This window comes from Apteryx mantelli, chromosome 22, assembly GCF_036417845.1.
Source record: "Apteryx mantelli isolate bAptMan1 chromosome 22, bAptMan1.hap1, whole genome shotgun sequence".
NCBI lineage: Eukaryota > Metazoa > Chordata > Aves > Apterygiformes > Apterygidae > Apteryx > Apteryx mantelli.
The window spans coordinates 2,383,086-2,451,535 of NC_089999.1; the positions used below are offsets into that span (position 1 = coordinate 2,383,086).

Consider the following 68,450-nt stretch of genomic DNA (forward strand, 5'->3'; position numbering starts at 1 on the left):
AAGCTGGGGCACCGAGTGCGGACGCTGCTCTTATGTAAGCTCGCGGCGAGGCCGATTTCTCCGCCGGTGCCTCTCAGGAAGCAGTGGTGCCGGTGGCCAGCAGGAGTGCCCAAGGCACTGGCTTTCTAGGGACACTACCATAGCCCCGCCTGCCCCGCCAGCAGGCTCTTCCGGCACTCTGGGAAAAGAAAACTGCCGTGGGGCTCCCTTGCCGCTGCTGCCATGGCCCTGGCCAGCCCCCTGGAGCGGCTGCACGAGGAAGCCATTTGCTCCATCTGCCTGGAGTACATGAACGAACCGGTGAGCGTCGACTGTGGGCACAACTTCTGCCGCGGCTGCATCGCCAAACACTGCCAGGAGAAGGGTCTCTGGGCTGATGGACCATTCTCCTGCCCGCAGTGCCGGGCCGCGTGCCATCGCAGCAACTTCCGCCCCAACCGACAGCTGGCCAACATTGTGGAGAGCATCCGGCAACTGGGGCTGCAGGCTGGCCCGGGGTCGGGGGCCCTGCTCTGCACCATGCATGATGAGCGGCTCAAGCTCTTCTGCGAGGAGGACGAGGAGGCCATCTGCGTGGTGTGCAGGGAATCCCTGCACCACCGCCCTCACACCGTCTACCCCATCGAGGAGGCCGCTCAGGTCTACAAGGTAGGGGAGGCCCAGCTGCACGAGGACACTGTCCACAGATGAAAAGGCCGCCAGGCCTTGCATCTGCCTTGGCCTCTGTGTGGGGCTGGCCCCATGGCAGCAGCACCCCCAGCACCCCTGGCACCCCAGGATGCTGTGCTGTGCTTGGGGAGCTTGACTTTGGGGGACCAGGTGGCTTGTACCCAGCAGGTCATGAGGTACATGGTCCTGGGGTTGGCAGCCACCCCTCTCCACCGTCTCCAAATAGCTGTCCACCATCCTGGTGGCACTGCCAGGAAAGCGGGGCACCTCGGGCAGGGGAGTGGATGGTGGCTGCCCCACATTCTGGCAGTGCAGGGAGGTCAGTGCCAGCTCGCACGGTTTGCTCTCCAAACCCAAATAGCGCGGAAACTCTGAGAAAACCAGAGCAGCGCAGGGAGGGTTAAAGCTGCGAGAGGAATGAAGAGCATAGCTGCTGGCTTCGGGTGCCAGGGCTGGCACACAGGGGAGGCATTGCCTGGCAGGACAGTAACTCTCCCCTTGCTGCCTTCAGGCACTGGCAGCTGCAGGCCGGAGGATGAACGGCGGCACACGCTGGCCGCTGCTGGGGTGAGCTGACCCTGTTTATTGCCTTTCCAGGTCAAACTCCAGAAATCCCTGGAGTATCTTTCCAAGGAAGTGGAAGAAGTGAAGAAATGTGAGTCAGCAGAAAGGATGAAAACCCAGGAGTGCAAGGCAGGTGCCTGCTTTAATTTTTAAGGAATCAGCTTAGAAAACATCAGTAACTTTAGAAACTACTGAGTGTTCTGGGACAAGGCTGTTGAATTTGTCACATGTTTTGTATAGTCCTCGGGTGGGACATGTCCCCATGTCTTGCTTTCACTTGGAAGACCCACATCCACAGGGGACCCTGGCCACAGAGATGGGCTCAGTGACAGTGCAATAACACCTCCTCTATGAAGCAAACCACTCAGCTTGCGCTTGGTGCAAAGTGCTGTGTTTCCTTGGTATTCTGGCTTGCAGCAGTCCTCACGTCTATGCGCAACAAGTAGGTGCAACAAGCTCATACCAGCAGGCAACTCTGGCGTCCAATGTTGGCCCTGGGGCTGTAACTGCAGCTTGTGGAAACCAGGATCAGTAAATGTGTGTGGCTCTAAAAAAATTAAATAGCCCAGAAAGACTTTGGAAGGAGCAGCATGCCAGCTCCAATGAAATCATGGGGTCAAGCATGCTTGCTAAACAAATAGACATTGGATATTTTTTATTTGCCTTGGTTTTACAGTATGTGTTTGCATTAAAAGCCAGGCATGAACCATATGATGAGCTCTGCTCCACAACTGTAGGAACTAGAAGTGTTTTCATTCAAAAAAGAAAAGTTGAATTAGCAGGCCTCTGTCTGACTACCACTCTGTTCCAGGAGATAAGATGCCAGTAAAACAGCTGCCTTTCAAGCTAAAAACCAGTTCCTTCAGGATAGAAACTGGAAAGTAAAAGTAACTGCAGAAAAGGAAACGAAACTACTGGACTGAGTTATGCAGCGCTGAACTAGAAGTGATGACTAATCAGGGAGCATTGGCAGGAAAAACAGGTTTCTCCAGCTTTCCCTATTTATTTGCTCAGCTCCCCTGCCTGGCCATGGCTGTCACGGACTGCTGCCCTCCCTGGCCAGGCCAACCCCAGGCCTAGCAAGCCAGAGTGATGGGTGCTTGAAGTGCTGGTGGAGGGATGGGTGCTTGAAGTGCTGGTGCTACCAGCTGTCCCAGGCGGCAGGATGAGACTGGAGGAGAGGGAGGTTGTGAAACAGCAGTGTCATTCTCAACTCTGCCTGCCCCGCCTGAGTCAGGGCTAGGCAATCGCCTTGTAGGGTCACGGCTCAGCTGCTTTCAGGCTTCCTGAGGCTGATTATGCTGTTTTAGTAAAAAGGAAAAAATGTCCCATGTGTGTGATGGGGAGGAAGTGGCTCACGGTCCTAGCTTATCAAGCATACATGAGTCAGCTCCAAGAAATCATGTGCTTGGACAGAAAAATGCAGTTAATAAATAAATAAATACAGTTCAGTTTCCTTTCATTTGCCTTCTGGGTTTTGAGGCTTTATGGTCCCAATTAACCACAGCAGATTTTCTGGAGAATGCCAGCTCCTGTTCTTCAGGTTTTGAGCCAAGTACAAAGCTTTAGGGCCCAGGAAAAAACCCTAAAGTAGAGCCAGACCATGCCTGTTGTCTCCTTGCCCCCAGACCCTAGTGAGAGCTCCTAGCACCCCAGGGAGGCCTCCCTGGCTCCTTTCTCCTTCCCTCAGTCCCTCCCCAGCCCCAGGGCTTCTCACACCTCTTTCCCACTGCACTGTGAGTGCTGCTGGACATGTAGTGCACATTAGCCTGGGCCTCGCTTGTAGGTGAATTGTACACCTTCTAATAAAAACCTACCCCCTAAGCCTAATGGCATCTCCTTGCAGTCCATCATCCCACCCAGATGATCACTCTGTGCTGCACTGAGACATCTCTAGACATCTAGGGTCCAGCTGACCAGAGCTGCCCTGGGCAAGGTCCTACTGCTGGTAAATTAAGGATGTCAAATCAGATACTAGGTGAAAGCCCACCACTTAGTTTTTGGCTGATATTTTAAATAAACACCCTGATCCAGAAGTGAGGTGATTTCCCATGGCCTGACCACTGGGTGTAGTTTTGGGCTTCATGTTAGCTGCCTGGCTAACATTGCCTCTCCTTCCCCCATGTACCTTTCCTTTCACAAGGAGGCAGTGAAGAAAAAGAGGGAAAGGATTGTGAGTGAGTTTGGGAAACTGCATCGGTTGCTGGCTGATGAAGAGAAGCTGCTGCTTCAGAAGCTGGAGGAGGAAGAAAAGCGGATTCTGCTGATGATCAGTGAAAACCTCGCCCGGCTGGTGGAGCAAAAGTCCTCTCTGGACGAGCTGATCCTGGAGATAAAGGAGAAGTTCCAGCAGCCAGCTGATGGGCTGCTCAAGGTCAGGCTGGGCTGCCAGCCCTCTCTTCCCTGGGCACTGGGAGAGGGGCCAGCTTCTGGTGTGGGGCTGCCAGGGACCAGGCTGTGACACGGAGAAGAGGGAAGGTGGGCAGCCCACAACAGGGGAAGGCCTGGGGAGCTTTAACTGCACTGACCATGCTCCTGGGGGCTGGAGGCAATGCATTAAACCAGCTCTGCCCACCAGGGCAGGGGGGGCCCTGTCTGCTCCAGGCATGTCTGGGTTGCCAAAGCACCCTGGGATGGAGCTGTGCTCAGGAAAGCAGTGGCTGTGATGGTGAAAGGCTCTCTCCTCCCTTCCATGTACATACAAACTCTTGATTTCCTTCCTCTTTCCCCTGGAGAGGGAACAGGTCCAGACCATCAGTGATACCTGAGGTATCACTCCTGCATCCCAAAGCAGCCTCTGAATCCCACTAACTTAGCCCCTTCAGCCCTGAGGTCTTTTCTATCCAGACCTGATTTCTGTCCTGTGCTAAGGGGAATCTGCTCTGCAAGGCTGCCCGTGAAGGCTCACAGGGCATCATGAGCCCTGGGGACTGCCAGCCCTTATGTCTAGTCTGACAGGTCCCCAGGTGAATAATGGTGTGAGAACGGCCCATTGCTCTGTTCCTTTCCCTGCCTCAGTTTGGGGCAGAGCGCAACCTGGCGGTACATGATGGGAGCTGGATGGTGGGGGACATCCTTGGGGAGATGTCCCCCCGGCATGATTTAAGGCTTACCTTTCCTGTTTTGCTGAAAGAGAGGCAGCATACACTGAGATGTGGCCAGTCCTCAGAGGTGGAGGGGATGTGTGACCTACAATGCAGTGTAGACACAGCTGCCGCTGTGGACCTCGGCAGTGCTCAGGAGAGCCTGCAAAGTGTCCTGTGGAGCAGGGCAGGCTGGCACTGAGCAGGCACAACCAGGACAGCTGGTCAGAGCTTGCTTGGGTCTGTTGCCCACTCCACAGGGCAGACATGCACTGGGGCCCATGACAGTTGAGGAGCAAGGCCAGGACTGAAGGACTGTGCAGATCGAGGTGGGTGGCTGGGGGCCAGACTGGCTGATAGGCACGAGGCTCTGGAATGACATTCCAAGAATGTTTTTTCTCTTCTTTTAGGACATGAAAAGCATCCTGAACAGGTAGGTGCCAGTGCTCATTCCTCCTACTGTCCTCACTGCCTCCAGGCTCTAAGCGTGGTGTTTGCATCTGTGTTTGCTCTGTGCCAGGCCAACCTCTGTGCTCCCTGCACAGCCCCTGCCCAGCTTCAAGCTAGGTCCTCCCTAGTGGTGAGACCCAGTGACCAGGGACAGATAGAGGAGGGATCTGAAACCAGTGCAGGCTGGCAGGAGAGACTCAATGCCTGTCTTTTTCCAGGATCCCCAGAACCAAGGTGTTGCCTGGCCCTGCAGGATGTGAGAAGGGCTCCTAAGGGACATGCTGCTGGGGTGGCCTTACTCCTTCCTTTCCACAGGGTGTTCCTGCCCCGGACTGGCACTGCAGCTCACCTGGGACCCCTTTCTTGTATGTAATTTAGATCCAGAGTGTAGATCTCATCCGACTTGCTGCTAGGCAAGCAGTTAGTCCAGGTGCTCTGCCATGGCTGAAGAGGTCACAGCAGGAAATGTGGTGACCCCGGGGAGCTGGTGTGGCAGCTGGGAGTTGCCAAGGGCTGTAGATTGCTGGCTAAATCCCTCTCTAACTCAGAAAAGGCAGAGAGAAACCGATGCTGTGGATGGCTTGATGCAGCCAGATCTGCTGGAGACCAGATTCAACCTGCTCTCCTGTGCTATATGAGCAGCCCTATGCCAGTGTGCAGTCAGGGCTGGGGCTCTTGAAACAGTGTCTGTGCAGCCAACAGAAAGGCATTAAAAAGCCCCCTGAGATGCAGCAGGAGACTGGCTGTGTTGTGGGCACTGGGTATGGCTGAGACTCTGTGCTGGCCCGTGGGCAATATGCTCTTTTCAGGTGTGAAGGCATGAAATTCCAGGCCCCTAAAGCTGTTTCCATGACCCTGACAGAAGATTACAGCATCCCAGAGCGCTGCCTGGGCATGAGGGACATGCTGAAGAAATTCAAAGGTAAGGCAGCTGCTTTTGTGCCAGGTCCTGGCACATTTGAACCCTGGCCCTCCTGCTGTACACTGTGGCGCAGGGAGAGGTGTTTGTGCACTCAGTGCAGACACAGCTCTGCTCTTGGCCTTGACCACTACCAACGCCAGCAGATGGACTCATATGAATGTTTCTGACAAGTGAGCTGTGCTGTGGTGATGAATATTCAGGCAGGAAAAGGCCTTTGGCAAACTTTGCTCAGTCAGGAGGGGGATCCCAGACTTCAGTCTTTGGCTCTGTCTATGCTAGACAGTTTAACAAAGGTCATATTTACACAAGTAAAGTTGCATCATTGTAATGTTACTCTGCAAATCAGCCTGGTGAAGCAAGGGCTGGTTCCAGCACTGTTGGTACTTTTGGGCATGGAGGGTTTTGGTTTAATGTGAACCAATTCCAAATTGGCTGTGGTAAGAGAGTCCATCCAGTCTGGAACTTGTCTTTAAATAAAATGATTTCAGATCATACATCTTTTTAGCTCAGATGGTGCAGCTTTCTCATTAGCACAAGTGCTAACTGCAGGTTTTTTCAACGAGTTTTGTTCAGTTGGTCCCAGTTTGCCTACAGATAAGTTCAGACTGGTTTCAGGGTGGGGAGACTTTCCTCATTCTGGTCTTGGATGGTTTGTGAGGTGGCCCTGAAGCTTAGGAGGGCATCTAGCAGTCTCAGGTTCCATGTTGCCCACAAACTCTTCTTTCCTTGTGTAGGCTGCTTCTAAAGCTGTGTCAGGAGGGCTGCTGAGATGCCCTGATTTTATTCCTGCTCTGCAGTTGGATGCCAAATTTTTTGATGTGGTTTACAGTAAAAATGATTTTGTGAATTATGTTTCCCCAGGACTAGGTGCTGTACAAAACCATGCATACATGCAATTAAATGTAGTAGCCAGCAGTAGCTGGAGCTGGAAAAGTTCAACATCTCTGTAGCAGACTCATCCATTCATGTCATTGTCTGCATGTGAATTCACCCGTAAAATCCTGTGTATCCTTCATCCCTTCTCCTCATTCCAGTGGATGTGACTCTGGACCCTGACACAGCGCACCCTGAACTCACTCTGTCTGAAGACCGGAAAAGTGTGAAGCGTGGAGGCAAGAAGCTGATTCTGTCCCTCTTTGACAACCCCAAGAGGTTTAACACCACGCCGCTGGTGCTGGGGGTTCAGGCCTTCTTCTACGGCCGGCACTACTGGGAAGTGCAGGTGGGAGATAAGCCAGAGTGGGGCCTGGGGCTGTGCAGGGATTCAGCCAGCCGGAAAGGCACTGTTTTCTTCTCCCCTAGCAATGGCTACTGGGTGCTGCGGTTGCAGAACAGTGGCAACTATGAAGCCCTCACTTCCCCCATTTCCCCTCTGAACCTGAGTGTGAGACCCCGGCGCATTGGAATCTTCCTGGACTATGAGGCAGGAGAAATCTCATTTTATAATGTGACTGACCGCTCCCACATCTACACCTTCACTGACAAGTTCTCTGGCAATCTCCGGCCTCTTTTCTTCCCAGGTGCCTTGATGGGGGGCAAAAATGCAGAGCCCTTGGTGATCTCCTGGGTCAGGGACACACAAGGGATTGGGTGCATCATCCTGTAATGTGTGGTTAAAAGGCTGCCCTGGCCTCAAAACAGGGCAGCCAGAGACCAGTGGGCCTGACCAGCTCCTCTCCTGAGCAGGAGGTTGGCAGCAAGGCAGCACTGGGGAAATAGGTGTGTGTTTGGGGTGAGCAGCATGACAAGGTCCCTTTGTGCTCCTGGATGCCGGCGATGACCCACAAAGCATAATACTGCTGAGAAACTAACAGTGACCATGTCCTTTCACATGATACGTTCACCCTTTGCCAGGCCCATGCCAGGAAGGGCATTACATGGCAGGGATGTGCCACAACCTGCTGTTTCCCTGATGGGGACAGGAGGAGCCTGCTGAACACCATTGCCCTGCTGGTCACCTTGCAGGCTTTGGGCGAAGAGTGTGTGCACAGCCTTCATTGTAGTACTGATTTTCGTGTGAACTGTACTGAAAGAAGGCAATAAAGAATTGATTTGGGAAGACCTGTGTGGTTAGGAATACATTTTCATGGTGCACCAAACCCTGCTGCTTAACCCTGGGGGCCTGGCTAAAACCTGGGATCTGAGAGAGCAGTGCTGAATTTTGGAGAAGGAAGTGAAGGTCCTGTGCTGCTATATTTGCATCACCTGCCTGCTGCGAAGCATGTCCAGCCCAACTGTTTGATATATTAGCCTGGCCTAGAGGCTGCTTAGTGCTTCTGTGGTTCTGGGAAGTCAGAATTAAGTCTGGGGCCACATATTGTCACTTGAGCACTGGCCTCCCCATTATTAGTGACTATGATCCCATCCTTTACTGCACACATTTCCTGAGAATGTAAGGATGTGACTGGAGGGTTGGATCCTCCTCAGGAGTACCTGGCCTTCCAAGAGGCCCATGCTTGCACTGTGTCCTGGAATACATGAAGCTGAGGACAGCCACTTCTGAATGGGTCAGAGTGTGGTGTGCATGGGTGCTGCTGGGCACAGGCCCTCTCCTGCCCCAGCAGGGTGCTCTAGGCATCCCAGTGTGGAATCAGTGGGACACTACAGTGAGCTGATACCTGCAGGCATTGGGGTCAGAGATTCGGTAGCTGCAGCTGTTTGTATGGTGGGCTGTGCTTTAGCCTTGTGGTGCTGGGGCCTAGGGTGAAGGCAAGAGGATGTCTCTATGTATGGTGGATGTAGCAGTGCATGCCAGTCCCTGGGTTGCTCACCCTGATCCCCTGGCAGGGAAATCACCTCCAGGTTTAGTAGCTCCAAGCCCCCTGCCTCCTCTCACAAGCTGAAACTGAAAGGCAGCCCTGATGGTGTGAAATTTCCAACCATGGCAAGTGGTGCATTACTCAAACTGGGATGGGGGCATGTTGGGGGTTTCAAGACTAAAGGGAAAGAAAAATCATTCTGCCTCCCCTGATGTCTCCAAAGGTCACCCATGCTACTTGGTCCCTCCTGTCCCTTGGGATATCCCTTCTACTCAAGGCTCTACTGATGCTCTAGATGGGAGCTTCTGCCTGAATCAGGCTATGGTTGGGTTTTCCCAGCAAAAGCTCTCAGGCTCTTAGGTCAGATGTTGCATCAGCTGGTTGTGTTCACTTAAACCCAAATGCCTGCAGTTCGTGGTTCCAGGAGGCAGGAAACTGCCACAGAGCCAGACAGAGAGGAGATGGTGGCTAGTGGTCATACACTGTTAGCTGGAGTGGCTGGAGGCTGTGTCCTGAGCTGAGCAGAGCACCCTGCCAGGCAGACACACTCCAATAGCGTGTAGATTTCCCTCCACAGTGAAGACAAAAATAATGAAGCTTCTTAATTCAACGACTGGTTCAATTTGAATCAAATGAGATGTGACCATGATAAAGAATGGTCTCAAGTACTCAGCACGGTTTCCCTGGGGATGTCATGGGCAGTACTTTAGTACTCCTAGTGGGAAATGATGCTGCAGTCAAGGAAGCAGTTCCTTTCAACTAATTTTTGTTGCATTTGGTGAGTCCCATCTGCCTCCCTTTGGCTGCAGGCTCTTTCTTTTGGAGGCTGCCCAGCAGAGGGGAAAGCCTGGCTAGGAGAGCCTGGTCTCAGCTCTGACATGTCACAGGAGGGAGATGGGCAATGGGTCCCAGTGGGCTCCACATCTTTTCTGACCTTCACAGTGGTCTTACAAAGAGAGTTTGTGGATCCTGAGAAAATAGGAATGAATTTGAACTTTGAGAGCTTGATAGAAGTCTGGAAGCATAGGCAGTAGTGTAGGGAGTGGTGAAGACAGCCAGGGAAACTGCTTAAGCAGGGTGACCACTGGGAAGGGACCAGGCTGAGTGTCATTGCATCATGGTGGAAGGAGGTGGTAAGATGGAAACTATCCAGAAAATAAGAATAAACTGACTGTGGAAAGGTGACAAGTGAGCAGCACTATTACAGTGCAAGAGGGACAAAGAGCTTTTTCAGAAGAGTCAGGAGGGGAAGTGCAACAGTTTAGAGATCTTGCAGATTGACACTGGTGCAACCGGTGGAACAAATGAGTAGCTGAACAGAAAGGATATGGACTCACCCCACAGCAGCACCCAAAGTGTTCCTAGAAATCATGACTCTGTCTTCCCTAGGAAGGAGGGTAAAGGTCCAAGGAATGAGATGATAGCTGTGAAAATGCTATAAAATTTTCTGTCTGATGAACTTGCAACATTACCTGCAAGTAAGACTTAAAACTGCTCTGACCAAACACCCATCTGTCCTCAAGTGCCCAGATTCGCTGGCTTGGGGCAGTTAGAGAAAAGCGAAGAGCACTAGGACCAGACTTATAGAGCTCCCTGATGACTTAATGCTGAAGCTGTTCCTAAAACTACTTGCAAGCTGGTTTTCAGTTTAAGCCACGTGGGAGGGCTACATGCCACAGCACGGAGGCCAAGGGTCTGGACTCATCACTTTGGTGTTCCAGTGGTGACCGTTCTCACTCTCACCAGCTCAGACCTTAAGCAAGCTGGTTACCCTCTTATGTGGAGGTAAGGCTATTTATTATCAAAGTGATTGACCTGTATGTGCCAGGCTAATTATGTTCTTACAGCTTCCCCTGGACTGATCTCAGCAACACTTGCCCAAAGCATGCTGTGATTTTCCAATGCAGGAGAATGGGCATATACACATGCCCATATATTTTGCGAGAACTTCTTGGGCTGAGCCAGTCTTTTGCTCTTGCAGGTCCCAGGGTTGTTCTCCTGTTTGAGGTATCCAGTTTCACTGAAGGCATTAGTCCCTCAGGATAGCACATCTGGCAAAAAGGTCGTGGTTTGCAGTCAGGTTATGAGGGAGCTGTTTTCTATGCAATCTGTGGACTAGCCATAGTTTTAGGCTTTGACTTCTGTAGCAGTTTGATCACCCAAAGGCACTGGCAGTGTCCTCTGTTAAGATTATTGGCAGCAAAGCTTCCAGATCTGCAGTTTTAGAAATGTGTTTTCTCAGCAAATATTAACATCCTTCTTTCACTGCTAATATACTGGAAAATACTTCATTATCTTTGAGGGATGTCTGCTTCTTTCTAAGAATGGATTGGAAATGTTCTTTCATATCTAAAATGCCACTTCTGCTTTCTGTTAGCCATTATTGGAAAAGCAATAACCAGATACCTTTCCTTGAATTTTCTCCGTTTTCTCCATATACTAAATAATTCTGTGTCTTCCTCAGCCCTGGAAGTCTTGGATATGTCCCTACCTTAGGAAAACACTGCCTTTGTGTGCAACTTGAAAAACCATCCACATTGCTTCTCTGGAACTGAAAAGTCATGAGCTAATTTCATCTGTAGTGTCTTAAAAGTTACAGTAAGAATGCCCAGAAAATACCTGCAGAGTTTTTATTCTTTTCCTTACAATATCTCAGCTTGCTGGGATCAGCCAACATACTCCAAACTTTTTTCTAACTATGAGAGCTATGGTATTCCTTGTTTTCCTCTTCTCTTTCCTTTTCCTGTGAAGAGTCTCCTGCAGCCCCTTGATTCCAGGAGATGTGACTTCAAGCAAAATGCCAAGTATCACAAGACATGTGATCACTAGACACAGCTTTTCTGAGCAGACAGACATTTTACCTTCTGGGTTTCTAATTCTTGTTCTAAAATGTGGAGGTGTAAAAGTTGTGCTATCTGTTCTACAGCAACTGCTATCCATAGCTCCCTTTTCATATCTCCATTGGCACAGACCAGCTCCTCCTCCTGTGCAATGCCAGACTTGGATCTCCAACTCCACTGGATGTCACTGTACCTTAAAATGCCTATAGACACAGTAGGATAATATAAACAAAAAATTTATAAATATTTACCTGTATATTGTAATAATGATTTTATTCTTATATTATAATAATAATGATTTTATTTTTGTTCACATTTAGGCAAACACAGGGTTTTCATTAAAAATATTTACTTTAAACGATATATCAGATTTTCCATCGAATAATATGGCTCGATATTACTAGAAAAAAGTGATATTCTGTTACATTCTGAATGGTGTTAAAAAACCTTCTCTGCATCAAAACACAAAAGGCACAGACTCAAAACCTGACCTATTGCACAAAATATTTAGTAAATACTGAAGTCTGGTTTCAGGATGAGTCCCCTATTTAGGAGGTTACAAATTTCGAAACATTTGAGACTGTTGGTCTTGTCTCAGTCTGTCTGAATCCAGGAAAATTTGTTGCACTTACAAACTACCTTCTTGTTGGATCAGAGCCTCCTCTTCTTCTTAACCTGCTGTGCCCCAGCTTTGTTAGTATGCTCTGGTTCTTGCATTCACCTGCCCTTTTTCCTGGGGGTGCTCCCTGATGCCTTCATGAGGCTGTTTCTGGGAGGGAAGAGCTTCATGATTAGCCCCCAAAACCCATGCATGGAGCACTGGAATATCCTGGTCCAGCAGGCCCAGGGCTGATGCAGGTTGTGGCTCCTCCAAGCTCTCCAGCCAGAGAGACACACAGCATGTGGGTCTTGCTTCGCTCAGCCTCTGGTGGCAAGGTCAGCCTTGAATAACTGAATCAACCCATGGCAAATATATCCCCTGCTCTAGGTGGACAGTAATCTCCTTGGGCAGATTTACGCTAGTGAAGATGTGGGTGCCACACACATGACTCCATCCTTGTCTGTGTGCTACAGTCTCAGCTTCTTGCATTCCTCTTCCACCTTTGCAAAAGGCTGTGAAGCTGTGAAGGTCACCAGGAAGGCTTCTTCCACAAGCACACCACTGCTTTCAGGCCTTGGAGGCTGCTGCCAGCTTGCTGAAAGCTGCTGGCTGCCTTTACCTCATTAGTGTAGGCTTCGTTCACACCTCTGCACCTGGGGGTGGGGATTATGGGAGTGCTGTACTCCTAGCACCCACTGCAAGGCTCCTCTGAGCTGTACTGAGTAAGCAGTTGTAAGGTCAAGAGAGACACGAGCAATTCAGGTCTCTTGCTCTTCAGGACACTCTGCAGGCTCCCAAAACAGTGGTGAAGAGTCAGTTGTGGTGCCCAGTGGAGGGGTCTGCTGTATGTGGGTTGAATATACCCATGTCTTTAATGTTGTTAGCACATAGACAAATGTGCTGTTTGCACATGAACCTCTTGCAAATAACAGGCTCAATCAGTGCATGGGCTGGAAAGTGCTCACCATCTGGCTTTGCCTGGTGTGTCCTTTGGTGAGAAACTCCATGGCTGTGGTACTGCTCCCAGTGCCGTGGAGCTGGATGGGGCTTGCACCTGAGAGGGACTGTGGAAGCTTGAACCCTTTTGGGCTGACCCCATCGCAAGTTTCCCTGCTCCTGGACAGGAACTCAGCCCTTATGTCTCCTGCTCCTGCTGTTCCCCGCAGTGACAGTGTCTGCGGGCACTGCATGTTTGCTGATTACAGCCCTCTCACTGCACCTGAGCAGAGCTCAAGGTGAAGCTACTGGGCTCCAGCACATGGGGATATGGGGCCAGCTGGTACATCCCAAATGGCTCAGCTGTCTGCTGGGAGTCCAGCATATTGGGAAGCCCACAGCATGACAAGCTGCCTCCTGGAGCTGGCCCTGGGGCATGTGGCCAAGCCCCAGTCCTTGGCAGTCAGGGTTGTCACTGAGGCCATCTCCCCTCACATACAGGTGGTAACTCCATGTCACCAAAGGCAGTTGCAGAGATACCTTTGTGGTGATGTCCATCCAATCTGCCCAGATGTGCGGCTCCATCCCTCCATCCGTGGAGAGAGGCAGCTCTGCAGGGAAGGGTCCTCTGACCCTGCTTGTTAGCACAGCTCAAGGTTTGAAATCCCCTCTCCTCCACGTATGCTATTTTAAGCTGGGTGAAGTCAGTGCTGTAGCAAGATGACTGATGGGGTTCATGCTGCCTCATGGGCTGAGAAGGTGGAGGCTGCTGTTCCTGAAGTGACAAGCCTCCCAACGTAATGTATATGCTCTTTCCTTCCTCAGAGGTACCCACATCCCTTACAGCCCCACCTAGCGCTCCTCTCCCCACTTGGCTCCCACTCAGTCTGCCTTCTCTCTCCTCATCTTCCACTCCCACCACAAGCCCCCTTCCTGCCTTGCTCCCCCATTGCTCATTGATGTTCATGCCTGTCCTTACAAATTCAATGCTTAAATGTCATGGGGTGGGAGGTCAGCTGAGTGCAGGTGGGTCTCTGATCTTAGCCCATCACCTTGGCCTCCCATATAAGTACCAGAGGTCTAGGCAGTAAAGCAGAAGAACCAAAGCGCTCGTTGTTCATTCAACAGTGTTTGCCCAGAGTAGATAGAGGAATTGCACCTAAACACCATTGGTGGCATGGGCTCGGTCTCCATCGACTCCAGTGGGAGAGAGGCCCAGGGCTCTGGTGGAGACATCTCCTCACAGGGACATGCCCTTTCCTAGCAGGTGAATGCAGCCGACGAGGGGTATGGGGTTGTGCTGTTCACTGCCTTCAGTTTTGTCCGGAGATAGGCAGGTTTCCACAGGCAAAGGGAAAACCAGCTTTTCTCAGACACATCTGCTAAGCCCCATTAGTCCCAGCTAAATGAAAGCTTAAAAACTGTTTTAAAAATCTGGTAGTGAAATATATTTTTTTGGTTCTTAGTTCTGGGAATAGCTGATCCATTTTAGCTGCAGTTTTCACAAAACTCAGCCTGAGACAGCAAGCATGTAGAATTTCAGCCCCTACAGGTAACATTTTAATTGATTACAATAGGACTAACATTGGGATATATCTAGTTGCCAATAGTCATAATGAATAGTGATTAAATACCTTATAAAAAGAGGGACCTAAACTACCTGGATGTAATCTCTGACCTCCTCACACCTCATTCGTTCCAGATTTTTTTTCTCTGATTCAGTATAACAGCAGGCTCAAATGGGAAAAGTTTGCAGTGTTTTTGCCAGCTTAGAAAATGGAATAAGAACATGTTACCATCACTATAATTTCATCTATTTTCATCACAAATAATTGTAATAGAGGCAAAGATGGAAATTTTTTACAAAAATATTTATTTCTCAAAATATGAATTAAATATTACATCAAAAATACAATTAATTAAATACAAAAAATATAAACAGAACAAGAGGCTTCACTTAAAAAAATATATCTATTAAATATTCTTCATATTTGGCTGGAGTAGAGTTATTTGACCTGCTCTCTCCCCTATAAAATATTAAATATTTAAACAGCAAAATATTAAAATCATGTTTTGAACATTTTCAGTTTCTTAACTAGCTTTAAATGATTTTGAAGCACTTCTGACTGAATCCTTTGCTGGCAATAGCTTGCTTGTCCCGGCAGCAGTGGGGACCGAGCGTGGCACAGCCTTCGCAGTCTGTCCCCTTGCTTCAGTTCAGTTCTAGATCGCTCACATACTCCTGGACCCATTTGCTCTCGGGGTTGGCACAGACTTCACGGCCTTTCCTTGTGATAAACCTGTGGAGTGCAAAAAAAGTTTACTATGGGTGATCGCTGTGGGGAGGAAAGCCATGCCCCAAACCTGGCGTCCCACAAGGATCAATGGGATTCGGGGCATGGGGCCCCATCTCTGCATTTCGTCCAGGCAGCCACCAGCTAGCCTGCAAAGCCCTGGCCATGGGGCAGGACTGATGTGAGCCCCAGTGCGTGCTGCATCCATGGAGCATCACCTCATACCTCTTGGGCCAAATTCCTCCTATCCGCCTGGGCTGCTTTTCAGTCCCTTTCTCCCTCCCCAGCCCTTTGTTCCCCACTGGGATCTCAGACGGCTATTGACAGCAAGTCTTTCCCTCTCCAGCTCTGCAAACATGAGGGAATATCGTTGGCCCAAAGGGAGAGCCCACCACCCTGCTGTGACTGCTGAGGAGGGCACTTACACAACGGCTGACTTGGAGCACAAGCTGTGGGTGTCATAGTAGTCCACCACGAAGCTGCGGGGCAGCTGCCGGGAGATGTAGGTGAAACAGCAGGAGGTTGGTGTGTCAGCGCCAACTGCAAAGTACAAAGACAGTCATGAGCAGCAGCAAGGGCCAAGGGGCTGGGGCAGGAAGCTGGGACCTTACTCCTTGCAAGTGTGGGAAACAGAAAGGATGTGGAAGAATAGAAAAGGCAATGTCTTTTTTTTTCCTCCTTTGATTCTTTCTCCTATTTTCACCCTGAGCTGTGGTTTCCCATGGCAGGAGATCCCCCATGGCCAAGACCCTGGAGCACCTGCTAGAGTGTGATCTGACATGGGAAAGGACTTAAGGGTAGATGGGCTGTCAGAAAGGACCCGTTCCCAGCTGTGGCATCTCCCCTTTCCATAGTGCAACCGTTCAGAGAGATGGAGAAGAACCCAGACTTACTTGGAGCACTGGCGGTCTGGTAGCAGAAGACTGCGATGAGAACAGCAAGGGCAGCCACAGAGATCTTCATGTTGGCTGTGAAGCAGTGGCAAGAGCAGAAGCAGGCCGGTAGAGCTTGCAAGCCTCTTTTCTGTCTGATGCTGAGACATTCTGCAGCCCTCCAATTTATGGGGTGAGGAGAGCCGGGCAGTGGCTTGCGTAGGTGCAGTGGAATTTCCCCCAGAGAACAGGACTGCTCTCATGGTGCAATCTTGTGATGGAGTGAAGCAGCAACACCAGCCCCGGAAGCATAAAGCTCTCCCCTTGATTCAATGCTTCCCCACTGACACAGGATATGAGACAATCACAGTATCTATTTCTGCTTCTTTCATAGATGTCCCTTAGTAAGAAGTTCCCCTGTGGAGGTTCCTGTGTTTGTCAACAAGCCCATATTACCCAACCCACAAAAAGCAACTTGGAGGCAAGAGTGTATCCTTCCAAGTGCAGAGCTGTGCAAACAGTCTGAATAGCATAGCATGGATGAGGCTGGCTTAGGGAAAAAGAGGTTGAGGTCTCTTCTACCCAGAACTGTTTCCCTCTGACATCTGCACAGCTCATGCTGCCTGGTTAACACAAGACAAGACAGGAGCCATCACCAGTGGGCTCCATGACATGTATGTGCTTCACATAGCATGAGAGGACTCAGTGCATGTCTTGCAACATGTGCTGGGCATGAGATCAGGGACCTAGAAGCTGAAGCACTTCTGTTCCCTCCTCAGCTTAAGTGAAGGGAGAGCCAAAATGGGGAGTTAGCTCCTGGACATGCTTACCTCACTCCAGGTCCTATAAGGGGTCCCTAAATGACCAATTTAGATTAGATGATTAACTTTCAATGTCTACTAATAAATGAGATAAAGTCTATCATTGCTGGGCATGGAGAAGGAGAGAGCTAAAAGGTGGGGGGGCATTGCAATAGATTGTGACCCTGAAGATGAGGCAGAAGGGGTCCAGGAGCAGACTGAGGAAGAATAGGCCAGTTCTGAGGAACAGGAGCAGGTTAATTGAACTGAGGAGCAGGGAGATGTCACAAGCAGAAGCTGGGATGGCAGGGAAGAAAAGAGTATCCAGTCTCAACAGAAGAGAAAAAAACATAATGACTATGAATAAGGAGGAATAACAGCGTTGCACAGGTGAAGGCAAGAACTCGGAGCTTTATGAGAACTAGGCAGGTGCTGTCACTGGGGACAGCTCACTGGGAGAAAATTGCCAGTCTATGCATGGACTGCCATGGAGGTCTATCAGATGCCTCTCCATTGCCTGAAGAGGAAACTGAAGTCATGGAAAGAACAAAAGTGATGAGGCAGATTGAGGATGGGTGCTCTGGGGAAGACTGGAAACTGTCCAGCCGTAACAAGTTGTTCCTAGAAAGACAGCTCTTCTCAACTGAGTGGTTCACCAGTTGGTCCACTGGCTATCTGTGACTGAGACTGTCATGATGGATAGATACTTTCAGATCAGGAAAAGAGGGATGCATGCTGGGTGTAGTCTCTGCACAAGAGCAAGAAAGATAACAGAGGCAAGAACATCATCAGGAAAAAGGAAACCAGAGTGGAGAAGGTAAGAACAAAGTTAGATGTGAGTGACAGGTCAGGTAGAAAATACTGCTAAGGCTTGTCTTTCTTAGGTAGGGAGTTGAATTTCATCAGGAAAAACCAAAGTGTTTTTACACTCAAGCAAAGAAGCTGAACACCAAATGGAGGAACCAGGGTGCCTTGCACAAGCCATAAGACATGGAGATGGAGATAGGGTGGGGAACATACACCTTACCATATGCTGGGACATATAGAACTTAAGCAAATGAGCAACAGGAACACAGGTAAAGGTGTCAAGGTAGTACTAAACACACAGTGGGAATTGTGTATAGAGTAGAATCAATGCACCTCAGCATCCCATTGGGATAATCTAACAAAAGAGCTCCTGAGGCAGCTGAGAATATTTGACAGCCCTCAGGTCAGAGGGGAAGCAGAGACCGATATCTTGAATGAGAGAGAAATAATGCCAGGAGCTGTGTCAGCACCAGAACCCACCCCAGCCCCGGTACTGACTGGAGAACAAATGCCACTAATGGTGGGAGGCACTAATGATGGCTGTGACAGCTTATCAGCTTTCTTCAGACATTGCCTGAGCTAGTAAGAAATGCTGCCGTTAGGCTTGGTTTGATGAGGACACTACTGAAGAGCTGTTCTTAGCTTGCTTGGACCATAGATCACTTTGGTCCAAGTGATCACAGGACAACTGCAAGAAAATTAAATGGAAGACAGACAAAAACAGCTTATAATTTGCTATTTTGGGAATACCTGGGGAGAACACCAAAACCAGGGTGTATCAGCCAGCACATTCACAAGAGGAGAAAGGCTGTGAGAATGGCCCCAAGGGGAGCTGAGTTAGATTTGCCCAAAACACAGAGACAGTTGTCACCACTGGTGCTCAAGACAGAGTGCCTCAGGTGGGATGAGGTGTGGATGATGTCAGGGGAAGGGGAGCCTGCCTCAGGGAAAAGGACTTGGCTTGGTCAAGCCAGTAATGAAGTCTGTGAGAGGGTAAGGCTTTGTCTATAAATACACTGAGAAGTAGCAGGAGGAAAAGAAGGGCCATGAAAGCTACTCTTGGCACAAGAACAAATTGGTTTAAGCCTTCTGTGAGGGAATTTAGGCTGGGAATCAGCAGGTTTGTAACTGGCAGAGCAGGGAAGTTCTGGGACAGGGAGTAACACAATAGAAAACCAGGTTTAATGATTGTGTTTGGCTAAAGAGGTCATGCCTTGATGTCCTGGGGTCCTTTCCAGACCTGTGTCCTTGGGCCCTGTTTCTGGGAAATATCTCCATTTCATCATTTTCTGCTACTCAATGTTACCTTCACAGACGCTACATGAAAGTCTGCAGAAGTAAAACAGAGCATCCCAACCGCACTGCCAGAGCTTTGCACCCTGACCACAGAGCTGGGTACTGACTCACAAGTATTTCTATAAAAGGCTTCTGGCTATTGACAAGGGGCAAGTTCTGTAAATAACCTGGTGTTTTCCAAATCTCACTCCAATGTCACATGATGTGCACAGCCCCTCTACCAGCTGTAGATTGTAGAAGGGGAGGCAGTGCAGCCATGCAGGCAGAGAGGGCAAACCCTCAGCAGTCATGGGTATGGAGGGTGATGTGGTCCCAGACTTGCACAGGAGGAAGGCAGCTTATGGGAGAGGTCCCTGAAATTGCCCACCCTCAAGATGGTCCCTTGAGACGGGGTACATGCTGGGACCCTAGGTTGTGTGCCTGTCCCTCACCCTGGCTGGGCTGCAGCACTTTTCCTGTGGGGAGGGCAGATCTAACCAATGTAGCAAATGTGGCTGTGGCCAAGCTGAGCATCACCACCTTCCTGCCAGGCCATGGCCAAGCTGGTCCCCTCTCCAGCCTTCCCTTTGCAATCCTTCTGGGATGGTGAGATGCAGAGTGGCACCCACACAGGCTCACCCATCAGTCCAGACTCCACTACTCCTTTCACTTGATGGCATGCTCATTCCTGAATAGCCTGGGAGGATGGGAGGAGAAAGCCTGCCTCCACAAGCAGAGTGCCTGGCTGCACGCCCAGTGGGGTGGGATGTGGAAACCTGACATTCAGCACTGTTAGCTGAACAACAGCTGGAGAAGAAATCTTCTTTGTGGCTGCCTCAGCTCACTTTGCTCTTCTGTCTGTTTGCTCAGGGAATATAACTTGGAGATGTATGTAAGAGAGTGATTTGCCTGTGGGCTGTTTCCTGTGATTGTAACTTCAAACGCTCAGGGGTCATGCCTTGAGATTTGCCAGCTGTGGACATCTGGTCCTGTCCTGCTCCCAAGGCACATAATGTGTGTAGGGTAGGCAGGGAAAATGCCATTTATGGTGCAGAAATGTTCTGATGAAAAATAGATATTTCATTAAAACAGAAGAATTGGTTGGAAATCTACAGTGATTTTTTAATGTTTTCGAGAAAAAAAAACACATTTTTTTCTGTTTCAGGCAGCTGAAAACTTCCATGCATTTATACCTTTGTTGGCAAATAGATGCCAAAATATTTTGGATTGTTAGGGACCTTTTTTTAATTAATTAAAAAAAACCCAAAACACCCCCTCAGTTCGGCTGAGTTATTTTAGGATGGGATTAGCCTAGTTTAGGACCTGTTTCTGTGTCTGTGTTACGGGGGTCAGGTTAGGGCTGAGACTTTGCTGCTGCTGAATGTCAAAAATAACCCCAAAGTTAGGGTGTTGGTAATCCAGAACTATATCACTGCCATAGAAGTCTGACAAATGCTTTCACCTTCCCAGATCTTTGCAGGCTTTGTACAGATGGAAAGTTACAGTCATAGCAGCAGTACCCTGAGGTGTTGCAACATGTGCCTAAAAATGTTTCCTTACCCATTCCACTGCAGTCCAGTCATAATGAAATGAGAAAGTAATTTTTTTCTGGTTCTTCCCCCTTTTAGAAAGAAAGGACTTCTCTGTGGGGGAAGGTGAGGGGAATGGGTGTCTCAAATGAAGGACACCTAACCCACGAGGTTCTCTGACGTGTGGAGATGGTCATGGAAGAGAGACCAAAGTATGTTGGAATGCTGCTCACACCTGCAGGGAAAATTAGGTTAAAGCAAAATGGTGCTGTGTTGTAAGAAGGGAGCTTTCTCACCTTGTCTCTGGCTAGTTTGAGGACTGGGTGTCTCTGTGGTGAGGCTGGAGCCTAGCCCATGGCTTGCCCTTGCCCCCACCATGGGCAGGCAGTGCTCAGAGTAGGCAGGACAGGCCCTCTGGCCAGGGCCTGGTTAAGCAGTTCAGCTGATGTTTTGCTGCCAATTTGCATCAATTTGCATGGAGGGATATGTTAGAGCTTTTCTGCTGGACCCTGAAAAACCCAGGAGAAAGTGCTAACAAAAGCAAAAATGCCCAAAATAAAATCTGGTTGGGGCAAAGATAGGGAAATTCTTGGTCTGTCTAAGGAAAGGGCAACCCTGAAAAAAATGTTGACATTGGTTGATCTAAGTTGCTATTTATAGCAGCTTTTTAATGTTGAGAAGTTGGGATCCTCTCAGAAGAGGAAGTGCTTAAAAATGTCCCGGGTTCAGAAACTGCTTCTAACACATGATCAGCTCTTTGGCTTCAATCTGCAACAGTCTCCATCCTGCCCTGCTCAGAGCTCGTGTACTGATGACTCGCCATAAGTTTGTCCAGAACACTTTTTTTTCCCTCCAAATTCTTGACATTTCTGGGGAAATATTGGAATTTTCTAGATGATGTCATGTCCCAGAGCCAGCTCCAATGGGAACCTGCAAGTGTGGCAAGGACTGGGAACCATCTGTCTGGACTGTACTGGGATTAGGGTAAGAGCACATCCATTCCTAAAGCTCTGCGTGAGTGAGTGCTGAACAATGTTGGCCACATTGCGCAAGAGAGTAGATTCATGTTTCTCTAAAATCATCTCTCACCGGTAATTCCGGGCAGTGCTGGTCATCCAGAATTATTTTACAGAATGCTGTTAGCAGCTGATAAGCAAATAGATCTCATGAAAGCTTCTACCTTCTTCTAGGAAGGGTATTTTCTGAAAAAATATTCTGTGGAAAATCACTATTTTCTGACAGTTTATGCCTCAAATTTTTTCTAGCCTTTCTTTTGGCTTGTTTTCGAAACAAAACAAACAGAAGAGGATTAAATGTTTGGTATTTCCAACCAAATTAAATTGAAATAAAAGAACACCTTTTTCCACTGCCTCTCTACCCTTGGCAGGAAAGAGAAAGAAAGAAACAGGGTAAAAAGAATTTTATAAGAGGAACTGATCGTTTTTGAGCCTTAGACAAGTGACAGTGGAGTGGGCCAGCTGCAGTACTTGGAGTATTCCTGGTGGGAGCTCGGTCGGGCTGCCAGATCTGTGTGACTGGGGCACCCCTGGCCAGGGTTCCTCTGTCATCTCACGAGTGGTGGAGAGGATGGACAAATCCAAAGTGACACGCTGCTGCCTGGTGTTTGCTCACCTCTTTCTGGATGATGAGCTGCTGCTGTTCTCCCATCAGAGGGGCTAACTGGGAGGGATGATTCCCAGGAGGGTAGCTGGGCTGATGGCTGGTTTTGCTGCAGTTTCCACCATGGGTTTTGTGGCTTTTTGATTACCAGGTGGGCTCCCAGGCTGGAAGTGGTATGGGCACCCCAAAAATGAGGATCCAGTGCTGCCTTGTTGCTGAGGCTATGTCACAGCAGGAGTGGGTCAGAAGTGAGGTCTGAGAAAATTTTTGGCCCAGCTCAGTGTGATCCATCTCCCATCACACGTTCATCCTCATCTCTCCTTCACATGCTGCCCTCTGCCATGCCTCCAATGCACCCTCTGCTCCATCTCTGGCACCACCAGGCAGTTTGAAGGACTGTGACCCCACAAATGCTGCTGAAGCAAAGTCTAGGAAAAGTCAGTCATGCTCTGTATTTGATCCCTACTCAAGCTTTACAAATGTCTGGGAAGAAAAGACACAGTGTCTCTGCTGAGGCTATAGCCTCTGCCCTGCAGGACAGTCTGTAGCCTTCAGACCTTTGGTGAGTCTACCAGACAGAGCAAGGCAGGTCAGGCTGAAAATTCAGGGCTGTGCTACAATGAAAGTTAAAACTGATTTATCAGTGAACTCACTGGGCCTTGTGTGCTCATCATAATCAAGCAAAGAGGAAAAGAAGAAAGCCACAAATTGATTGCCTTCGGTTTTGGAAATGCTCTCAAATCCCAGTTCTTTGGGCTGGGGATTTGGAAACCAGAGGCTGCTCTCCGCAAGACTTCAATGAAGATGGCTGCCTGCAGAGGGACAAGCCACCCCCTGGGGCAGTGTGTGTCCTTCAGAGCCCCGTGTGTGGGGATGGACATGGAGGCTGGCTGCGTCCTGCTGAGAGCTTTGCTGACAGGCTAAGCACCACGGCATTCCCTGCGCCCTGCACTTAGGGCCAAGACCAGAGGTCTGTGTGATGAATGCCCACGCTGTCTTGTGCTGTGAGGCCAGCATGCACTGCCCGCCCTTGGTCCTCGATGCATGCCAGGGTGCACACCAGCTCGGAGTAGCTCACAGCTAGTATTGGGTTTGCCTTTTAACTTGTGCCAGGGCCAGATAAATAGCTCTCACCACAGCTGGTGGATTTCTCTAGTGTTTGTCTCTTGGACCTCCTGAAGACCCTGTGTCAATCAGCACTGGTTTGGCCCTGCTCCTTGCAGAGGTGTCTCTGGCTATGTCAGAGTTCCCCACTATGCTGGCATGTGTAGGAAACCCCTGTGGAAGGTATGAGCCCTGCTATGTGGCAAGGGGTGAACTTGCCAGTAGCGGGAAGGGATGCGGTGGGGTTATGCAAAAAGAAGAGGCAGTGCATGAAGCTCGGATGTTTATTAGTGGCAAGTTTTATTTTGGGCTCTCCTCAGCTGTAAACCACTTCCCATGTGTAGAGGCTGTTTGTAGGTCAGGGCGCTCTGCAGTGTGTCTTTCTGAAGTGTGGGCTGCATCCTGCTCTGTGCTGGGCCCAGGGTTGAGGACTCTGCCTTTCCAGATGTGTCAGTGCCCTTCAAAAGGGCCATTGTCTGCAGCAAGGCACTGCCACCCCCAAGGCCGACACAGGCTCTGCCTGGCACCGGCATACCCTGGAGGAGAGGGAAAGGCTCAGGGAGCTTGGGCACCCGCTCACCAGCATGCCATGACCTCGCAGCCTCCTCCTGCAGCCTCCCGCATCCCTCTGCCTGAGCATCTCTCCTGTCCCACAGGGACCCTCAGAGTCCGAGGCACAGGAGGCACAGGTCTGTCCAGAAGGTTTTGGCAGTGGGAGCTGAGGGCAGCTGGGCTTCATCAGGGATTGCCTTTACAATGTGAGAACAGAAGGAGAATAGTCATGAGCCCTGGGGCACTATGCCTCTGCTCCAGGAAAAACCACAAACCCAAGCAGCCCACACTGAAGGAGCCACTTGCCACCTCAGAGCAAGCTCACATTCCCTGGAGTGACAGAGATGGGACAGTATCCCGTCACATGCTCAAAGATCCTTCTGATGCCATTACAGTGCCATGGGGTGAGCTGTATCTCCCAGGGGAACAGACAAGCCAGCACGCATGGTGGAGACTTCCCTACCAGCCTGTCTCTGCTCAGCAATGGGAGAGCCATCACCATTGCCTGTGGGCAAAGTACTCTGCATCCCCCTCCCTTTGAGGTATGCAATTTGTGACCTACAATTCTTGGCAAGGATAGGATTTTGAGGTGCTTGAAGAAGTCCAAAAGCTCAGTAACCCCTGGGCTAATCCTTTGCACCATCTATCCCAGGAGAAGACGACTCAGTCCCTGCTATTATGTCCTTCTGTATAGTCTTCCTCTTTGAATAATTTCAGTTTTCATTTGCAACCCTCCTCTGCACTCAAACAAATCTTGATCCTCAGCCTGGGTGAGGCTAAAATGATAAAAGGCAGCTCTGTTCCAGGAATAATAAGGGAAGCTTGAAAGAGATTGGTTAATAGCTGCTTAAATTGCAGAAGCTTTCTGATGGCAGAGGGCTCTAGGATTTAACAGACTGGAAAAAAACAGTGTACAGTGCCTGGAAACAGAAACTCGCCACAGATTGGGTGTTCTGAGCAGTGAGGGCAGCTTGCTTGTGGACCAGCATGGCAAAAGCATGCAGTTCCTCTGACATTTGCAGCTGCTGACTCAAAGCCAGTGTCCTCTGAAAGGGGGTCAGTGCTGCACAGGCATGGCTTTAGGAGGGAGAGATACCCACCTCCGCTGGACGTTTCTTAGGACTCCTTGGGGAATGGCATCACAGCTGAGATTTTTGGAAGTGGTAATTGTTTTGTGCTGTTGGCACAAGCAAGCTACATCAGTGGCAACAGCTCTCTTTATTAGTAAATGATTGATCCTTTCCTTCAGCTGGATATTTCAAGGGCTTCCAGATGGTGGACAGATCTATACTATTCAGGTCATTTTCCATCACATCTTCCCGTCACCCCTGGCTGCTCCACACTGCAAGCGAGACTGGAACACACAAACCACCACCCTGTGGCTTGTTCATTGCAGGCACTAGGCTGGAGAGCAGAAGCTGTGAAGTTCCCATGAGCAAAATTATCTCTGGTTTTTGTTAGCCACAATGCTGTCTTTCTGCAGCCGCAACATCTATCCGTTGGCAATGCAACAAGGAGGAGTGCAAAGCCGCAGTCTTCATTTGTCATTTCCATGTGTACATGCTAACATGAGAGTTGCAAGCTAAGGGAACAGAAAGCTCACACTTATGGTTTTTACATAATTTATTTCCATGGCAAAAAGCCATAATTTGGCTTTTTTTCTTGCAGCATTTCACATGAAAGCTGGAGCCACTTTTTGTTCTGCGATGTACCCCTGCCTGGAGCTGCTCAGACTTACTCAGGGAAAGCAGAACCCTGCTGGCCCTGCCAGGGCTTGTTGTGAATCTAGCAAAATCCAACACCTTCCCTGATATCTGTGTGAGGTCACAGCAGCTGCTGCAACTCTTTGCCTTTAGCCCTGAACAAAACATATCCTTAGCTATGCTAGTGATGCATCTGCCCAGTGCTGGGGTGAGCCTGCAGCCTGACCATAGCCTATGGCACCAGCGCCCTGAATTATGGTGCAGGATAAGACCATGCAGGGAAGTAGGAGAGCAAAAGGGATCTAAGTCCTCCTCCCTGCAGATGTAAGTGTACAGGGGAGTAAATTATTACCTATGTCAGGGGCCTCAGACATTCTTTCTAAGCAAACTGTACCTGCTCCTGCCAGAGAGGAGCTGATTCAGGACCCAGGGAAGCTAAGCAGGGGATTTGTGCCACTGGTGATGAAAATCTGGGTTCTTGATGGTGCAGGAACTTATAAAGATGGGAAAAGGAAGGTGCAGGTGCTGCCAATATGCTGGAGGGGAGCCCCTTCCCTGCCTGCGAGATACTGCCCAGAAAGCCTCACCATGGCCCAGGAGCCCACCCACAGACCTGAGCCTCCTCTCTGCAATGGAGGGGGGCACCCACTCCAGCTGTACCCCCAGGTACCCCTTGATCATGGCCCTTCCATCAGGAAGCCCTGGATTATCTGCTTTCCCTGCAGAGCTACTGCTCTGCACCACTACCTGGGCCAAGAACATGGCAGGTCCACCCTGAGCCACAGCATTACTCTTTCACTGCTGTAGCACCAGGGACCTGCAGAGACTTGAAAGAGTCCTATGCCAGACAGATGCTCCACCACTCATTTCTCACCTTTCAGCCAGAAAATCTATTTTGGGCTCAAGGAAACTTTTGGAAGGAAAGGTTCAGACTTGCAAAATATTCCAGGTGTGGGGAACTGTCTCTTCCAGGAATTCCTTGTTCCCCTGAAGGGGCTGAGGTCTGAGACAGCAGCTCCACCAACACCGTGAGGGTTAGGATCAGTGGCCCGAGGTCCAGCTGCAGGCCAGTTGCTAGTGGTGTACCCAGGGGTCAATACTGGGGCCAATACCGTTTAACCTCTTCATCAATGACCTGGATGTGGGACAGAGTGCACCCTCAGCAAGTTTGCTGATGATACAAAATTGGGAGGAGTGACTGATACACCAGATGCTTGTGCTACTATTCACAGGGACCCTGACAGGCTGGAGAAACGGGTAGAGACGAAACTCATGAAGTACAATAAAGGGAAGTGTAAAATCCTGCACCTGAGGAGGAATAGCCCCTTGCATCTGTACAGGCTGAGGACCAACCAGCTGGAAAGCAGCTTTGCAGGAAAGGACCTAGGGGTCCTGGTGGATGCCAAGTTGAACATGGGCCAGCAATGCACCCTCGTGGCAAAGAAGGCCAACAGCACCCTGGGCTGCATTAGGCAGAGCATTGCCAGCAGGTCGAGGGAGGTGCTTCTATTCAGCCCCGGTGAGGCTGCTTCTGGAGTGTTGTGTTCAGTTCCAGGCTCCCCAATACAAGAAAGACATGAATTTACTGGAGTGAGTCCAGCAAAGGGCCACAAAGAAGATGAAGGTACTGAAGCATCTCTCATATGAGGAGGGGCTGAGAGAACTGGGACTGTTTAGCTTGGAGAAGAGAAGACTGAGAGAGGATCTTATCAATGTGTATAAGTATCTGAAGAGAGGGTATAAAGAGGATGTGGTCAGATACTTAGTGGTACCCAGGGCCAGGACAGTAGGCAACAGACACAAATTGAAATACAGGAAATACTGTTTAAGCATAAGAAAAAACTTCTTTACTGTAAGGGCGACCAAATACTGGAACCGGTTGACCAGAGAGGTTGTGGAGTCCTTATTCAAAACCAGGACATGGTCCTGGGCAGCCTGCTGACCCTGCTTTGAGGAGTAGACAGGAGTAGGAGGTTGGAGTAGACAGTCTCCAGCGGTGCCTTCCAGCTTCAACAATCTGTGATTCTGGGTTAAGCCAGGCGTGGTGGGATTGGTAGAGGCACAGTGCTTCAGGTAGCACAGAGCCCACGGTCCAGCCACTGCTCAGCTCCTTGTGCTGAATTTTAGCAGACCCAGCACATAACAGCACGAGTATGTCTTGGAGCCTGCCTGTTTTCTTTTTCTTTTTTTTTTTTTTCCCAGAGTTGCATAACCTTAAGCAAACATTGTGTTTTTTATATACAGACTGACAGGGAAAATCCCTCCTGTTGTTTAGATGAATAGCTCTCTTTTATGCGGCCATGTCAGTTAGCAGAATTCGGTTTCCTTTTGATTTGATAAAATCAGAACTAAGCTGCTGAGTCAGAGGTCCACATACTTGGCTCAAATATGAACCATATCTCATTCTTTTGGCCCCTTTTTTTTTTTTTTTTTGCTACTTCACTTTTGTGACATTTTCTGACATCATTTTGGAATTTCCACTTGGGCTTCTCCCTGCTGACTCCAGGACTCCCTATTAAAAGGGAGCTGAATCCAGATGCTGCAGTCTGAGCTGCATCTGCCGGAGCTCCTGGTCCTGCTCTGACTGCCCTTGTCTGACAGGAAGATGAAGGTCTCTGTAGCTGTTTTTACTGCTCTTCTCATTGCTGCCTCTTGCTCTCAGACGTCCTCTGCCCCAGGTGAGTCCTGCCTTTCATTGGTGAAGGAAGAACTGATTTGAGCCTTCATTACCATTTCTATATTGACCTCCCCTGTCAGTTAACTGGCAATGCTTCAGCATTTGTTACACTCCACTCTGCACTGAGGTCAACTACACTTACAAACCCCAGAATCAGGAAATCATCCATCCATCCATAATCCATCCACCTGTCCAGCCGTCTGGAGCTCAGAGTCCTTATGCTTATTCCTGATTATATTTTAGGGACTTCATTCTCCTGTCCTGGGGCTGGGGGAGGTGGGAAGTGAAGGTCTGAGCAATGACTGAATGGAAGTCTCTCCCAGTACCTGCCTTCCCTGGTGATGCTGCTGCTGGCATTGGATCAAATGACCTATGACATCCCTTTCAGCCTTAATTATTCTGTAATTCCTCACTCCCTTCCCTGACAGCACTGCTCCTGGCCCACAGCTCAGCATGTGCTCACATTATCTCTCCCTGCCTCTTCCAGATGGACCCGACCTCCCAAACTGCTGCTTCTCTTATACGTCCCGCAAGCTCCCGAAGAGACTCATCTTGCATTATTACAGCACCAGCAGCAATTGCTCCCTGCCGGCCATTGTGTAAGTACCAACTCTGACTCCTGGGTGCAGACAAAAAATGCTGGTATGGGAACAGCAGCTTTGGGAAAGCTTGTGTGAGTGACTGGCTGTGGTGCCCTGGGCTTTGCAGCACGGCTGTGGTCGAGGGAGGTCTGTAGGAACAGATTAAATGACATATCACCTGCAAGCAGGGCATCAGGCAACTCAGGGGAAAAGGGATTGCACAGGGACTCCCAGGGATGTTTGTGCAGGGATTTCCTAGGATGCTTGTGCAGGGGCTCCCTGGAGTACTTGTGGAGAGATTTCCTGCAGGACTTGAGAAGGCACTGTGGGAAGAGGGGTGGAAGTGGGGAAATCTCAGCTAGTCACTAGTTATAGCATCAGCTTAGGGCACAGGGGAGAACTGCAATGCTGTGAACCAACTGACTCTCTTGGGATCCAGATCTGAGGAGAGATCTAACACCTCTCATTCATGCTCCACAGGTTTATCACAAAGAAAGGCCGCCAAGTCTGTGCCAAACCCAGTGACACCTGGGTTCTAAGTTATCTGCAAAACTTGAAGCAGAACTGAGAGAAGCAGGATGGCAACTGTAGCTACTGTCATGAATGAGTCACGTTATCCTGAGCTCCTGCAATGGGACAGGATACTGGGGGCGGAAGGAGCTGTGTGAGCCCATGCCATCTGTACGCAGCTCCAAGGCGACTGCAGGAAGGGGCCCATAAGAGACGCTGGACTGGGGTATTGCTACTTGCCCTCTGCTTGCACAGGCCAGCCTGCACCGCAGCCCTCCACCACCCTGATGCCCCCACTTGTGGCCTGGGAGGGCCAATGCACCTCTCCTATGAGATTATTTTAAATTATTTAAGAAATGATCATACTGTATAGGAAGTGTTTTCTTCTGTGGGTAATGATGTTATTTATGGGATGAAGGCAGGGAGGTTTACGGAAGGGTGGCTCAGATTCTCAGCACTGGGTGATGGGGGGCCCTGGCTCTTCATGTGTTAAATCATGATTCTGGAGAATAAACAATTTGGATAAAAACCTTTGTTTTTTTCCCTTTACGCCCCTTTATGCCCTATTCACCGGGCACAGACACAGAACCTGACACAAAGCCAGCCCACCCTATCCAGCATGTGATGATGGGAAATGGTCTGAGGCAAAACCATAAAATTTCCACACTGCAGACATATAGATATCCTCAGACACGTCACTCCCCCATGCGCACACACACAGCCCTGGCATCCTCCACAGAAGTACACATGCTCATACATATACATGGGCCTTATATATACATGGATATGCTCCCTACACACCCCCATGCACATCCCATGTGCTCATCTGCCCCTCCAAGTCTCAGCTCACTGCACTCCTGGGCTGGTCCCCTGCAAACACTATGTGTGCAACAGGGGCAGTGAAGAGACACGCTGCTGAAAGGACAAGGGGGTAAAATACGGCCACAGGTTGGGAGAACCTCTCTGATGAGTGCAAGCGGAAGGTAAGAACCGGGAAATGCTGCTGCTGTACTGGGGCTTCTCTGGGATCTGGCAGGTTCCTTGGGCACGTGAGCCGCCTGCCTGCCCTCGAGCCAAGAGTGTTGGGGGGATGGAGCAGGGCCAATTTGCTGCACAGAAACCTGCCCTTCTAACCATTTCTGCCAGCTAAGAAGCAGTAATCACCCATACGCACACCTTTGGCAACCCCACATCACCTCTTCCCTCCCACATATCTGTTCCTCTGAGATGTTGCTGCACCTGTGCCCACCGACCCTGAGGTTCAGTTGGGCCCAGTCAAGCCAGGGAGCTGCAGCAGTGCTGCCTAGTGAGAAGAGCAGGATGCCTGGCTCTTTTTCTGACCACTACAATGGGGCAGTTGTTCCTCACTTTCTCCAACAGTAAAACGAACGGAAGGGTTTGGCTGTGCTGCTGGGATGAAACAGCCATGAGCAAACTGCCTGTCTCCTGGCTGTCATTCCTGGGACACGACTTTGCATGGGAATGTGAATGGGACCAAGCAGGTAACAATTAAAACACAACACTGGGCAGATCTTGCTGTTTAGCCAGCAATTACACCAGCACTACTCTGCTTCTGCACACTGAGAAGAAATGTCCCCAGCAGCACTGTTATACAGGGGCAAAGTGACCTTGCAGCCTTCCTCTCTGCAGAGCAACCTCTCTGCTCCAGATGGTATTTCTACATCTTAATGCAAAAAGTGTTTCACTTTTTCCTGTAGCTACAGATCAGACTTGGCAAACACGAAGCTGGGAAAACACCTTGCTGTCATCCCATGACTTCTTTCTAGTCTTGTGCTTTCCCAGGCTGGAACGCCAGCCACAGGCAGAACTGGCTCCTGCCCTTGCTGGCAGGGTGGCCCGCACCGGCCCTGGATCCCAGACTTGCAGCACTCTTCAACTGGTGGCTCAGCCCTTCTCTGCCTGCTTGGGGCTCCCCCTCCCCTTTGGCCGGTTACACAAAGGACGTGCTGGTCAACACAGCCTGAAAGGGAGGGCCCAGCTCCAGGGCTGAAGCACTGCAACTGGAGGGATGGAGAGACTCACGCTGTGATTGGGTTAACTGGTGATCTCATTTAGTGTTTCTGAATCCAGAAATTCAGAATTCTGCTCCTTGAGTTTTTCTGGCACACCCTTTCCCTATCACAGTATCTTACCTTTGTTGGGTCCTTCCCTTAGCCACTTCTGCTGGCAGGGTGTGAAATCTTCAAGCAGCAGAGCATGAGCTTTCGAGGGGCAGGAAAAGGACAGCTGGGGAGACAGGGATGCATTTCACTCCCCACTCCCAGGGCAGCCCTCTTCCTGGTTCATGCTGCCACCCTTCAGCTGGAGTCAGGATCCTCCTGGCCCAGAGAACCTGCCGCTTTCTATTGCTCCCTGGCAGAGCTATGGAAGGACCCTGCCATGGCTAGGACATCCCCTGCCACTAAGGGGACTCTGCCGGGAGAAAGCAAGAGCTGGGCTTAGCTCTCTTCCACAGGTAAGGACCCCAGGTCTCTCTTCTGTCCCCAGTGACTAGCAAACAGTTGTGGGTGCAGGAGGTTAGGGGACCTTCATCACACAAGTGTCTGTGTGTGTCTGTGTGCGTGTGTGTGTGCACATATGCAGGTGCAAGTGTGTTTGGAGACCCTGAAGGCTGGGCCTTTATGGGATGAGAAGGGATGAAGAGGGATCCCATGTGCCTGATATAGACCCTTGGCACCCAGTTGCTGCCCCTGAGGCAGTGCTGGGTGCCCAGAGAAACACAGCTCCAGGGCACTCTCAGAATCCTCCGCTTCTATCACCAAAACCTGCATTGGGCCGAACTCGCCACTCGCGGAGTGGGCTCCGAGGCTAGGCTGTGCAGTGGTCTCACTTCAAGGCAGAAAGAGTTGTGCTGCACTGAGGTGCAAGCACCCTGTGTTTGCACAAAGATCAAAGATATGCAGATATCATGGTTTCAGTTGCCTCTACAAGAGCTAACACAATGTGAGCTCTGGCAGTCTTGCGGTTGGGAAAGCGTCATTATCTCTTGGTGCGCATCATTATCTCTCTGTGGTTTCTTAGATCTGCATCTTGGCCTGTCAGATATTTTGTCACAGGCGGTAGCAGTTCCTGCCTCCACCAGCAGACCGGTAACGGCAGAACAGGTTCGCTTGCACGTGCCATAACTGGACATGGTCTCTGGCTGTGATGCCAGTGGCAGGAAGGGGAGATGAATAATGGCCAGCGCACTGAACACATGGAGGAAGCAATGCAGCCCAGAAAGGTGCGTGTTGAACACCAGGAGCATGCAGTGGTGGCAAGTGGGGCTGTGTGTGGCTGCGCTGGGCTTACTATTGCCAGGCTTGTGACTGTGTGTGCGCACAGGGATGGCTGGGAACCACCATAGCATGTCCGTGTGTTTGCAGCCAGGAAGGTGGTATGCCCCTCTTGAGCGCTGCATCTGTGCAGGGCTAGCTCAGATGGATGAGGCTGTTTCTTCTGAAAAAGGACAAAAGGCGCTAACAAGACCCCACTCCCAGACAGGCGAGGCAGGTGGTGGATGCAAAAATTTATGCTCTGTGAGCACTGCTCCCTCAAAAGAGAAGCGCCAAACCCCGGGTCAACTTCGGGGGCGAGGCAGAACAGGGGTAGGTCGGGGCTCAGTATAAAATGCGGTCACAGTCTTAGTGAGGAGATGAGGCCGAGACATGGGGCCCTGCCCTGCAGCCCCCACATGGATCCAGAGCATAATAAATACATAGCTTAGCCAGAGCAATAGATGTTCTGCTACCACAAATGCAATACAGCAGTAGCACTAAATAAGCTTCCCCCTGGCCCCGAGAATGGGACGTGCCTTGGCAAATTCCAGCTGGGCTTTCATCCCTGGCAAAGGATGAGCGCCTGCAAGCGTGTTGCTGTGCTGCTCCAAAATGCTGCCATCGTGTGTTTGTGACAGCCCTGCAGTGCCAGGCACGGCTGCTCCCTGCTCTGCGTCGCCCAGTTCAGCTCCAGGTCGTTCATGAACTTTTGAACCCAGAAGTCCTCAGGGCTGGCACAGACTTCACGGCCCCTCCTCACGAAAAATCTGTCGGGGACAAAATGTCTTGTCAGGTGGGGAAGGAAAGATGAGGGCCTTGCGACTCTGCCCCCCCTGAGCCCAGCACTGCCCATATGCACTGGTAGAGCCAGCCAAATCAGAGGGGTCTCCTGCCACAGACCCGGAGCTTCCCCTGCTACCCCTGGGGCTCCCACAGCCCCGTGCCCCACCATGCAGTGGGCAGTACCCTGGGCCCAGCGCGGGACCATGTGAGCATCTCCGAGGGCTTTTCCAGCGCCCAGCAGCTCCTTTGCAGCCCCACAGGGATAGCTCCTGCCCTCGCCATCAGGAAGAGAATTTGGGAAAGCTTCAGGCTCTCGCCAACCCCCAGTGGGGTCCCACAGCCCTCAGCTGGTATAACCCTGGCCTGGCATCTCCAGCAGGAGTGCGGGGGGGTGGAGGTGAGGGGGTCTCCTGCAGCACCGCAGGTCCTCCCTGTCCATGGAGATAGCACAGGGAGGGGGGTGCTGTGAGGGGAGAGCCCTGATTCACCCAGGCATGATGAGGTCTCAGCGTGGAGACGGCAAAGCAGAGCAGGGCGAGGGCGGCCATGGGGAGCTGCACGGCACATCAGGCAAGGAGCAGCAAGCGCAGCAGGATTGCAACAGTGACTCCTGGCACCCCATTTCTGTCTGGCACTGCCTCCCAGTGCCTGCTGTGTTAGAGCAGCCGTGGGGCAGCGAGGAAAAGCCGGGGAGGTGAGCTCGTGGGTGCCTTGTGAACGGTGGCCACTGCTGGAGCCGGGTGCAAAATACCTGGAGAAACCACAGGCTCTGAGTTGGCAAGTCTGGTGCCTGTTGCAGAGAAGAGTGAGGCAGCAAAAGGTGGATATGTGCCCTGGGGTGTCCCAGGGAGCTCGTTGTCTTGGGGGCAAACGACAGTGCTGAGCATGTTGTAAAACCACTGTGCCAAGCCCAGCTCCAGCTTTAGTCCCGCTGGGGAAGTCACATGGAGCAAACATCACATGGAGTCACGGGTCATTTGAAAGCAAAAGCTTTGGGGTCCACATAAGGTCTCCTGTGGATTGAGTGGAGAGGGGCAGTGTGGAGTATGGACCGGGGGGCTGGCACATTTGTAAAATTTAATCTCCTCCACAGTCATCAGCCCCCAGGTCTGGGCTTGTCGTCATGGGGGAGAAAGAAAGTCAGCAGGGACGCACATCCTGAGATGGGCTTCCCTGCAGTGCCATGAAAGGCAGGAGCAGAGAGTGGCCATTGTGCAACGGGGCAGCCAGGCAGGAGCCCAGAATGTGGGCTGCTTGGGGCCATGCAGCTGGCACCTTCCCACTCTGTCCCTGAGGGTGTCCCAACCCCCCTGCAGCTGCTGCATGCTTGGTTTCCTTTTGTGCTGAGAAGCAGAGTTTGGTGCCACAGAGGAACTGCAGGAGCCCAAAATAGTCCCTGAGCAGGGGCTCCAAGTGCTATGTAGGGACAGAGGACATTGCTGGGTGGATGCCAAGGTAAGGCTGGCTGGGGTCAGCAGGGTTGCCACAGCCACTGCAGTGGCAAAGCCCTGGGATGCAGAGCACAGGCAGAAGGAGCTCAGTGAGCCTCAGGGCTCTTCTCCGGACAGTCCCTGGCTGGGAGCCCAGGCATCTGTGGGAAATTCCCTCAACACTGTCTGTGGTTTTGGTTTCCTTCCTGGAGCTCTTGGAGGAGCAGTGCAGCCAGCCTGGGTATGGAGGAGCCCTGCTGTCTTCTGCCCCAGTCCCAGCCTCCCCTCGCACACACCAGGCATCGCTGGGCCGTCCTCATGCCAGGCCAGGTCTCTCTGCGTGGAGCCTGCAGCAGCCCAGCCTGGGGCTCCCTGTGCCCAGTCCGCGCTGTCCCAGCTATCTGTGCTGCCCTGTGGGGACAGTGCTGGCAGGGAGCAGAGGGCCTCACTGCTCTGGAAACGCAAGGGAAAGTCACAGCCCCACGTGTCGTAAACAGAGGGCCAACACAGGTAACAGGATAGACCCTGCAGGGCTCTGCATCCATGTGCCATGTAGGTGGGGAAGGTTCCAGAGCATGGGACAGAGAGGCCATGTCTGTCACCCTAGAGGGGTGGGCCACCACAGGTGAGTGTGAGAGGTGGGTGAGGATGGGAAACTGAGGATCTCAGCACAATGACATGCAGCTAGGAGAGGATACTTGGTTGAGTTGGGAAAGCTGTCAGGAGAGATATTGCTTAATCTATGGGATACCTCAGTTGCTCTTGGTGGTCCTGTCTTCAGGCTTTCCCCAGCAGCCATTTCCTTGCCCACTACACAAATATCTGCCAGAGATGTCCTGACTGTAGATCAGCCCCTGGCTCTGCAAAAAAAAAGCCACTTACAACACCTTCTTCACATCAGCTGACAGTTGAACACTTCCTTTCCTGCAGGTTGCTTTGCTCTGTAAGCACTTTGGGAACATCTGTGCAGCAAAATAGAATGCAAGTCGGGATGGGCTCTGACAGGAGACTGCATGTGGGACACAGGGCGCAACCAAGCTTAGAGCAAGTATCCAAACCCAAGACTTAGCAAGGCGAAGTGCTTGGCCAACCAGACCTGAGCCAGAGGAGACTCCAGCTGAGAGGCAGTGGAGCTGGTGAAGAAAGAGCACAGCTCCCCAGATACCTGCTAGAAGGTGACCATCACTCAGCTGTCAGGCACTGGTGGGCTAGGCTCATCATGTGTTTTCGGAGGTGGACAGAAGTCAAGGCCAGCTCTAGAGCCTGGCTGCTCCAGCAGACCCTGGAAGATTGATCCTGCTAGACCCCATGATCCACAGGCTTTTTTTCACTGTCTGCTGCTCAGTAATGCCTGGAAGGCCCAAAGACCTTCATGGGAAAAGCAGCAAGCCTGATGCACAACTGCAGGTACTCGGGCTGGGCCTGGTATCCTGGTCCTCTCTGGCCTTTCTGAGAGACTGTGGCCATCCCCTTTCTCCCAGTGAAACTTGTGTCTGGATCCTGGGAAGGGAGGCAAGCCCCACAGGCCATCAGCCCTGAGGGCTGCATTCTCCCCCCAGCCCTTGTTCCTAACCGGATTCTGTAATTACTCCCTTCATCAACCCCTTTGGGGCAGTTCTCTCTCATCTCACTCTTGGCACTTCCTCTTGGTGGGAGGAGTGGAGATGTGGTTGCTTATTTTTAGACAACTTCATTGAAGGACCTGCTGAATTAGATGGAGATTTCACATCCTGCCATGGCCAGCACAGCCTCTCTCTGCAGTGCTTCTCTGATGGCTGATGGTTTGAACCTAACCTCATGGCTCAACATCTTTGAGTGCTGTCTCTAGCATACGTGATGTGGCCTGTGTCCAGTAGGCTCCACATCACCGAGGAAGCATTTGTTCTAACCCCATATTTATACCACCCATCACTGTGCTCTCCTGTGAAAAGCAAGGACCAGCTGGGTCAGTGCTGAGCATGGAACTGGTCTCTATGTCTGCTCTGCTCCTGAAGGAAACTCGAAGGTCTCTCTGTTTGCCCTCATTGCTCCCCTTGTTGCTGCTCTCTGCTCCCAAGCCTGCTGTGCTCCAGGTGAATTCACTTCTGCTCTTCAGGTTGTTTTCTCCTCTCCCGGAGGAAGAAGAGCTTTTAATGGTGACCTTGAATGCTTGAGAAATTGGCATGACCCTGTTCTGACTCCTTGAGCTGAGCCCACTGAGAGTGCTTGTTCTGTGCTGTTTTTACCCTCTATCGGTTAGCATGGCTGATTTTCCCTGTTGCACCTGAGAGCACCAGGAGACAGCCATGGAGAGCTTGGTCACGGGGACCAGGGAGGGGCGCCTTGCAGAAAGTTTGGCTGGAGCTTTCTTTAACAGCAGACTGCCCTTGGAGCCAGACAGGGCGGAGGTGTTTAAAACCACCCTCTATGGCACTGTTAGGGAGATTGTCTATTCCCACCTCAGATTTTAGCATCTCTTCGCTGACAGTGTAGAAACAATGCCTGCCATTCCTGCCCTGGTAGGGAGAAGGTCCCAAAGTCTTTGTGGGGGAATTGGGGCATGCTCTCGCTCTCACCGTGAGTGGGGAAGGCAGTGTTTGTGTCCACTTTGTGTCACCTCCTGGTCATATGGATTCAGTCCTGCACCCCAGCTCTCTTTCAGCTGCATCTGACACAGCTGTATGCTGTTTCACGTACACTTTGCAGAAGCTTTCCAGGAAATATGTGAAGGAATATTTCTACACTACCAGCAGGTGCCAGCAGCCAGCAGTTGTGTGAGTACTAGATCTTGCCCAGCATGCAGGAAGCCTTTGGCTTGGTCCCTCAAATTGTTCTCCTTTTCTGCACCAAGACTGGGGCTCGTTGGGGTGTTATCTGGGTATGACCCTCCCTCTGTCCTGGCAAGGAGAGACATCTCCCATTTGCAGGGAGGTGGTTGTGAAGGACCTGCCAATGCTGGTGCTGGGATGAGCCTGTGGGAGGGAGGATGGGAGGTTGTTCCTGGTAACCAGAGACGTGTAGCTGTGACATGGCTGAGAAGGTGCTCCCAAGACAAGGTGTCTGGTGCATGGTAGAGAAATGCCCAGAAGATGTTTGCCACAGAAGATCCCAGCCACATACTCCACAGTGGCCTCTTGGGTCTTCTGTCTGTGACCCTTCTTTCTGTCAGCAGGCTGCCAACAGCAGTTTGAGGCAGAGCCAGGAGTGTGACTTGGGGACCTTCCCCAGTTTCTCAGCACCCCCTCTTTGCTGGCTTCCTCCATAGGGACTAACGGCTGCAAAAAGGGGCATTTCCCAGCCCTGATGCAACCTCCGGGTGGCAGCTTTTCAGCAGTGCATTCCTTTCCCATGACAAAGGTTTCACTGTCCTTTTCCTCTTCTCAGCTTCATCACCAGGAAGAATCACCAGGTCTGTGCTGACCCAAATGCCAGCTGGGTGAAAGAATTCGTGAACTTCTTGGAGAAGTACTGAGAGGCCCATCACCGCCTGCCTCCCAGGTGCTCCAGCTTTGGATCTTTAGAGTGCCAGGAACAATATCCGTGTCATGAATGACTCACCCCAGCTTGTTGGAGCCCCAGTGGGCACCAGTGGAGACTGGTGCTGGGCCTGAGCAGCTCACTTCACCTGGCCTTACTCTGGAAAAGCAAGCTCATGCTTCAGTTTCCCCAACTGTAAGAGAGGGATAGCAATGCTTAAAAGCTTTCTGTGAAACATTCATGGAGACACTGCATGAAAGCAAAATGCTATGTGCATTTTTTGATTATTCTCATGTTCTGGCTGATTTTATTTCTACCCCTGCTTCCCTCTGTGGCTAGGCTTGGTTATGGGATCCCCCTTTTCTCCTACTGTAGCAGGCTGTATCAGAGCTGCTCTGCAGGTATGCAGAACAAAGTCTTGCACCTCTTCCCTCATGTTCATTTACCTGCTGAGCCTGTAAAGCATTTGGGTTCCCTCAGGACCTCTTCTGGGGCATCCCTCAAATACCTCAAGTGAAGGGGTGATGTACTGAGGTATTTCAGGCGTGCTGTTAATTGGTGATTTTCAGCTTTGTTCTGTAGACACTGTTTCATGCTAACATTAAGGAATAAAAGCTTCTGGTCATAATGCCTGTCTCTGTGTCCTTCACTGAGCTCTGACATGCATGGACCTCCTCCCTGGTGTACAGGCTTCCCTTTCTCTCCTGTTCCCTCCCTGGCAGGAATAGTCTGAGGAGGTGACAGAGGATGCTGCAAATGATGGATTATGATTGCACAGGGCCCTCTCATTAAACTCAGAACCTCCCCTGGGGCCTGCAGGAGAGGCTGAGCATGGGGTCGCTGGAAGGAGTAGGGCAGGTGGGGCCACAGACAGGCTGACTGGGGGGAGATGCTGCCTCTCAGCTGGGGCATCTTCCACTTCACAGCATCTTCTCTCTGCCTTGATGGGGGAGCAGCTGCTGACCCATCACCACTCTTTCTGTCTCAGACCTAGCTGCTGGGGTGCCCTTCCTCCATTGCATTGCCTCTCTCCCTCCTCTACCTCTTTCTTCTGTTCCTGGACTCCCAATTCCCTGCCTCTTATCTCTTTGTGCCTCCTTGATACCTCCACTTCCCTACCCTGCAGGGTGTACTGCACCCAACCTACAGCATGCACCTCCCCTCTCCTACAGCTTTGCTCCCTATCTTCAGGGGCAGCCACTCTGCTGACCCATCACTAAGGATGTGGGACCCTTTCCAGACCCTTTCATTGCTGGGGACGTACAACCCTTGACGCCTGGACACCATGAAGGTGGGAGGCCTGCCAGGATGCAGAGATGCAGGGGTCTGCTCTGGGGCTATCACACCAGCTCTTGGCATGGATGTGTGTACAGATATCTTGGTGCTCCGTCTGATGCCCACGCTGCCAGAGCCCAGTCTGCCCTCACCAGCAGAAAGCACTGCGAGTTCAGCATTGAGAGGTGGGGTTTGTCATGGCAGCAAAGCAAAGGGTCCTTGCTGCCCTGGCCCTGCAGCAGGGGTATCCCTTCCCTGGCTGGGGATTACCCAGGACGCTCTTGTCCTGGGCACTGAGAGCTCACCTGTGCCCTCATGCTCTGCGAAGTTTTGGCCTGTGCTCCCTGCACTGTGGTAGGCAACCACTGCTGGCACAGGGCTCCTGCCAGTGAAGAGTCCCAGGAGCAGTGGGTGAGGGCCATGCTCTCGCCTCCTGCCGGAAATGGGAACTTTGAGGCAGGTAATAAGGAACTGCAGTTGGAAAAGGTGGTCAGTAAACCTGCAGAACGAGCGTGATAGGCAAGGGGTGAACCAGAGACCACCTGAACGTCTGACATCATGACACCAGTGGGCTTGGGGAGTTTTACACATACTGTAAATCATACTGATTTGCTTGCCCCGAATTATGTGGGATCATTTGTTGCTAGCAATGAAGGGAGGCCTAAGTAATAACTCCCGGGGAACAATGACCAGCTCATTTCCTGGTGGAATATATGCCAGCTGCCATGTGCAAGACAGGACACTCCTGTTCCTGAGTTTTTGCTGCAAACAGCTCCAATAGAGACAGCCCCAGGGCATTGGAAGTGAAAGCTCCTTGCCTGGAGAGCTTGACTGGCAGGGTGATCAGAAGCCCTCAGTTTAATTCACTGCCCACAGAGACATCAGCTGGTTTTAAATGCAAACCATGACTTGATAAAGTCATTTTGTTTGGTTGGTTTTTTTTTACTTGGTGAAAAAGACCACTTATGCCTTTTTTAACCAAATTCAGGTTTCCTTCCAAACACAACTGGAGACAGATCGGGAAGAGGCAATTAACTGTTGCCCTTCTTTCTCAGTAAAACACTAACAGAGTGAAACCTGAGCTGAACATAGCTTGGGCCTGCTCTCTGGAGGAGCCAGTGCTGGGCATGGGAATGCTGGCTGACCAGCTCCTGAGTCACCTTCCTTTGAGCTAACTGCAGAGACTTTCCCATTTGCACCCACTGCCCAGTGATTCCCGAAGTGTTTCTAGTCAGGCAGCTCCCAAAGCAGCTCTCCCTTGCTCTCACACTGTGCCTGCGAAATGGGCTGAAAACCCCTGGCTGTATGACTAACCTCACCGTGAGGTGAGACCCTCTGTGGGCCGTGCAGCCTCCAACTGCCCAGGCAGTGATTCCACACACATCCCTTTGCCAATCCTGCAGCGTCTGTGGCTCCAGTGGGGCTGGTCTCATGGGCTCCTGGCCTTCACTATTGATATGACAGAGGGGGAAAGGGCTGGAGAGAGGGTCAGCTCTGTATCAGGGTGGGGGGCTGGGAAGCTGCAGTACAGATGGATTGGCTGGACCCTGGGAGGTGCTGGGGCAGTGACATCGCCTCTGTTGTGTTGCTGGGAATGTGGAGGTGATGCAGGAGGGAAGATTTTGAGGGCTAGGGAGGCTGAGGAATTTCTGGATGGAGAGCCAGGGTTCTTCCCTTGCCTTTCCCAAAATGGTTGTAGTTCGGTCCTGTCTCACCCATGCCTTCAGTAGCAGCTCCAGGGTATGCAGGTGTTGGGCTACGTAGCAGAAGGGCCCCTCCACATCCCAACCCCCACAAAGGACCACATGTTCTCTGACCTCCTCTAGGGCTGGGCAGGAGGTGAGCAACCTCTGCTAGACATGACACAGAGAGATGGTAATCTTTTTTCTCTGGCACCAGCAAGAGACAGCGTTTTGACAACAAGGCTGAACAATGTGGTTCCACTATGAACATCCAGTAAATAGCCAGCATACCAATTCCTCCATTAAGAAGACAGACCTCATTGACAGCGTCTATCATACATGGTGAAATTCAGCTAGCTGACTGGGATGTCAGTCTGGCTTTACATAACAGCATTCATATCTAGCTTTAATAGACAACTTTTCACAAATAGCTTTCAAGATAAGAGTCCCCCTCCCCTTCTAGCAGTGAAGGCATGAGGAAGGGACAGAGTTTCACCACAGGTCACACAGCAGGCTATGACAAGGCAGGTCTGCAAGGCCGGAAGGTCCCCAGCATTGCAACTGCCCATAAGGGTGGCTAAATTGCAATGGAGAAATGATGCCTTTGCAAGACAAAAGGAACTTCAAAGGCGCGAGGTGGCTTTTGGCCTTGGTGCTCAGCAGCAGCATTTCTAGGCCCAAGTGATGATTTTGCTGGACAATCTTGTAGGACTCTCAGGGGTGGACTTCTCTCAGCTCCCAGCCCTCACTGCAGCTCCAGGAAGTTCACATATTCCTTCACCCACCTGGCATCAGGATTTGCACAGACCTGCTGTTTCTTCCTGGTGATGAACCTGTGAAGAGAGGCAGGGAGGGATTACAGCCCCAGAGGGGGAAAGGCACATGCTGAAGTGGCAGCCAGGGCCTTGGATCACCTTATGGGTGCCCACTAACATGTCCAGCTATTGTGGCCAGCTCCTGAGGGGATCATCGCCCCTTTACGTTCCCATTGCCCAAACCTTTTCCCCAAGCTCCTGGGGGAATGCTAGAGTCTGCTAAAACACAGAGGGCAGGAAGAGTTCAAGGTCTCAGGAGAAACAACCCATGCTCAAACATTCTTGGCCTTGTCCAGTGTGGAGGTGAGCCTGGATGCAGTGTGGGGGTGGCTGATGTTTCTGGAGCAAGCATCTGTTGACCTCAGCACCCCTAGTATATGTCAGATGCAAATCTAGCAGATCTGGCACATTATTTGCATTGGGCTCATCGCCACAAGGAGGTCCTGCTGGCTGCTCAGAGCCTTTCTCTCCACACCTTATTCTAGCACCAGAATGGCCTCATTTCTCAGCCAAGGAGGAGTGCTTGTGTACTGCACCGGACACCCAAGCAGGCTGCCCCCTTTCCTTATCCCTGACATGGTTCCCCACACTGCCACACTCCCAACCTTGGGGGACATGGAGCAACTTTGGGGTAGAATCCAAAGGCTGTCAGAGCCTTTCACCCAGAGCCCAAGGCAGGAGACGGTACTTACACAACTGCTGGCTGTGGGCACTTGCTGCTGGTGTAGAAATAATCCTTCACATGACTCTGGGGGAGCTTCCGTAAAGCATAGCTGAAGCAGCACACAGTGGTGTCGGCACCAACTGGAAGGGATTGAGAAGGTCAGCATGAGTCTATCACTCATGGCAAGGAGATGGCACTCATGGCAAACCTGCACATGTTCCAGCCTAAAGCATGGACAACCATCCCGTGAAATTAACTGTGGAGCCCTCTTCTCTTTCCAGAAAGAGCCTGTTTCCCCAGAATGACAACAAGAAATTATAGGGAACACCAAAGCTTAATTAAGCTCATTGCTAGGGCGTCTTGCTAACCTTTGTGCAACCCTCCCCTCCTCACTTCCAATGGCAAAAATCCCCTCATTCACCCTGGGACCACTTCTAAAGCCAACCAACAAAATCAGAGGAGATCAAAGCTAAAAACTTTGATGTTTACAAGGTAAAATCTGTCATCTCCTTCCCAAGAGAAAAGGATGCTAGAAAGGAAAGCTAGTTCCAAAAAAGCAGGAAAAACTATGTACTCAAGTTTGCAACCTTTTCAGATCACCTTTTACAGCTCTGCTTCAAGATTACTGCCCATCAGAACAAAATCTACCCCTAGAAGAACAGAGAGAGAAGCAGTACTCACTTGGACCTGAAGAGGCCTGAGAAAAGAGGGCAGCAATGAGGATGATGGAGAGGGACACTGCAGAGATATTCATTATGGGCAGGGATGAGCTGCAAGAGCAGAGGCAGGACCAGAGTAGATTCCTTCTGCGTCTGATGCTAGGTGGCTGGATAGTCCTTGCTTTTTATAGGTGTGTTAGCCAGCCCGGACAGTTAGATTTCAAGGCAAGCACTTGGGTTTTCCAAAGCGTCATGGAGCTGATGTCATGGCACCTTTGCCTCAGAGACACTGAAAAAAGGAAGCAGCAGGTCTAGGAAATACCAGAATAGTCCTTGTGTGCAGTGAGGTAAGTTTGAACAAATCAGCATGCAAGTGAGGGCTATACTGACCAAGACAGGATGTGAGACAGCCCTTGTGCAGCAGGTTCACAGTTATATTCACCAGCACGACAGCAACCCTCAACAGACTCAGCAAGCCTCCCCAAAGGGCTGGCAAGGTAGGGGCCAGGAGGGTCCCAACTCAATCTCTTTTCCAAGGCCCTGGGTCTTGAGGACACAGGCACTCAGACTTTGGGACAACATGGCCCCCAACTGGCAGCAACTCTTGGATGATGAAAATGTCTTGGGGACAGAGCTACAGGAGAGCATGGCAGCCAGGGATTCCTTGCTCCCATGGTGGATCTGGGATATGCACAGGGCGGAGGCACTGGGGCAGCATAGGCAACAGACACAGTATGATCTCTGCTCCCTGAGTGCAGGGGCAGCAAGGATGGCTGGCACCCCTGGGGGGCTGTTTATAGCTGCCTCCAGGGGCGGCAGCCAGGGCCCCTTGAAACACAAAAACCTCAGTGCTTTTGCTTTCAAATTGGAGTTCATGACCACTGAATTCCTTCTAATGCACCCCAGGATCAGCCAAGAAGGAGGGCCCTTGCCTGGGAGGTCTGGCTCACTAGTCTGAAATTAGAAATACTGTCTTCTTCCGGCTGCTGATGTGGGTTTGGTGTGGGGTGGGATGCAGAAGGCTGAGCAGAGAGCTGCTGGTGATGGGAACTCCCCATGATCAGGGAATGGAGAGGGACGTGCTCTCACAGAAATGCTGAAAACCCACCTCGTGTGGCACCTGCAGTCATGGGAGGCTCTGACACATAGTTTTCAGCTACACGAGCAGGGGCATCTTGTCCCCACCAACTGCAAGGTCGACCTGGCTGGATATCTCAGGCACTGTCTGCTGCCCCCAAGACAATGAGCTCCCTGGGACACCCCAGGGCACATATCCACCTTTTGCTGCCTCACTCTTCTCTGCAACAGGCACCAGACTTGCCAACTCAGAGCCTGTGGTTTCTCCAGGTATTTTGCACCCGGCTCCAGCAGTGGCCACCGTTCACAAGGCACCCACGAGCTCACCTCCCCGGCTTTTCCTCGCTGCCCCACGGCTGCTCTAACACAGCAGGCACTGGGAGGCAGTGCCAGACAGAAATGGGGTGCCAGGAGTCACTGTTGCAATCCTGCTGCGCTTGCTGCTCCTTGCCTGATGTGCCGTGCAGCTCCCCATGGCCGCCCTCGCCCTGCTCTGCTTTGCCGTCTCCACGCTGAGACCTCATCATGCCTGGGTGAATCAGGGCTCTCCCCTCACAGCACCCCCCTCCCTGTGCTATCTCCATGGACAGGGAGGACCTGCGGTGCTGCAGGAGACCCCCTCACCTCCACCCCCCCGCACTCCTGCTGGAGATGCCAGGCCAGGGTTATACCAGCTGAGGGCTGTGGGACCCCACTGGGGGTTGGCGAGAGCCTGAAGCTTTCCCAAATTCTCTTCCTGATGGCGAGGGCAGGAGCTATCCCTGTGGGGCTGCAAAGGAGCTGCTGGGCGCTGGAAAAGCCCTCGGAGATGCTCACATGGTCCCGCGCTGGGCCCAGGGTACTGCCCACTGCATGGTGGGGCACGGGGCTGTGGGAGCCCCAGGGGTAGCAGGGGAAGCTCCGGGTCTGTGGCAGGAGACCCCTCTGATTTGGCTGGCTCTACCAGTGCATATGGGCAGTGCTGGGCTCAGGGGGGGCAGAGTCGCAAGGCCCTCATCTTTCCTTCCCCACCTGACAAGACATTTTGTCCCCGACAGATTTTTCGTGAGGAGGGGCCGTGAAGTCTGTGCCAGCCCTGAGGACTTCTGGGTTCAAAAGTTCATGAACGACCTGGAGCTGAACTGGGCGACGCAGAGCAGGGAGCAGCCGTGCCTGGCACTGCAGGGCTGTCACAAACACACGATGGCAGCATTTTGGAGCAGCACAGCAACACGCTTGCAGGCGCTCATCCTTTGCCAGGGATGAAAGCCCAGCTGGAATTTGCCAAGGCACGTCCCATTCTCGGGGCCAGGGGGAAGCTTATTTAGTGCTACTGCTGTATTGCATTTGTGGTAGCAGAACATCTATTGCTCTGGCTAAGCTATGTATTTATTATGCTCTGGATCCATGTGGGGGCTGCAGGGCAGGGCCCCATGTCTCGGCCTCATCTCCTCACTAAGACTGTGACCGCATTTTATACTGAGCCCCGACCTACCCCTGTTCTGCCTCGCCCCCGAAGTTGACCCGGGGTTTGGCGCTTCTCTTTTGAGGGAGCAGTGCTCACAGAGCATAAATTTTTGCATCCACCACCTGCCTCGCCTGTCTGGGAGTGGGGTCTTGTTAGCGCCTTTTGTCCTTTTTCAGAAGAAACAGCCTCATCCATCTGAGCTAGCCCTGCACAGATGCAGCGCTCAAGAGGGGCATACCACCTTCCTGGCTGCAAACACACGGACATGCTATGGTGGTTCCCAGCCATCCCTGTGCGCACACACAGTCACAAGCCTGGCAATAGTAAGCCCAGCGCAGCCACACACAGCCCCACTTGCCACCACTGCATGCTCCTGGTGTTCAACACGCACCTTTCTGGGCTGCATTGCTTCCTCCATGTGTTCAGTGCGCTGGCCATTATTCATCTCCCCTTCCTGCCACTGGCATCACAGCCAGAGACCATGTCCAGTTATGGCACGTGCAAGCGAACCTGTTCTGCCGTTACCGGTCTGCTGGTGGAGGCAGGAACTGCTACCGCCTGTGACAAAATATCTGACAGGCCAAGATGCAGATCTAAGAAACCACAGAGAGATAATGATGCGCACCAAGAGATAATGACGCTTTCCCAACCGCAAGACTGCCAGAGCTCACATTGTGTTAGCTCTTGTAGAGGCAACTGAAACCATGATATCTGCATATCTTTGATCTTTGTGCAAACACAGGGTGCTTGCACCTCAGTGCAGCACAACTCTTTCTGCCTTGAAGTGAGACCACTGCACAGCCTAGCCTCGGAGCCCACTCCGCGAGTGGCGAGTTCGGCCCAATGCAGGTTTTGGTGATAGAAGCGGAGGATTCTGAGAGTGCCCTGGAGCTGTGTTTCTCTGGGCACCCAGCACTGCCTCAGGGGCAGCAACTGGGTGCCAAGGGTCTATATCAGGCACATGGGATCCCTCTTCATCCCTTCTCATCCCATAAAGGCCCAGCCTTCAGGGTCTCCAAACACACTTGCACCTGCATATGTACACACACACACGCACACAGACACACACAGACACTTGTGTGATGAAGGTCCCCTAACCTCCTGCACCCACAACTGTTTGCTAGTCACTGGGGACAGAAGAGAGACCTGGGGTCCTTACCTGTGGAAGAGAGCTAAGCCCAGCTCTTGCTTTCTCCCGGCAGAGTCCCCTTAGTGGCAGGGGATGTCCTAGCCATGGCAGGGTCCTTCCATAGCTCTGCCAGGGAGCAATAGAAAGCGGCAGGTTCTCTGGGCCAGGAGGATCCTGACTCCAGCTGAAGGGTGGCAGCATGAACCAGGAAGAGGGCTGCCCTGGGAGTGGGGAGTGAAATGCATCCCTGTCTCCCCAGCTGTCCTTTTCCTGCCCCTCGAAAGCTCATGCTCTGCTGCTTGAAGATTTCACACCCTGCCAGCAGAAGTGGCTAAGGGAAGGACCCAACAAAGGTAAGATACTGTGATAGGGAAAGGGTGTGCCAGAAAAACTCAAGGAGCAGAATTCTGAATTTCTGGATTCAGAAACACTAAATGAGATCACCAGTTAACCCAATCACAGCGTGAGTCTCTCCATCCCTCCAGTTGCAGTGCTTCAGCCCTGGAGCTGGGCCCTCCCTTTCAGGCTGTGTTGACCAGCACGTCCTTTGTGTAACCGGCCAAAGGGGAGGGGGAGCCCCAAGCAGGCAGAGAAGGGCTGAGCCACCAGTTGAAGAGTGCTGCAAGTCTGGGATCCAGGGCCGGTGCGGGCCACCCTGCCAGCAAGGGCAGGAGCCAGTTCTGCCTGTGGCTGGCGTTCCAGCCTGGGAAAGCACAAGACTAGAAAGAAGTCATGGGATGACAGCAAGGTGTTTTCCCAGCTTCGTGTTTGCCAAGTCTGATCTGTAGCTACAGGAAAAAGTGAAACACTTTTTGCATTAAGATGTAGAAATACCATCTGGAGCAGAGAGGTTGCTCTGCAGAGAGGAAGGCTGCAAGGTCACTTTGCCCCTGTATAACAGTGCTGCTGGGGACATTTCTTCTCAGTGTGCAGAAGCAGAGTAGTGCTGGTGTAATTGCTGGCTAAACAGCAAGATCTGCCCAGTGTTGTGTTTTAATTGTTACCTGCTTGGTCCCATTCACATTCCCATGCAAAGTCGTGTCCCAGGAATGACAGCCAGGAGACAGGCAGTTTGCTCATGGCTGTTTCATCCCAGCAGCACAGCCAAACCCTTCCGTTCGTTTTACTGTTGGAGAAAGTGAGGAACAACTGCCCCATTGTAGTGGTCAGAAAAAGAGCCAGGCATCCTGCTCTTCTCACTAGGCAGCACTGCTGCAGCTCCCTGGCTTGACTGGGCCCAACTGAACCTCAGGGTCGGTGGGCACAGGTGCAGCAACATCTCAGAGGAACAGATATGTGGGAGGGAAGAGGTGATGTGGGGTTGCCAAAGGTGTGCGTATGGGTGATTACTGCTTCTTAGCTGGCAGAAATAGTTAGAAGGGCAGGTTTCTGTGCAGCAAATTGGCCCTGCTCCATCCCCCCAACACTCTTGGCTCGAGGGCAGGCAGGCGGCTCACGTGCCCAAGGAACCTGCCAGATCCCAGAGAAGCCCCAGTACAGCAGCAGCATTTCCCGGTTCTTACCTTCCGCTTGCACTCATCAGAGAGGTTCTCCCAACCTGTGGCCGTATTTTACCCCCTTGTCCTTTCAGCAGCGTGTCTCTTCACTGCCCCTGTTGCACACATAGTGTTTGCAGGGGACCAGCCCAGGAGTGCAGTGAGCTGAGACTTGGAGGGGCAGATGAGCACATGGGATGTGCATGGGGGTGTGTAGGGAGCATATCCATGTATATATAAGGCCCATGTATATGTATGAGCATGTGTACTTCTGTGGAGGATGCCAGGGCTGTGTGTGTGCGCATGGGGGAGTGACGTGTCTGAGGATATCTATATGTCTGCAGTGTGGAAATTTTATGGTTTTGCCTCAGACCATTTCCCATCATCACATGCTGGATAGGGTGGGCTGGCTTTGTGTCAGGTTCTGTGTCTGTGCCCGGTGAATAGGGCATAAAGGGGCGTAAAGGGAAAAAAACAAAGGTTTTTATCCAAATTGTTTATTCTCCAGAATCATGATTTAACACATGAAGAGCCAGGGCCCCCCATCACCCAGTGCTGAGAATCTGAGCCACCCTTCCGTAAACCTCCCTGCCTTCATCCCATAAATAACATCATTACCCACAGAAGAAAACACTTCCTATACAGTATGATCATTTCTTAAATAATTTAAAATAATCTCATAGGAGAGGTGCATTGGCCCTCCCAGGCCACAAGTGGGGGCATCAGGGTGGTGGAGGGCTGCGGTGCAGGCTGGCCTGTGCAAGCAGAGGGCAAGTAGCAATACCCCAGTCCAGCGTCTCTTATGGGCCCCTTCCTGCAGTCGCCTTGGAGCTGCGTACAGATGGCATGGGCTCACACAGCTCCTTCCGCCCCCAGTATCCTGTCCCATTGCAGGAGCTCAGGATAACGTGACTCATTCATGACAGTAGCTACAGTTGCCATCCTGCTTCTCTCAGTTCTGCTTCAAGTTTTGCAGATAACTTAGAACCCAGGTGTCACTGGGTTTGGCACAGACTTGGCGGCCTTTCTTTGTGATAAACCTGTGGAGCATGAATGAGAGGTGTTAGATCTCTCCTCAGATCTGGATCCCAAGAGAGTCAGTTGGTTCACAGCATTGCAGTTCTCCCCTGTGCCCTAAGCTGATGCTATAACTAGTGACTAGCTGAGATTTCCCCACTTCCACCCCTCTTCCCACAGTGCCTTCTCAAGTCCTGCAGGAAATCTCTCCACAAGTACTCCAGGGAGCCCCTGCACAAGCATCCTAGGAAATCCCTGCACAAACATCCCTGGGAGTCCCTGTGCAATCCCTTTTCCCCTGAGTTGCCTGATGCCCTGCTTGCAGGTGATATGTCATTTAATCTGTTCCTACAGACCTCCCTCGACCACAGCCGTGCTGCAAAGCCCAGGGCACCACAGCCAGTCACTCACACAAGCTTTCCCAAAGCTGCTGTTCCCATACCAGCATTTTTTGTCTGCACCCAGGAGTCAGAGTTGGTACTTACACAATGGCCGGCAGGGAGCAATTGCTGCTGGTGCTGTAATAATGCAAGATGAGTCTCTTCGGGAGCTTGCGGGACGTATAAGAGAAGCAGCAGTTTGGGAGGTCGGGTCCATCTGGAAGAGGCAGGGAGAGATAATGTGAGCACATGCTGAGCTGTGGGCCAGGAGCAGTGCTGTCAGGGAAGGGAGTGAGGAATTACAGAATAATTAAGGCTGAAAGGGATGTCATAGGTCATTTGATCCAATGCCAGCAGCAGCATCACCAGGGAAGGCAGGTACTGGGAGAGACTTCCATTCAGTCATTGCTCAGACCTTCACTTCCCACCTCCCCCAGCCCCAGGACAGGAGAATGAAGTCCCTAAAATATAATCAGGAATAAGCATAAGGACTCTGAGCTCCAGACGGCTGGACAGGTGGATGGATTATGGATGGATGGATGATTTCCTGATTCTGGGGTTTGTAAGTGTAGTTGACCTCAGTGCAGAGTGGAGTGTAACAAATGCTGAAGCATTGCCAGTTAACTGACAGGGGAGGTCAATATAGAAATGGTAATGAAGGCTCAAATCAGTTCTTCCTTCACCAATGAAAGGCAGGACTCACCTGGGGCAGAGGACGTCTGAGAGCAAGAGGCAGCAATGAGAAGAGCAGTAAAAACAGCTACAGAGACCTTCATCTTCCTGTCAGACAAGGGCAGTCAGAGCAGGACCAGGAGCTCCGGCAGATGCAGCTCAGACTGCAGCATCTGGATTCAGCTCCCTTTTAATAGGGAGTCCTGGAGTCAGCAGGGAGAAGCCCAAGTGGAAATTCCAAAATGATGTCAGAAAATGTCACAAAAGTGAAGTAGCAAAAAAAAAAAAAAAAAGGGGCCAAAAGAATGAGATATGGTTCATATTTGAGCCAAGTATGTGGACCTCTGACTCAGCAGCTTAGTTCTGATTTTATCAAATCAAAAGGAAACCGAATTCTGCTAACTGACATGGCCGCATAAAAGAGAGCTATTCATCTAAACAACAGGAGGGATTTTCCCTGTCAGTCTGTATATAAAAAACACAATGTTTGCTTAAGGTTATGCAACTCTGGGAAAAAAAAAAAAAAGAAAAAGAAAACAGGCAGGCTCCAAGACATACTCGTGCTGTTATGTGCTGGGTCTGCTAAAATTCAGCACAAGGAGCTGAGCAGTGGCTGGACCGTGGGCTCTGTGCTACCTGAAGCACTGTGCCTCTACCAATCCCACCACGCCTGGCTTAACCCAGAATCACAGATTGTTGAAGCTGGAAGGCACCGCTGGAGACTGTCTACTCCAACCTCCTACTCCTGTCTACTCCTCAAAGCAGGGTCAGCAGGCTGCCCAGGACCATGTCCTGGTTTTGAATAAGGACTCCACAACCTCTCTGGTCAACCGGTTCCAGTATTTGGTCGCCCTTACAGTAAAGAAGTTTTTTCTTATGCTTAAACAGTATTTCCTGTATTTCAATTTGTGTCTGTTGCCTACTGTCCTGGCCCTGGGTACCACTAAGTATCTGACCACATCCTCTTTATACCCTCTCTTCAGATACTTATACACATAACCTCCTGCATCCACAACTGTTTGCTAGTCACTGGGGACAGAAGAGAGACCTGGGGTCCTTACCTGTGGAAGAGAGCTAAGCCCAGCTCTTGCTTTCTCCCGGCAGAGTCCCCTTAGTGGCAGGGGATGTCCTAGCCATGGCAGGGTCCTTCCATAGCTCTGCCAGGGAGCAATAGAAAGCGGCAGGTTCTCTGGGCCAGGAGGATCCTGACTCCAGCTGAAGGGTGGCAGCATGAACCAGGAAGAGGGCTGCCCTGGGAGTGGGGAGTGAAATGCATCCCTGTCTCCCCAGCTGTCCTTTTCCTGCCCCTCAAAAGCTCACGCTCTGCTGCTTGAAGATTTCACACCCTGCCAGCAGAAGTTTCATCCTAATTTTTAAACTCAGTTTAATGGCACAGAATCACAGAATCACAGAATCGCTGAGGTTGGAAGGGACCTCTGGAGATCATCTAGTCCAACCCCCCTGCTCAAGCAGGGTCACCTAGAGCACATTGCACAAGATTGCATCCAGGCGTGTTTTGAATATCTCCAGAGAAGGAGACTCCACAACCTCTCTGGACAACCTGTTCCAGTGCTCTGTCACCCTCACAGTGAAAAAGTTTTTCCTCATGTTCAGATGGAAGCGTCTGTGTTTCAGTTTGTGCCCGTTGCCTTGCGTCCTGTCGCTCGGCACCACTGAAAAGAGTCTGGCTCCATCCTCTTGACACCCTCCCTTCAGATACTTGTACACATTGATAAGATCCCCTCTCAGCCTTCTCTTCTCTAGGCTAAACAGGCCCAGCTCTCTCAGCCTTTCCTCATAAGAGAGATGCTCCAGTCCCCTAATCATCTTGGTAGCCCTTCGCTGGACTTGCTCCAGTAGTGCCACATCCCTCTTGTATTGGGGAGCCCAGAACTGGACACAGTACTCCAGATGTGGCCTCGCCAGGGCTGAGTAGAGGGGGAGAATCACCTCCCTCGACCTGCTGGCAACACTCTTTCTGATGCACCCCAGGATACCATTGGCCTTCTTGGCCACAAGGGCACACTGCTACCTCATGCTTAACTTGGTGTCCACCAGCACTCCCAGGTCCTTCTCCGCAGAGCTGCTTTCCAGCAGGTCAACCCCCAACCTGTACTGGTGCATGGGGTTGTTCCTCCCCAGTGCAGGACCCTGCACTTGCCTTTGTTGAACTTCATGAGGTTCCTCTCTGCCCACCTCTCCAGCCTGTCCAGGTCTCTCTGAATGGCAGCACAGCCCTCTGGTGTATCGGCCACTCCTCCCAGTTTTGTATCATCAGCAAACTTGCTGAGGGTGCACTCTGTGCCTTCATCCAGGTCACTGATGAATAAGTTGAACAGTACTGGACCCAGTATTGACCCCTGGGGGACATGGCTAGCTACAGGCCTCCAACTAGACTTTGTGCCACTGATCACAACCCTCTGAACTCTGCCATTCAGCCAGTTCTCAATCCACCTCACTATCTGCTCATCTAGCCCGCACTTCCTGAGCTTGCCTACAAGGGTGTTGTGGGAGACAGTGTCAAAAGCCTTGCTGAAGTCAAGCTAGGCAACATCCACTGCTCTCCCCCTCATCTACCCAGCCAGTCATTCCATCATAGAAGGCTATCAGATTGGTTAGGCATGATTTCCCCTTGGTGAAGCCATGCTGACTACTCCTGAGCACCTTCTTTTCCTCCACATGCTTGGAGATAGCCTCCAGGATGAGCTGCTCCATTACCTTTCCAGGGATGCAGGTGAGGCTGACTGGCCTGTAGTTCCCTGGGTCTTCCTTCTTGCCCTTTTTGAAGATTGGGGTGACATTGGCTTTCTTCCAGTCTTCAGGCACCTCTCCTGTTCTCCATGACCTTTCAAAGATGATGGAGAGTGGCTTAGCAACAACATCCTCCAGCTCCCTCAGCACTTGTGGGTGCATCCCATCGGGGCCCATGGATTTGTGGGTGTCAAGTTTGCTTAAATGATCTCTAACCCACTCCTCCTCCACCAAGGGAAAGTCTTCCTTCCTCCAGACTTTCTCTCTTGTCTCCAGGATCTGGGGTTCCTGAGGGCTGGCCTGAGCAGTAAAGACTGAAGCAAAGAAGGCATTCAGTAACTCTGCCTTCTCTGCATCCTTCGTCACCATGGCACCCACCCCATTCAGCAAAGGCCCCACATTTTCCCTGGTCTTCCTCTTGCTACTGATGTATTTGAAGAAGCCCTTCTTGCTGTCCTTGACATCTCTAGCCAGATTTAATTCCAAACGGGCCTTAGCCTTCCTCGTCACATCCCTGCATACTCTGACAACGTTCCTATATTCCTCCCAAGTGGCCTGTCCCCCTTTCCACTTTCTGTATACTTCCTTCTTCTGGTTGAGTTTTGCCAGGAGCTCCTTGCTCATCCATGCAGGTCTCCTATCTCCTTTGCTTGACTTCCTACTCATAGGGATGCACCGCTCTTGAGCCTGGAGGAAGTGATGTTTGAATATTAACCAGCTCTCTTGAACGCCCCTTCCTTCTAGGGCCCTAACCCATGGGATTCCTCCAGGTAGGTCCCTGAAGAGGCCAAAGTTTGCTCTCCTGAAGTCTAGGGTTGCGATCCTACTTGGTGCCCTGCTGCCTCCTCTCAGGATCCTGAACTCCACGATCTCATGGTCACTGCAGCCAAGGCAGCCCCCGACCTTCACATCTTCCACCAGTCCTTCTTTGTTTGTTAGTACGAGGTCCAGCAGCACACCTCTCCTTGTTGGCTCCTCCACCACCTGTGTCAAGAAGTTGTCACCAATGCTCTGCAGGAACCTCCAGGACTGTTTGTGCCTAGCTGTGTTGTCTCTCCAGCAGATATCAGGGTGGTTGAAGTCCCCCACGAGAACCGGGGCCTGGGATCGTGAGGCTACTTCCAGCTGTCTGTAGAAGGCCTCATCGACTTCCTCATCCTGATCAGGTGGCCTGTAGTAAACACCCACAACAGTGTCACCCATGCTAGCCTGCCCTTTGATCCTTACCCATAAGCTCTCGACTCGCTCTTCAGCCACCCCTAGGCACAGCTCAATACATTCCAGTTGCTCTCTCACATAAAGAGCAACTCCACCGCCTCGCTTTCCTGGCCTGTCTTTCCTAAAAAGCACGTAGCCATCCATGACAGCACTCCAGTCATGCGAGCTATCCCACCATGTCTCTGTAACGGCAATGAGATCATGGCCCTGTGACCGCACATGGATCTCTGGTTCTTCCTGTTTGTTCCCCATGCTGCGTGCAATGGTGCACAGGCATTTCAGGGAGGTGATCAAGCATGCAGGTTTCCCAGGAGGGGTAAAAGAGGGTCTTCCATAGCCACATCCCATGCGCACTTCCCTGGCTGCATTTACCTGTTGGAGGCATCCTGACTTGAGCAGTCTTTTGCCAGCTACCCTGTCACTATAACTCTCCCCTTCCCCCATCTTTCCTAGTTTAAAGCCCTCCTTACCAGGTTGGCCAACCTGTTGGCAAAGACCCACGTGCCCCGCCTCGTGAGGTGGATCCCATCTCTCGCCATCAGTTGTCGATCTTCAAACAGGGTCCCATGGTCGTAGAAACCAAAACCCTGTTGCCAACACCAGTGGTGCAGCCAGTCGTTAACTTGGAAAGTCCATCTCCTCCTCCTCTCATCCATCCCCCTCACTGGCAGGATTGAGGAGAAGAGTATTTGGACTGTAATGGCATGCTGGCAGAAAACACTGGTTTGCCAACAGTTACAAAGTCATTGTCTCCAACTCTAAGTTGTTGTTTAACCACAGAGAATGTCCCCATTTCAGACATTGTGACAGCCTGGAAGCAGAAGAGGAAAGAAGGAAGAAGAATAAATATTTTGCAGATGGTAAAAATGACTGGTGTCTTGTCACAGCACATTAATGTTGCTTTGCTCCACACCACTCCTGACATACAAAGGGACAAGATGAGTCCTTTTGGTAAGCTCTGGGGAAGACCTACATAGTCTTGTAATTTTCCTCTCCTTTCTCTTCATCCTCTATACAATATTTGGAGAAGTAACAGCAGAGCAAACATCCCTCATCTAGACAAGATCTAGCGGTTTCCAGAAACTGTGATATACCTATCAGCTGTATTCTGCTCCCAAGACACGTGGCAGTGAAAACAGAGGCAAGAGGTGTTTTGGACAAGTGGATCCTGTCACCTGGCATCTGAAATGGGAAGGGATCTCTGAGTTTTGAACCTCTTCTGCCAATCTGGCAGGAGTAGATGAGAGAGTGGGAAGAAACCAGAGGCAGTGGCTTGCTTCCTGGATAAGAAGGGCCAAGCTGAGTTGATGGAAAGTAATTTCATGATGATTCATTCTAACACTTGACTTTCAGGCAGTCTTTCTACAGCTCAGCAGGAGCTGCAGGACCCCTCAGCTTTCTGGAAATAGGACTCCTTTCCTTTCAGATGCATTGTCTCAGAGGGTGACATTCTCCCCAGGGAAACTGGCAATGGATTTCCCTCAGTGAAAGGATGGGTCTGTGCTCCCCTCGGGAGTCTCCAAGGCTCAGGACATCCCCAGGTTCTTCCCTGCAGGAGCCAGGTACCCCTGTATTTGGTCCCTGCACACACAGGCTCTGCTCAGACAGCTGAGCAGTGCCAGTTCTTCCAACGAAGCAGGAGCTGAGGGTGGGCAAACCCCACTCTGAGGCAAGTGTAAACCCTCAGTGCCAGGGGCCATCTGCCAGGCCGTCTGCTCTTCTGTAGGAAATGATATTGGAGTTCTTTCATTCATCATCTACCTCCTAAGCAATGCAGACAAAGAAACCCTGCAGAAGCTGAACAGACTCAGATGACTGTAAAAGAAAACAGTGGTTTTAGACTGAAAGTATGAGTACTATCCCCTGCATGTTATTTTCCTACATCTAATTTTGGGTAGCCAATGGCAGGGATCAGAGCATGCAGGTAGAGTAATGGAGGGAATAAGAGTGCTCATGGAGGGGAAAGGAAGAAATCTGAGAATGCATAAAGGGGAATAGAGGAGAGTGCACAAAGTGGGGACTGGATAGCATCTGGAGATAAGACTGTGTACAGAGAAGAATGGAGAGGAGGAGCTGAATGTGCATGAAAGGGAACTGCGCTTGCCCCCAGCTTGGATGTACATCTGAGTGTCCAGTCTTGCAAGTGAATATGAAGGGTTCAGTTTAGCGACGTGGTTGCATTGAGGAAGATGGGTTTGAACTGGAATGGAAAAGAAAAGGGAAATCTAAACTAAGGAAAGCACCCAGGGCCCGTGTGCAAACACCAGGGGCAACAGTCAGGCAGTGGGTGATTTCTAGGTCATGATATGTCCTGGATGCACCTGATGCCATTCACAAACACCAAGCCTTCTATCATCTCATGCGTCTGAGGAAGGTTCAGGACTGTCTGTTATCCCTCATGCACACATATGCACATGTAAACACACACACGCTCCCGGAGAACAGCTAGACTAGGACTTTCAGAAGGACTGAAAGTAGCCAGAATGCCAGTTGGCACCAGAACTCAGCAAGAACTTCATGCTGACCTATTGCAGAGCCATTTCAGCAGACCAGCCCTGACCACTCATTAAAGACATTATTTTTGATTGACACTGGGACTCTCCATGCAACTACTTGCAGGATAGCATGACACCCAAAGGGTGGGGAAAGGGAGACTGGTAGTGCTCCCATGCCTGTGCAGTCACCCCAGGGAACACAGGGACTTCTGACAGTGCTCTGCAACAGTTCAGAGCACTCCAGCAGACACATCACCTACCATCATCCTCTAGGACTAGGAAGAGGATGGGAAAACCAGCAATGACTTTACACACTCAACAGAAAAGTTTTCTAGTTGGTTTGCTTGAAGTCTTTTGTTTTCAGCATACCAAGGGCCAAATCCAAATCTCAGTGAAGTGAAATGAGAGGAGGCCCAGCCTAGGTAGCAGGGCACTGAAAGGGGGACAGAAAGCCAGATTCACTGCTGCTTGTAAGACTTACAGAGCCAGCCCTGCCTGAAGAGCATTCAGTCACTAAAAGAAAGCTGTTGTGCTGTCATCTGAGATGCTGTCTATAGAAGGAGGCTTTAAACTCCACTTGGAGCTTAACAAGCTACTGGTAAGATTGCCCATCAGGAGTTTGTAGAATGGAAGGGACACTCCAAAGCCTCTGCAAACTGCTTCTCTGGCTTCAGTTGCCACAGAACATGTTCACAAGAACCATAGGATCAGAGTGGAAATTCTACCAGATCCATGCCAGCATTGGCAAACAGTAAGTTGGGTCATCCCTGGGGATTGTAAAAGAGGGGTACATGGGTATCTGTTTTCCTTGAAGAAGTCAATAAGCTGTCATCAGATCTGGCTGGTTGTTAGTGAAGCTTCCATATTGACATTACAACTCACAGCTATCCGAAGAAAGAGGATGAGAAAGCAAGCCAGAAAAAGCAGCTGCAAGGCCTCAATGCAATCTGATGGAATGTCGATGAATGAGGCTCTTGTCCTTGCAGATGCTCCTGGAATTGCCATGCCCCTCTGGGACCTCCCACAGATGTGCCAGGCACAACTAGCCCTCTGAGAGCTGAATGCTCAGGCCCCCAAATTCACCTCGAGGGCTCAGCTTTGGTCCCTTGCTGTTTCGGGGTGCTTACCTGACATCTCTTCTTGCTCCTGGATCCTTCTGTATTGGCAAGGCTGTGTGCTTCTTGCCAGGTGCTTCTGACACTTCATTGCAATGATACACCATTGCCTGTGCTGAAAAAAGTCCCTCATGAGTAAATGAATGCTTCTAGGCACCTCTCCAATGACAGCTGGGGCTGACTGCAGCCCAGGCTCCAGGGCAGGGCAGCCCCAGTCACCTCACCTTTGAGGACCTTCACCAGCCCTATTCTGGAGTGGGCTGCAGGGGCTCTTTCCCTCCATTCATTTTTCACAGCCCGTGTCAGAACATGGTCTGCCACTGGTTAGCTCCCCTGTCAGAGTGCCAAGGACACAGCCTCAGCAGGTGATTGCAATCCCCAAAGCAGTGCTCCAGGGCCATGAGTGATAGTGAGCATGGTCTTCATGCTCCATATACAGAGAGCTGGGAGATTATTACCACTGAGCAGCTAATACCTGTCAGATAGACCCCTGGGTAGGTGGTAGAGTAGGGGTAAGGCCCTGCATGTGCGGAGGGTCCTGGTGCTCACCTCAGGGCTTGCAATGGTCTGAGCGGACCGCCAGGGAGCGGTGAGGGCAGACTGCTTTCTGAGGGACAGCAAACAGGGAGCCGAGGATGATAACAGGGCAGGGAAGGGCAATGGCTTCTCCCAGCTCTTTTTGAGCTCTTTTGCAGTAGTCAGATTGCAGGCTACCCAGCTGAGCTGTATCAGAGCTGGCATTGAACAATGGCAGTCAAACCCCTAGAAAGAAAGTGGAAGAAGAGGCTGCAGAGCTTGCAACCTCTTTTGACAAGGCCCTGACAACAGACTCTGGAGTATTCATGAGAGGCAACTTGGGGGCAGTTTTCTTTCAGATGCTGTTGAATGAAAGAAGCTGTTTTCAGCAGGGAAAACAGGCATGATTTCAGCCATGGTTGCCCTCTGAAGTGGCATCTGGCCTAATTTCAATGATATTGCTCCAGCCACCCTCCACAGGGAATGATGCTCACTCCATGTCTTGTTGCCAGATTTTGCAGAGGACTCTGCTTTTGCTCCTGTGGAGCTGTAGGGTGGAGGGTTGGGAAGGTGAAGTGTATTGACAAAGTTGCCTGTAGAAAACAGTATTGCCACTGCTAGTGGTCATCCTTACGTTAACTTGGCCTTACATTAGCTTTGCCATGTCCCAGTCATGACCTTTTAGACTTGTTAGGAGCTTGTGATGAGAATTTGCTGCTTGATCCTGAGCTTCGTACCAGGTGTCACATGCTGTGAAGTGGAGTTTAAGGGTATGATAATAACAAAAGCCTTGGAAATGTGGGCACATTTTGAAAACAGAGCCTGCAGGGTTGTAAACAACTCACTTATGGATTATCACTTACTGTTCACTGAAAATGTGTGACCAGGAATGGTCTGAACATAACAAAGAAGCAAGAGAAAAACAGCCAAGCAACGCAATAAGGCACCTTCTATGGCCTGGGAAAGTAACACCATCTAATACCGTATAGTATGTAGTCCAGGGCCTGGAGGTCAAAGGCTAAGAACTGTTTAGAAACTCAAACAACTTGTAAAATAATAAGGTCTCAGATTTGGGGAGAGGGATCGTCATAATGGAAATTGTTAAGGAATCACTGTGGGATCTTCAGAGCTGCACATATATCGCCTGTTCTCCTTGCCTGTTTCAAGGGCCTGGTCTCTCCTTGCCTGCTCCTCTCTAATGCTCTAACCCCTCAATAAAAGCATTATTGCACACAGACTTGGTCTGGCTAGTTAATACTTTGGGCAGCAATTTCTTTCTGTGAACTCAGGGTAGGACACTGTGGTGGTTTGGGATCCATCAGGATCCATATCTTTCTGCAAGGGCAGGGCAGGGCACTTTGAGATGGGAAGAGATCTACTAGGCTTGAACCAGAGAAAAATATCATATCTCTTTTCATAGGCAGTTGCTGGCAGAGAAAGGAAGGCATTTCCACATCCTCCACAAACAGACACTTCAGAGGCTCAAATGGGCCTTGATAAAAACAAGGAGCTGTCTCTGCCCTGATGGAGTGGCTCTGACTCCAGCTCCATGGGGCAGCGGGGCTGCTGTCCTTGCAGAGTGCCAATGGTTGACCCAAACTTGCAGCTCCTTCCTTCCTCTGGACAGCTCTTGCCCCTGGGGCAGGGCAGTCTCACCATGAAGAAAAACAGGCTTGGAAATGCTGTGGCGGTGAGGAGCCTCTTCCCTGGCTGGGAATCAAACCCAGGTCACAGCAGTGAGAGTGCTAAATCCTCCCTGCAGCCCAGCTGCTCAGCATGTTATGAGTAGCTCAGGACAGCCCCTGTTTCTTCCTGCCCTGAATCTCCAGTGATGGGGTGGTGGGTTTGGGCAGTCCAGCTCCCTGGGGACACTTGCTGCAGACAGTGGGTTGAGTTGCACATCCCCTTGCCCTGACCTTGCCCTCCTGCTGCCCCAGTGACATTCTGAGGGACACCCAAGTGTGTCTCCCTCAATAAGTCCAAGCCCAGAGCCATCTCAGAAGGATGGGGCACCAGAAGGACTGTGACACTCCTCCACAGGCCCCTATTTCGGGGGTGCTGCCCAGCAGGGTGAAGCTAGAGGCTGCTGCTGCTCATAGTCATCCTAGACCAGAGCTCCTTTGGGCATTTGGAAACCTTCCCACACATAAAGTGCCCCAGGGTCTGTGCTGCTCCTAGCAGACACTCTTCCTCCCCGAAACTATATCAATAACAATACAGTCTGATTAGTTCTTATATCACTGCCTACCCTAAGCCCTGATGGAACACAGGCTAGGCCACAACCCCCCATATGCGTCCAGGCTTCTCTGCAGCAGCCCATCACACCCTTCAGGTCCTCTCTCCAGACCGCCCTCCTCTGCACTCAGCCACCTCCCTCACCAAACCTCCTCCTAGATTCACTCAGCATTCCCATTCCCATACAGAGAGACCTGACCGCCCCCTTGCACACAGACATACTCTTACATTTTATTCCTTTGCAGACAATGAAGGTTTGTATCTCCCTATCCACAGGAAAAAAAAACATTCTGGGCTCTCTTGTGCAAGGTTGTCACACAAGCTTTCATTTACAAGCAAATAGAAAGTAGGCTAAACTTAAATGTTGGTTGTCGGATAACTATTTAAAAGAAAATAGAGTCTTTCCATGCTTGAAATAAGAATCCCACCCCCTGTATTTTCTTACTCGCAAATTTGGGGCAGACACATAGGGAGGAATTTGATGACAGAGAAAGCTGGAGGACAGCTTAGTTCCTACTGATCTCCCCAGACTCAGCCATTGCTGAGGTGTGTGAGAGGTGAACTTTCCTTTCTGCAGTATCCATTACTGCACCAAAGGATCTGGTGCTCTTCAGCTGCTCGGGTGTGATTGAAATGTACCCAGAGAGGACTGGCAGTCATCACAATATCATGTATTTTTTACAGGTATCGTTCAGGTCTGTTAATGTGTTGCTGAGGTCTTCAGTACAAGGTGGAATAAAGCTCTTCCACAGTGAACTCCTGCTATGCAACAGCACTGGGAATGTTGTAGGCTTGCAATCAAATTTTGTGTCCTACCTCTACAAAGCAAGCCACTTGCAACAAAATTTGGTGTTCAGGCTTTAATAATGATCTCAGCCTATACCTACACTTTCACAAAATCACAGAATCACAGAATGGTTGAGGTTGGAAGGGACCTTTAAAGATCATCTAGTCCAACCCCTCCTGCTCAAGCAGGGTCGCCTAGAGCACGTTGCCCAGGATTGTGTCCAGACAGCTTTTGAATATTTCCAAGGAAGGAGGCTACACAGCTTTTCTGGGCAACCTGTTCCAGTGCACAGTCACCCTCACAGCAAAGAAGTTTTTCCTCATGTTCAGACAGAGTTTCCTGTATTTCAGTTTGTGCCCATTGACACTTGTCCTATCACTGGGCACCACTGAAAATAGTCTGGTCCCATCCTCTTTACACCCTCCCTTCAGATACTTATACACATTGATAAGATCCTCCCTCAGCCCTTCTCTTCTCCAGGCCAAACAGGCCCAGCTCTCTCAGCCTTTCCTCATAGGAGAGATGCTCCAGTCCCCTAATCATCTTAGTAGCCCTTTGCTTGACTCACTCCATGTCTCTCTTGTATTGGGGAGCCCAGAACTGGACACAGTACTCCAGATGCGGCCTCGCCAGGGCTGAGTAGAGGGGGAGAATCACCTCCCTCGACCTGCTGGCAGCACTCTTCCTGATGCACCCCAGGATACCATTGGCCTTCTTGGCCACAAGGGCACATTGCTACCTCATGCTTAACTTGGTGTCCACCAGCACTCCCAGGTCCTTCTCCGCAGAGCTGCTTTCCAGCAGGTCAACCCCCAACCTGTACTGGTGCATGGGGTTATTCCTCCCTAGGTGCAGAACTCTGCACTTGCCTTTGTTGAACTTCATGAGGCTCCTCTCTGCCCACCTCTCCAGCCTGTCCAGGTCTCTCTGAATGGCAGCACAGCCCTCTGGTGTATCGGCCACTCCTCCCAGTTTTGTATCATCAGCAAACTTGCTGAGGGTGCACTCTGTGCCTTCATCCAGGTCACTGATGAATAAGTTGAACAGTACTGGACCCAGTATTGACCCCTGGGGGACATGGCTAGCTACAGGCCTCCAGCTAGACTTTGTGCCACTGATCACAACCCTCTGAACTCTGCCATTCAGCCAGTTCTCAATCCACCTCACTATCTGCTCATCTAGCCCGCACTTCCTGAGCTTGCCTACAAGGGTGTTGTGGGAGACAGTGTCAAAAGCCTTGCTGAAGTCAAGCTAGGCAACATCCACTGCTCTCCCCCTCATCTACCCAGCCAGTCATTCCATCATAGAAGGCTATCAGATTGGTTAGGCATGATTTCCCCTTGGTGAAGCCATGCTGACTACTCCTGGTCACCTTCTTTTCCTTCATGTGCTTAGACATGGCATCCAGGATGAGCTGTTCCATCACCTTTGCAGGGATCAAGGTGAGGCTGAGTGGCCTGTAATTCCCTGGGTCTTTCTTCTTACCCTTCTTGAAGATAGGAGTGACATTTGCTTTCTTCCAGTCCTCAGGCACCTCTCCTGATCTCCATGACCTTTCAAAGACGATTAAGAGTGGCCTAGCAATAACATCCGCCAGCTCCCTCAGCACTCGTGGGTGCATCCCATCAGGGCCCATAGACTTGTGAATGTCAGGTTTGCCTAAATGATTTTTAATCTGATCCTCCTCCACCAAGGGAAAGTCTTCATTTCTCCAGACTTTCTCCCTGGTCTTCAGGGTCTGGGGTTCCTGAGGGCTGGTCTCAGCAGTAAAGACTGAAGCAAAGAAGGCATTCAGTAACTCTGCCTTCTCTCTATCCTTCGTCACCAGGGCCCCTTCCCCATTCAATCCCATTCAGTAGCAAGCCCACATTTTCCCTAACACTTTGTTCTGCTTCATTCTAGGGCATTTGTAGGGAACGCTGGCTGAACACCAAAAGCCAGGGCCCTTGTGCCATGGCATTAGAAGCCACAAAACTCGATTGTCTGTGTCCAGTGTGATGTGTGGCATCTGAGCCTGCCAATTTGCAACAGTATAAATGAGCACCTTGCTCCATCATCAACAGAACTGAGCCTCTCTGGTGAACCCTCCAGGGACTGCTAGTTTCTCACTTGAACCATTGGTCACCATTCCCTGCCCTAAACTTGCTTTCAGTGGTGATCAGAGCCCCTGCATAGCCACTTCCTGCTTCCTGGGCCTAGTGGGGACAGGGTCCCTTGGGCAGAGGGTCTTCCCCATGTCATGGCTCACAGAAAGGAGCAGGAGCCCCTGCAGAGTCCCCCAGGAAGTCTGTAGAGTCCAGCCCAACTAGTTTTCCCCTTGGGACTGCGAGGTCATGGGTCAATCTGTCCCTGCGGAACCAGACTACTGACCATCACCAGGTACACACTCATCTCATCCCTGGTGGTCTAGTGGTCAGGATTCGGCGTGCTCACTGCTGCAGCCTGGGTTCGATTCCTAGTTAGGGAAGGGGCTTCTTATTTCCATGGAAGGTCCAAGCCTTTTTCTTTACAGTGAGACTGTCCTGCCCCAGGGACAAGAGCTGTCCTATTGAAGCTTTTGGCCGGCTCTAGGAAGGGAAAGTGTCCCCAGGGCTGGATGTGGGTGTGTGGTGGGGTGGCAGCCCCCCAGGTGCCATCAGGCTGGATCCCCCCTGCAGAAAACTGCTACGGGTGCAGGGCACAAGGTAAGGACGAGCATGGATAAGAACAAATATGTCTTAGGACAAGTATGAATAAGGACAAGTGTGCCAAGTTGCAAACATTTGAGCATTGTGTCATGCTTACTGCCTGCCTCAGCCCTCCTAAAGGGAAGAGCTCAGCTAGAGATCGGGCCTAGGAGCAGACTGCTGAATTGCTTTGTGCACACCACCACTAAGTCATTCCTATGAGCAATAATGGGTGGGTGTCTGTCCTCCAATCCTGGGGATGAGAGGGCAGAGGCTGCCAGTAAAAGCTCCCGCTGTGAGCAGGATTTGAACCTGCGCAGGGATACCCCATTGGATTTCAAGTCCAACACCTTCACCGCTCGGCCATCACAGCAGCTTGCATTGATAGTCTCTGCAGGAGGCCATGGCAGGGATGGCAGGGGAGGCTGTCTGCCACCCCCTGCCCACACCAGGGCCACAACAAGACCTAATCCCACCCTGAACATGGCCTGCACCTGCTGTTCTGACCCTTGTCGCACACCCAGCAGTGATATTGCTATTATTGCTGTCATCTCTACTGCACAGAGCAAAGGCTGGCACTGAGGCTAGATATGGAAATCAGTGCTCCAGCTCTTCTGGGAAAGGCAAATGGCACCATTTACAACAATAGTGATGGTGAAAGTAGCCTGAGGACTTGTTCTGTGGGGATATGACAAAGAAAATGTGGGCCTGCTTCTAGATGGGGCAAGGGCCCTTGTGATGAAGAATACCGAAAAGGCAGAGGTACTGAATGCCTTCTTTGTCTCAGTCTTTACTGCTAAGACTGGCCCTCAGGAATCCCAAGCCCCTGAAACTGGAGGGGAGGTCTGGAGCAATGAAGACTTACCCTTGGTGGAGGAGGATCAGGCTAGGGAATGCTTAGACAAACTGGACATACAGAAGTCCCTGGGCCCTGATGAGAGGCACCTGCGAGTGCTGAGGGAGCTGGCAATATCATTGTGAAGACTCTCTCAATTATCTTTGAAAATTCAGGGCAACTGGGAGAAGTTACTGAGGACTGGAAGAACGCAAATGTCACTCCTATCTTCAAAAAGGGAAAGAAGAAGGACCTGGAAAACTACAGACCAGTCAGCCTCACATTGATCCCTGGGAAGGTGATGGAGCAACTAATTCTGGCAACCATTTCCAGGCATGTGAAGGACAGGAAGGTTATTGGCAGTAGTCAGCATGGATTTATGAAGGGAAAATCATGCTTAACCAACCTGATAGCCTTCGGCAATGAGACTACTGGCTTGGTGGGTGAGGGTGAGAGACTTCTCCACCAGTACCCAAACCACACAAGTGCCTTGTCCCTGAGTGGGCTTGAAACACAAACAACTTTGTGAATAGCTGACTTGCTTCTTCCCTCCTTCAGCAGATCTTCCTGCTGATGAGTCTCAACATCTCTGGTGAGAGCCCCAGGAAGAACAAACACCTGCTCTGAAACTTCTGAAGGGGACAGAGCACATCTCTCACCCAAGAGGATGATGGCTAAAAGCCACCTGCTTCTCTTTTGCTGTTCCTGACTGTTCATGCAGCACTTCAGGTTTCTATGCCTCCTGGGAGCGTTCCTCTCTCCACTCCTGTCTGGAGGCAAGCACAAACAGAGTACCTACATCTGCACATCAGATTCAGAAAAGGCTTCATCTTCTGTACATGGAGGCTTTTTCTTCCAGTAGCTGCATGCTTCTGCTGGGGCTGGAGAAGATGGGTGTTGCTGGGGCATCCCCAAGCCCCTGCAAATGCTGTCCTGCAGAGAACATACTTTCCCAATATTTGCAGCTCTCTACAAACTGCCAGCTCCTGGGAGCCAGGATTCGCTCTGAGACTAAAGAGAGGCTTGGAAGGAACTGGCTGGTGCTTTGGGGGCAGGAGGGCTAATGGTTTGATTCTTCAGTCCCAATGTGCAAGGGCAATCCTTGATGTTGTCACTCAGGGAAGTCATTCATGTGCGCCCCAATGCTCTTCCCTTCTGCGATGCAACCCTTCCTGCCATGCTGCTAGCAGTCCCTCTATGTGCAGGCAGTGGGCTTCTTGAGAAGCTGCTGTGAAAAGATCTCCTCTGCTCACTCCATCCTGCGATGCATCTCCTAATTCCCTGACCAGAGCAGGGGAGATATGCCCATTCCACTTCACTCCAGTCATTCCTTCTCCTCTCCTCTGAGCCTGGTGACAAGTGTCAGGGCACAGTTCCTGGCACTGACTGGATTAACTGTCCTTGATCCAGATGGCTCTCTAGAGGGAGGATGTGGCTGCCCAGGTCTCAGGCTGCAGGCAGTGCCTGATGTCTCTCCCCTGGGCCTGGGAGGACAACGGCCTCTCAGATGCAAGTTCTAGGCAAGGACTGAGTTGCCATGGAAGGAGCTGTGGCAGGATGTGAGCAAACTCACAGCATCACAGAGGACAAACAGGAGATTCATACAGACATGCTTTCACATGATTAAGCACTGAATTGAACCCAGAAATTTGTGCTAAATTTCCTCACCTACTTGTCTGTTAAGCCTCTCTAGAAAACAACCCAGGGGAAATCAAGTCCAGGGAAAAGAGTCCACTGCAGCAAATGACTCCCAAGTCCCCCAGCTGGTGTACCACATCTGAAAACCAGAGTGAGCACCTAAAGTTTATTCTACTCCTTTGTTTAAATAACTAGCTGGAGCTTTTGAAACCATGTATTCTCCCTGTGGCTTTCTAGAGGCCTGACAACTGCTCCTGTTTTGGTTTACAGCTGTCCCAGATTCTGGAACAAGACAGGAATTGGCTGCAGAGCAAGAAGATAATGTAAACTGGAGAAATCCTTCTCCTGTTTGGGTATAAGTGACAGCAGAGGTCTCTTACTAGACCTGCCAGCCCCAGCTCTAGGGAAGCCATCTCCTACTCTCCAGACTGAGTACAGGCATACCTCAGAGATATCACAGGTTTGGTTTCAGACCACTGCAATAAAGCAAATATTGCAATAAAGCAAGTCACGAATTTTTTGGTTTCCCTGTACATATAAAAGTTATGTTTACACTATACTGTAGTCTATTACGCGTGCAATAGCATTATGTCTAAAAAAGCAATGTACATAATTAAAAAATACTTTATTGCTAAAAAATGCTAACCATCATCTGAGCCTTCAGTGAGTTGTAATCTTTTTGCTGATGGAGGGTCTTGCCTCGATGTTGATGGCTGCTGACTGATCAGGGTGGTGGTTGCTGAAGGTTGGGGTGGCTGCGGCAATTTCTTAAAATAAGACAGCAATGAAGTTTGCTGCATCGATTGACTCTTCCTTTCACAAAGGATTTCTCTGTAGCATGCGATGCTGTTTGATAGCATTTTACCCACAATAGAACTGCTTTCAAAATTAGAGTCAATCCTCTCCTCTCAAACCCTGCTGCTGCTTTATCAACTAAGTTTATGTAATATTCTAAATCCTTTGTTGTCATTTCAACAATGTTCACAGCATCTTCACCAGAAGTAGATTCCATCCCAAGAAACCACTTTCTTTGCTCATACATAAGAAGCAATTCCTCATCTGTTAAAGTTTTATCATGAGTTTGCAGCAATTCAGTCACATCTTCAGGCTCCACTTCTAATTCTAGTTCTCTTGCTGTCAGTTCTAGTTCTCTTGCTGTCAGCCTGTCCTTTGAAGCTTTGAAGCCAGGCATTGACTTCTCTTTAGCTATGAAAGTCCTAGATGGCATCTTCTTCCAATATAAGGCTGTTTCATCTACATTGAAAATCTGTTGTTTAGTGTAGCCGCCTTCATCAATTATCTTAGCTAGATCTTCTGGATAACTTACTGCAGCTTCTACATCAGCACCTGCTGCTTCACCTTGCACTTTTATGTTATGGAGACAGCTTCTTTCCTTAAACTTCATGAACCAACCTCTGCCAGCTTCAAACATTTCTTCTGCAGCTTCCTCACCTCTCTTAGCCTTCACAGAATTGAAGAGAGTTCAGGCCTTGCTCTGGATTAGGCTTTGGCTTAAGGGAATGTTGTGGCTGGTTTGATCTTCTGTCCAGACTACTAAAACTTCCTCCATATCAGCAGGAAGGCTGTTTCGATTTCTTATCATTTGTGTGTTCACTGGAGTAGCACTTTGAATTTCCTTCAAAACGTTTTCTTTTGCATTCACAACTTGGCTAAATGGCGCAAGAGGCCTCGCTTTCGGCCTGTCTCAGCTTTCGACATGCCTTCCTCACTAAGCTTCATCATTTCTAGCTTTTGATTTCAAGTGAGAGACGTGCAACTCTTCCTT

The 68,450-nt window shown here is 50.9% G+C and overlaps 5 protein-coding genes and 1 non-coding gene across 6 annotated transcripts; 2 read left to right on the plus strand and 4 right to left on the minus strand.

Annotated features, from left to right (window-relative positions):
• The first annotated feature begins 96 nt into the window (after positions 1–96).
• Positions 97–7,747, plus strand: LOC106496095 (E3 ubiquitin-protein ligase TRIM39-like). Its single transcript, XM_067309706.1, has 6 exons — positions 97–648; positions 1,267–1,362; positions 3,377–3,607; positions 4,727–4,749; positions 5,576–5,688; positions 6,723–7,747. The coding sequence occupies exons 1-6, from the start codon at positions 223–225 to the stop codon at positions 7,292–7,294; spliced, it is 1,461 nt and encodes a 486-aa protein (XP_067165807.1). The 5' UTR covers positions 97–222; the 3' UTR covers positions 7,295–7,747.
• Positions 7,748–15,035: 7,288 nt separating this feature from the next.
• Positions 15,036–16,081, minus strand: LOC106496100 (C-C motif chemokine 4 homolog). The gene is made up of 3 exons (XM_013956692.2): positions 16,012–16,081; positions 15,544–15,658; positions 15,036–15,124 (listed from the first exon to the last, which is right to left on the minus strand). The coding sequence occupies exons 1-3, from the start codon at positions 16,079–16,081 to the stop codon at positions 15,037–15,039; spliced, it is 273 nt and encodes a 90-aa protein (XP_013812146.2). The 3' UTR covers position 15,036.
• An 11,904-nt stretch (positions 16,082–27,985) lies between these two features.
• LOC106496101 (C-C motif chemokine 4-like) lies at positions 27,986–29,307 on the plus strand. The gene is made up of 3 exons (XM_013956693.2): positions 27,986–28,058; positions 28,545–28,656; positions 29,119–29,307. Exons 1-3 carry the CDS (start codon positions 27,986–27,988, stop codon positions 29,204–29,206), a joined length of 273 nt encoding a protein of 90 aa, XP_013812147.1. The 3' UTR covers positions 29,207–29,307.
• A 12,490-nt stretch (positions 29,308–41,797) lies between these two features.
• Positions 41,798–43,427, minus strand: LOC106496102 (C-C motif chemokine 5-like). Its single transcript, XM_013956694.2, has 3 exons — positions 43,213–43,427; positions 42,560–42,671; positions 41,798–41,885 (listed from the first exon to the last, which is right to left on the minus strand). Exons 1-3 carry the CDS (start codon positions 43,283–43,285, stop codon positions 41,798–41,800), a joined length of 273 nt encoding a protein of 90 aa, XP_013812148.1. The 5' UTR covers positions 43,286–43,427.
• A 5,763-nt stretch (positions 43,428–49,190) lies between these two features.
• On the minus strand, positions 49,191–50,512 carry LOC136993961 (C-C motif chemokine 4-like). Its single transcript, XM_067309951.1, has 3 exons — positions 50,440–50,512; positions 49,842–49,953; positions 49,191–49,379 (listed from the first exon to the last, which is right to left on the minus strand). Exons 1-3 carry the CDS (start codon positions 50,510–50,512, stop codon positions 49,292–49,294), a joined length of 273 nt encoding a protein of 90 aa, XP_067166052.1. The 3' UTR covers positions 49,191–49,291.
• Positions 50,513–64,482: 13,970 nt separating this feature from the next.
• Positions 64,483–64,564, minus strand: TRNAS-UGA (transfer RNA serine (anticodon UGA)). Its single transcript has one exon. It is a non-coding gene; the product is annotated as a tRNA-Ser (tRNA).
• Between the last annotated feature and the right edge of the window lie 3,886 nt (positions 64,565–68,450).

Bases quoted from the DNA above. Each gene is read 5' to 3' on its own strand.
- LOC106496102 (XM_013956694.2), bottom strand. From the start codon at position 43,285: ATGAATATCTCTGCAGTGTCCCTCTCCATCATCCTCATTGCTGCCCTC. The intron at 42,672-43,212 runs GTGAGTACTGCT...AATCCCTTCCAG, and splicing joins TCAGGCCTCTTCAGGTCCAA to TTGGTGCCGACACCACTGTG. The intron at 41,886-42,559 runs GTAAGTACCGTC...CTCTCTTCACAG, and splicing joins TGCCCACAGCCAGCAGTTGT to GTTCATCACCAGGAAGAAAC.
- LOC106496101 (XM_013956693.2), top strand. From the start codon at position 27,986: ATGAAGGTCTCTGTAGCTGTTTTTACTGCTCTTCTCATTGCTGCCTCT. The intron at 28,059-28,544 runs GTGAGTCCTGCC...TGCCTCTTCCAG, and splicing joins TCAGACGTCCTCTGCCCCAG to ATGGACCCGACCTCCCAAAC. The intron at 28,657-29,118 runs GTAAGTACCAAC...CATGCTCCACAG, and splicing joins TGCTCCCTGCCGGCCATTGT to GTTTATCACAAAGAAAGGCC.
- LOC106496100 (XM_013956692.2), bottom strand. From the start codon at position 16,081: ATGAAGATCTCTGTGGCTGCCCTTGCTGTTCTCATCGCAGTCTTCTGC. The intron at 15,659-16,011 runs GTAAGTCTGGGT...TGTACTTTGCAG, and splicing joins CCAGACCGCCAGTGCTCCAA to TTGGCGCTGACACACCAACC. The intron at 15,125-15,543 runs GTAAGTGCCCTC...TGCACTCCACAG, and splicing joins TGCTCCAAGTCAGCCGTTGT to GTTTATCACAAGGAAAGGCC.
- LOC136993961 (XM_067309951.1), bottom strand. From the start codon at position 50,512: ATGAAGGTCTCTGTAGCTGTTTTTACTGCTCTTCTCATTGCTGCCTCT. The intron at 49,954-50,439 runs GTGAGTCCTGCC...TGCCTCTTCCAG, and splicing joins TCAGACGTCCTCTGCCCCAG to ATGGACCCGACCTCCCAAAC. The intron at 49,380-49,841 runs GTAAGTACCAAC...CATGCTCCACAG, and splicing joins TGCTCCCTGCCGGCCATTGT to GTTTATCACAAAGAAAGGCC.
- LOC106496095 (XM_067309706.1), top strand. From the start codon at position 223: ATGGCCCTGGCCAGCCCCCTGGAGCGGCTGCACGAGGAAGCCATTTGC. The intron at 4,750-5,575 runs GTAGGTGCCAGT...TGCTCTTTTCAG, and splicing joins ATGAAAAGCATCCTGAACAG to GTGTGAAGGCATGAAATTCC. The intron at 5,689-6,722 runs GTAAGGCAGCTG...TCCTCATTCCAG, and splicing joins CATGCTGAAGAAATTCAAAG to TGGATGTGACTCTGGACCCT.